We start from the raw sequence: 72,089 nt of genomic DNA, 5'->3' as shown, positions 1-72,089 counted from the left end.
TCTTTCCATTTGCTCCTATCTGTTCCAATCAGTGATTGGCCAATTAAAACCCCCCAGCACAATAACTTTGTTATTCCTACCCATTGTAGAATGGCTCACAATCTCATATTCCTCAATTAAGGATCTACTTAATCATCTCTTTCAATCTTTAATCTCCAACCTCTGTTGGAAGTTCTTTAACATGTGCGCGTTTAACAACACCTTGTACTTCTGTGGCATCTTTAATTGAGAAGAGGTTTCAATGTGTTTTACAAAAGCCATGTCAATCTTTGACACTGATTCCCATGAGAATACACTCATGCGAGAAAAGAGGAAGGTTGTAAAAAAGGATAGCGAAGTTTAGAATAGAATTCCGGAGTTTAGGATGATTAAGGAACAGCTAATGATAGTGTAGCAATTAGGAGTGGGGATGATTTACTTTGACCAGCAAAATGGGAGGTCACTAGTCAGTAAACAGACAAGGACAGTTGTGAATCGATCATTCTGAGGGAAGGGACTTAATCCCAATAAGCTTGTGGAGAAATTAACCGACAATATCAGATGTTTTCAATCGGATTTAGCACAGCTTATGAAACCGAGTCTTTCTACACAGAGTAGAGGTACATTAAACGAGGTATCACAACCTCAGGAACCTGTGATCTTTAGCCCTCTTCACGTAATTGAAGAGAGAGCAGGGTTAAAAACAGACCTGAGTATCAAGGTTTCACACTCAGAACTTCAGATTCCAAAAAGATTTGGAAGGCGTTCAGAATCGATGCTGTGGGAGCAGCTCCAGGTTTGCGAGTGCCTGAGGTTTAATGCCAGGCACTGGCATTGTGTGGCTTTGTGTTCAGGAGAAAGAGCAGAAGCTTAGAAATGGGAGGAGGATGAGTGACAGAGATTCATCTTCCATTTCTCTGAGGACACAGATAAAGATATCAGTTTGAATTGCAGACCCTCAGGGAGTTGCTTAAGCGGGCAGCTGGGATGAGTAATGCTTTGTTTTGATAAACTGATCCATTCTGTCAAGCGCTCTTCAGACTGATAAAAACTCACTTTGACTGGTCTAATGTGAAAAGACGATTTCCTTCTTGCTATTTACGGGAGATGAAATTGCATTAAATAAATACACTATGGATTAACTGTGTCATTTCAGGACATTGGACAGTTCTGTCATTTCTTGGCACTGCAGTGAACCTGGTGTTACCAAAAGCCCCACACATTCGGCAGAGAGGTCATCCAGAATCCCCACAATCTTAATGCAGATAAAGCTGCCTCCTCCTTGCAACGCACAAGCTGGGAGACACAGATTACATTGCACTGTCAATTGCTCCAAATGACTCATGGGGCTGCAGCTGGTGGGCTGCATCAGTCCTCAAGTGGGTAATTTCTTCAGGGTATACTTGCATTAATTGGTCAGAAGATATGAACATACAATCGTGTGAATTAGGACCATGGACAGGTCACTTAGCACCTGGAATCTGCCTCGTCATTTAATAAGATTATGGCTGACCTGACGACTCCACACTCCTGCCTAGTCAGAACCACTGAATTGTTACAGTGCAGAAGGTGGCCATTTGGCCCACTGCATTTGTACCAGCCCTCTAAGCATTCCCCGATAGCTTGTGACCTTCCTTACTTATCAAGAATCCATCCACCTTTACCTTAAAGGTATTGAAGGATTCTGCTTCCACCACCTATTCTGGAATAGATTTCCAAAGATTTGCTGCTCTCAGTGAAAAAAAGTAATCTTTTGCTCACTGTCTTAAACAGATGAGCTCTCCTTTTAAAACTGTGGCCTCTTATCCATTCACAGGAAACATCTTCACTGCATGCACCCTATCAAATTCCCTCAGGACCTTATATATTTCCATCAATTTGCCTCTTAGCCTTAAATCTCCAGCAGATGCAAACATCAGCCTGTCTAAGCTTGTCTTCATAAGATAACCCACTTGTCCCAGGTACTAGTCGAGTAAACATTCCCTGAACTGTGTCCAATGCATTTACATAAGGAAGCCAATACTGTACTCTGAGTTTTCTCAAAGTGGAGGGTGGGGACTGTGGATGCCAAGTGGGATTGCAAGTTGAAATTTTGTGATTATGAGCTCCAGGGTACTGATGCTGATCCCACCTTCCTTCTCCTCTCATAGATCTTCCCCACCCCCATAACCATTCACTGAGGTGTCATAACAGTTTCCATGGCAGGTAAAATTTGGAAAAGGGCACACAATATCCTAGATGTGGCCTCACCAATGCACTATATAACTGGAACGCAACTCTCCTCTTATTTCAGCGTTCAATTCCCCTCATAATAACCAATCTCAGTCTGTTGGCTTTCCGAAGAAATTGTCGCTGCATAATGGACTAGGACAACCAGGTCCCTCCGCATCTCGGTGCTCTGCAATCTTTCACCGTTTAGGTAATATACTTCTTTATTACTCGTCTTGCCAAAATTGAAAATGGCACAATTTCCCACGGTATGCTCCATTTGTCAGATCTCTTTCCCATTCACATAACAAACTGTAAGCTTCCTTCTGTCATTTTTACAATGTACTTTCCTATCTATCTCTGTGTCATTGGGAAATTTAGCAACTGTATCTTCTGTCTCTTCAACCAGGTCAAATTGTAGCAGGAACTTATCGTTGTGGCTAGCCACCTGTAGCATTTTCTCAATCGCAAAGTGATTCATTTATAGCTACTTTCTATTTGCCGATAGCCAGCCAATCCCCTATCAATGTCAACATGTTGCCCCCTAAACCATGAGCTTTTATGTTCAATCAACTCATTTCTTTTCTCATTTTGATTAGATTACCCACAGTGTGGAAACAGGCCCTTCAGCCTAACAAGTCCACACCGACCCTCTGAAGAGTAACCGTCCCTACATTTACCCCTGACGAATGCACCTAACACTACGGGCAATTTAGCATGGTCAGTTCTTCTAACCTGCACATCTTTAGACAGTGGGAGGAAACTGGAGCACCCAAAGGAAACCCACACAGACACGGGGAGAATGTGCAAACTCCACACAGAGGAGTTGCCTGAGGCGGGAATTGAACCCGGGTCCCTGGCGCTGTGAGGCAGCAGTGCTAACCACTGAGCCACCGTGCCAGTGCACTTGCCTAATTAGCAAATCCCAATGCACTTTAAGTTTAATTTGTTATTTGCAACACTCTTTCTGAGAGTTATGTTAAGGCTGGATTCATCTCCTTTCTGTGAAGAGTAACTTGAATCAGAATTGCAGTATCTTTATGAGTGTTTAGTGGGTTACAGGAAGGCCATTGTTCCTCAAGGATGGAAGGTTGGAATGAAAATCATCTTGCATGTTTGGAGTAAATTTACCTTCGACAAAAAGGATGTGTTCTTCCAGTCAGGAGCTCCAAGATTAAATACTGATCGGATGAATCAGCTTTTCCCAGGGGAGTGAGATTGTTTTGAGGAAAAGAAAGAAAACATTTTTAATATCTTAGGATTCACAGCCGGTGAGGTAAAGGACAAGCTCAATGGTTAGCACTGCTGCCTCACAGTACCAGGGACCTGGGTTCGATTCCAGCCTTGGGCAACTGTCTGTGTGGAGTTTGCACAATTTCCTCCGTATCTGCATGGGTTTCCTCCCACAGTCCAAAGATATGCAAGTTAGGCCGTGCCAAATTGCCTGATAGTGTCCAGGGATGTGCAGACTAGGTGGATTAGCAATGGGAAATGCAGAGTTGCAGGGATAGGAAGGGGTCTGCTTGGGATGCTCTTCGGACGGGCAGTGTGGACTCTATGGGCTGAATGGCCTGCTTCCACACTGCAGGGAACTCTATGAAGCAGTGGCATTAGTGAATCAAAGCAACCAGGTTGGAAACAGGGAGGTCTCAAAAACAACAGCAACACATATGACCAGATGACCCATCTGCTTGAGGGATGAAGGTGGCTGGGACACAGCCTCCAGATCATGCCCTGGGATCTTGTATACCCACAGCACACAGAGCTTTAGCTTAACACCCCATCTCATAGATTTAGAGTTGGTGTTTTGGCATCAATTGCTAGACAATGGAAACAGCAGAGCAGTTGGTTCTAATCATTTCTCCAGTCTAGTGCTATTGTTACAGATCTTCGTCATTCAAGACTAACCTGACTAATGAGATCTTTGCATGGCTACTGCCATACAAGTCCAAATGACAGAGTGCGAGAGCGCGAATAATCCATTTCTTTCTCTGACTTCAGGGCATGCCTTTCAATAGAGTTATGTTCAACACATTAATGCCACAGAGAGAAAAAAAAAAATCAAGGATTCTCATAAATTGAGTTTGAGCAGGCCAATAACAGCCCAAGGCAGAGAGAGGAAAAGCTTTCCACTGTTGATTTTTGTCTGCGCCAAGGGCAAATTGCTATCTGATCACTCACAGTCTGAGGTCATTTTCACCATGAGCGCTCAACACAGAATGAAGCATAATGTCCCTGTGAACAGCAACCTGATGAGGGTGAGAGAGAGACGGGAAAGAAATAATCATCCGAATTTTGAAGTGACCAAGAATGAAGGGGAAGGAATAATGTGGAACGAGAGCCAATTTCAGGGTCCCACGCGATGCAACCCAGAAATGTGCCCAACCAGATACTGAGCCACATTTTTTTCCAAATCGTTCTTGGCAACTATCGAAGACAGAAACACAGGATTTTAGCGAGGGACTCTATGTCCATTTTCAATCCACTTGTCTAGGAAGGCTTCAAGAAAGGATTTGGTCTATTTTTCAGTGATTACAACACGAGGAAAAATGTCAGTCAGGTTTGAGGTCTGTCCAGAAATGGCATCCGTGACGAACACAAATCTAAAATGTTAAAACATCAATGGCCGAAAGTGCATAAATCATTATAAGGTCAAGGTACCTCAAGAAAATGTAATCCACCAGCTGCCTTTGGTTAGGTTTAACAGACCAGGGCTGAAGATTGCCTTACATAGAGTTTGAGGAGACTGTCTTACAGCTTCATGGCTAAATTGGCTCTTTAATGGGAGCAAGAAGTGGTGGATAGGAGTTGGGAAGTACAGACTGGGAGCAATTATTCCACAGGAAAGACACAATAGATATGTGGAGACTATTTAAGGAGCAGTGTTGTGAGTAATGCATAAATTTGTTCCTCTGAGAAAGGTAAGAAGGGATAAGATTAAGGAGCCTTGGATGACGAGATCAGAGGAGCTTCTCATCAAAACGAAGAAGGCTGCTTACGTAAGGTGGAGGAAGCAAGGATCTAGCTTAGCTTTAGATGATTATAGGCTTACTAGAAAGGAGCTCAAAAATGGACTGAGGAGAGCCAGGAGGGGGCATGAAAAAGGCTTGGTGGGAAGGATTAGGGAGAACCCAAAGGCATTTTACTCATACGTGAGGAATAAGAGAATGATCAGGGAGAAGGTAGGGTTGGTCAGGGATAGTGGAGGGAACTTGTGTGTGGAGTCTGAGCAGATGGGGGAAGCCTTACATGAGATTTTTACTTCGATTTTCACTGAGGAAAGGGACCTTGTTGTGAATGAGAAATTTGAGGAGCCGGGAAGCCAGCTTGAACAGATCGAGATTGAGGAAGTTGATGTGCTGGAAATTTTGGCAAACTTTAACATTGATAAGTCCCCAGGGCCAGACCAGATTTATCCTAGGTTGCTCTAGGAAGCGAGAAAGGAGGTTGCTAAGCCACTGGCAAAGATCTTTGCCTCCTCACTCTCCATGGGAGTCGTACCGGAGGATTGGAGGGAGGCAAATGCTGTTCCTCTTTTCAAGAAGGGGAATAGGGAAATTTCTGGCCAGTCAGTCTTATGTCCGTGGTCAGCAAGGTTTTGGAAAGAAATCTGAGGTATAGGATTTATGACTATTTGGAAAAGCATAGCATGATTAAAAGCAGTCAGCATGGCTTTGTGAGGGGCAGGTCATGACTCGCAAATCTTACAGAATTCTTTGAGGAGGTGACGAGACAGGTTGACAAAGGTCAGGCAGTGGATGTGGTGTATATGGACTTCAGCAAGGCATTTGATAAGGTTCCCCAAGGTAAGCTCATTCATAAAGTCAGGAAGTATGGGATACAAGAAGATTTGGCTGTCTGGATTCAGAACTGGTTGGCTGACAGAAGGCAGAGAGTAGTTGTAAATGGAAAGTATTCAGCCTGGAGGTCAGTGATGACTGGTGTCTCACAGGGATCTGTTCTTGGGCCTCTGCTCTTTGTGGTTTCTATAAATGACTTGGATGAGGAGGTTGAGGGGTGGTTTAGCAAATTTGCTGATGACATAAAGGTTGGAGATGCTGCTGATTGTATTGGGGGCTATTGCAGGCTGCAGCGCGACATAGACAGATGCAGAGCTGGGCTGAGAAATGGCAGATGGAGATCAACCTGGATAAATGCAAAGTGATGAATTTTGGAAGGTCGAACTCGAATACTGAATATAGGATTAAAGACAGGATTCTTGGCAGTGTGGAAGAACAGTGGGATCTTGGTGTTCAAGTGCATAGATCTCTCAAAGTTGCCACCCAAGTGGTTAGGGTTGCTAAGAAAGCATATGGTGTTTTGGCTTTCATTAACAGGGGGATCGAGTTTAAGGGCCATGAGGATTTGCTGCAGCTCTACAAGTCCCTGGTGAGACCACACTTGGAATATTGTGTCCAGTTCTGGTTGCCCTACTATAGGAAAGATGAGGAGGCTTTGGAGAGGGTGCAAAGAAGGTTTACCAGGATGCTGCCTGGACTGGAGGGCTTGTCTTATGAAGAGAGGTTGACTAAACTTGGACTTTTCTGTCTGGAAAGGAGGAGGAAGAGAGGTGACCTGATCGAGGTATACAAGGTAATGAGAGACATCGATAGAGTCAATAGCCAGAGACTTTTCCCCAGGCAGGATTGACTGGCACGAGGGATCATAGTTTTAAGGTGTTAGGAGGAAGGTATAGAGGAGACAGCAGAGGTAGGTTCTTTACACTGAGAGTTGTGAATGCATGGAATGTGATGTCAGCGGTGGTGGTGGAAGCAAAGTCATTGGGGTCATTTAAGCGACTGCTGGACATGCACATGGACAGCAGTGTATTGAGGGGTGCGTAGGTTAGGTTATTTTATTTTAGATTAGGATTAATCCTCAGCATAACACTGTGCTGTACTTTTCTATATTAATTCTGAAGAGTACAAATGGGATTGTTTTGCTGGAATTAAATTTAAAATTTGCATCAGAGTGCTTCAAGTGATGCAACTACTTTTGGAGCTCCAATTAGCAAGTCCTTTCATGGATGCACCAAATATTACATTTCTCTAATTATAGCATTTTAAATTAAATTGTCACGATGTACATACGCAATGAGAAATGACATTGAATGGTGATGTGGATGTTAAAAGGAAAAATAACTCATAAATTGAAGACTAAGTTTAGACTGGAGGAAGAGGAGAGTACAGTGAATTAAAATGTTATTTCCACAATCGTTTGTTCTTGAGTTTTTTTCACCTCTGTGAGATATGCCGCAGTGCTTGACTTTCAATGGAAAAAAATTCATGAATGTCTAAAACAATTTTAAGGCCTTTGGTACCTCATGTCAAGATGTGACAAAGGTATGATTTCTCAAGTGTGGCTTTCTGACTTGCCACACACAGGCTTAATAGGAATTGGTGCTTGATTTTTGATGAAGGATGACATGGCTAAGAAATGATGTTCTCTTCTATTTAGACTCAGCCAGATCAACCCTCTTACTCCCCTCAATTCCATTAAGATACTGCTTCCTTACTATTTTTGTGAGCTGCTGCTAACAGCCAGCTCCTCATGGCTCACCTGCCCAATACATGGAGATTGTGTAGACAGTCATGGGAGGACTAAGCTTTGCAAATTCAGAAAATTGCCGCTCTGTGATTTTCTGCCCTGTATAAGGACATTTAGTAATAAGAATTGAGCATCTATTTAGGTTCTTGGCAGGTAAAGCTGCATGATAGAGTAGGGGCATGGATTGCACTGCCTGCAAATTGTAGTAGACTCACTAACTTTAAGAGCATTTAAATGGTTATTGGATAGGCATATGGACGAGAATGGAATAGTGTTGGTTAGATGGGCTTCAGGTTTTTCTCACAACTCGGTGCAACATTGAGGGCTGAAGGGCCTGTACTGCACTGTAATGTTCTATGTTCTATGTTCCAAGAATGGGTTGAGGGTGGCACAGTGGCTCAGTGATTAGCACTGCTGCCTCACAGCACCAGGGACCCAGGTTCGATTCCAACCTTGGGCGATTGTCTGTGTGGGGTTTGCATGTTCTCCCTGTGTCTGCATGGGTTTCCTCCCACTGTCTGACGCTGTGTGGGTTAGGTAGGTTGGCTATGGGAAAATGCAGAGTTATAGGATAGAGAATGCTTTGGGGTGGGGTGCTCTTTGGAGGGTTGGTGTGGACTTAGAATCATAGAAATGTACAGCACGGAAACAGACCGTTAGGTCCAACCTGCCCATGCCAACTAGATATCCGGACCTAATCTGGTCCCATTTGCCAGCACTTGGCCCATATCCATCCAAACCCTTTCTATTAATTTACCCACCCAGATGCCTTTTAACTTCTGGAATTGCACCAGTCTCCATCACTTCCTCTGGCAGCTCATTCCATACACACACCATCCTCTGTGTGAAAAGGTTGCCCCTCAGGTCCCTTTGAAATCTTTCCCATCTCACCTTAAACCAACGCTCTCTAGTTTTGGACTCCCCCACCCCAGGGAAAAGACCTTGTCTATTTATCCTATCTATGCCCCTCATGATTTTATTAACCTCCCTCAGCTTCTGACACTCCAAGGAAAACAGCCCTAGCCTATTCTACCTCTCCCTGTAGCTCAAACCCTCCAACCCTGACAACATCCTTGTAAATCTTCTCTGAACCCTTTCAATTTTAATGACATCTTTCCTAAAGCAGGGAGACAAGAATTGCACACAATATTCCAAAAGTGGCCTAGCCAATGTCCTATACATTACCTTCCAACTCCTGTACTCAATGCAATGACCAATAAAATCGATGAAGGAATGAAATGAAAGACTACGTGCAAAACTGTGAAAGAATGGAATAAAGGGCGATTGAAATTGATAGCCTCCAGTAGTTGAGTAGTCTTAGCTAGATAGTTAAATAGCAGAGATTGGCGTTAGGGATCATGGGAAATGTCTTTACAAGGATTGCTGTGAGGTTGTGGATTTCACTTCAAGGGTCAATGGTTGAGACTGAAACTAGACCAGTATTCAAGATTAGATTAGATAAAGGCAAAAAAGGATAAAGGAGAGAGGTTTATGGAAATAGTACACCGAAACATCAGTAGATGATTTGTTTGAGGAGGGCATAAGCATCGATATAATTGATTGGCCTCTTGCTGGCTTAAGATTTCCAAGCTGTGTTTATGAAATAATCGCATTATGGATTTTGATTTCAAACTTTTTTTTAAAAATGAAAACACAGGAAGAGTCATTGTTAACTCTTGGTGCATCACCATGCCTCAGCAGCTGTTTAATTTTCACTCTTACCTCCTGAGTCACAAGGTCCCAGGTTCAAATCCTGCTCCAGGGCTTCAGCATAAAAACCAACGCTGCCACCCCTCTGTGGTACTGAGGGAATGCTGCACTGCCGGAGGACTTCAGGACAGGTTAAAGCCAGGCCCCTACTGTCTGTATGGCTGGTATTGAACAATCCTGTGGTGCTGTGGAAGTGCCAGAGAGTTGGCTCTGGTGTCCTGGCTCACATTTATTCATCAGTCAAGATCAGCAAAAACAAAATTCAAGGACCATAGTTCAAAAAATATGTGGCTACATACAATCCCAATTGTGTGGGAGCAGTCCATTCAGCCCATCAAGTCCATGCCAACCCTCTGAACAGGGTCTCACCCAGATACATCCCTCCCCTAATCCCTGTAACCTTGCACTTCCCATGGCTACACATCCCTGGATGCTATGGTGCAATATAGTATGGCCAATCAACCATAACCTGCACCTCTTTGAACTGTGGGAGGAAACCGGAGCACCCGGAGGAAACCCACCCACTGGAAGAATATGCAAACTCTACACAGACAGTGGTCTGAGGGTGGAATCAAACCCAGGTTGCTGCCGCTGTGAGGCAGCAATGCTAACTGATTGTGAGAAGTGCTATATAAATGCAAGACTTTCTTTTTGTAATCAATCAAAAGAGAGCACCTATTTTCCAAGTTAGATTTACAGCTATAGAGGATTATTTGCTTGGGTCAATAAGTATTGTAAAAAGCTTCAGAGAGAACCACGTTGATTTTTCCCTCATCTCATGGCAGACTAATGCCAACTTTAAGGTTTGAGCAAGCTCAATCTCTCCTGGATTTCTGGTTCTTAGCTCTCAGCTCAATCAGGGTATCTTCAACTTTCACAAATGTCTGGCTGTCCTCAATGATGAATGGTTGCTTCGGAGGTAAATCAGAAAGTAGCATTGCCCTCGGGAGCATACGAAGGCAAACGTCTGACAGGCAATCATGGGGAGAGAGGCCATCGTGGAGGTTATATTGTACACATATATCCAGAAGACTCTCATAACACTGTGAGTATAATGCAATCTGCTGTACGCTGAGGGAGCAGTGGTATCAGACTGAACCTGACACAATGGAGGCTGTTAGTGTCAGAGCATAGCAGGAACAGGTCTCAGCGCTGATGGGAAGCAGTCAGGCAAACAGATGGTTTCTCTCTGGAGACCAACAGGGTGATGTCTATAACAATGTCTTGTCTCCTCAGGGGGGCAAGGGGAGGAGACGAGTTAAGGTAATCTAAAACTCGGAGATCTGGGAGAATGCTGCATCATGACAGCAGGTCAGTTCAGCATCATTACACTAATGGATCAGACTCCACGTCTCAATATTTCTCTCCACAGCTGAGGCAGCTTGTTCTACTTTAGGGAAAAAAAAAGCAAGAAAATGCGTTTTCATTTGAAGCTGTCTGTTCAGAAGGAACTGATCCTGTCTCCAGAAATATGTTCTACGTTTCCAAATACAAGGAGGCTTTCTGTTCCATCCAAACAAATCACCTTCCTTTAATTGAACCATTTATTGATTTTTCTCGTGAATTATTGCGGTTTGTCCAGAATCGAGAATCTCACGAGCCCTTTGTCCCCCTGAGTTTCTGGCTAGACCCACACAATATTCGCCAGGAGACCAGCCTCTCTCATTCCTTCTGTCTGCTTTGTTCAGGAATGGTTGAAGGTTTGCAGGTTAAAATCTTCATCACCCATCCCAATCTAAAGAACATGACTCATTTTCTCACTCCCACTAGCAAAGGTCAGATTTTACCAGAGCAAGGCATCTTGCAGCATGCCCAGTTTTTATTTCAGATTTATTATTGCACCTTTGGTTTTTAACAAAGTATTTTGCACAAAGTTGTTAGGCAGCCAGGATCTTCATCAGTCAGGGTGTTGAACATCTGGGGTGGCACGGTAGCTCAGCGGTTAGCACTGCTGCCTCACAGCGGCAGGGTCCCAGGGTTCAATTCCAGCCTCGGGCGACTGTCTGTGTGGAGTTTGCATGTTTTCCCCATATCTGTGTGGGTTTCCTCCCACAGTCCAAAGATGCAGGTCAGGTGAATTGGCCATGCTAAATAGTCCATAGTTGTTAGGTGCATGAGTCGGAGGGAAAATGGGTCTGGGTGAGTTACTCTTCGGAGGGTTGGTGTGGAGTTGAAGGGCCTGTTCCCACACTGTAGGTAACCTAGTTGGGAAGTTACTGTTCAGTTATATAGGATGTTAGTGAGGCTGCACTTGGAGTATGGTGCTCTGTTTTGGTCACCTTGCTACAGGAAGGATGTTATTAAACTTAGAAAAGAGTGCAGAAGAAATTTACAAGGATGTTGCCAAGAATTTAACGGTCTGAGTTCGAGGGAGAGGTGGGACAACCTGGGACTTTTTTATTTCGAGCATAGGAGACTGAAGGGGGATCTTATCGAGGTGTATGAGATCATGAGAGGCATGGATAAAGTGAATGCACTCAGTCTTTTTCCCAGGGTTGGGGAATTGAGGATGGGAGGGCATCAGTTTAAGGTTAGAGGGGAAAGAATAAAAGAGAACTTGAGAGGCAACTCTTTCACACAGAGGGCGGTACGCATATGGAATGAGCTGCCAGGGGAAGTGGTTGAGGCGTGTACATTAACAACATCTCAAAAGCCTTTGGACAAATACATGGATAGAAAAGGATTAAAAGGATATGGGCCAAGTGCAGGGAGATGGGGTCAGTGTGGATGGACATTTGAGGCGGCATGGTCCAGTTTGGGCCAAAAGGCCTGTCTCCCTGCTGTAGGACTCTGCAACACTATGAATGTAAATGTGGCTTGGTAACAGCATAGTGAGAACAGCTAGAATTAGGGGGCATAGCCTCACAATAAGGGGGAGCAGATTTAGTCTTGAGTTGAGGAGAAACTTCTTCACCCGAAGGGTTGTGGATGTGTGGAATTCTCCGCCCAGTGAAGCATTGAGGCTACCTCATTGAATGTTTTTAAGGCAAAGATAGATTTTTGAACAGTAAAGGAATTAAAGGTTACGGTGAGAGGGCGGGTAAGTGGAGCTGAGGCCATGAAAAGGTCAGCCATGATATTATTAAATGGGGGAGCAGGCTCGATGGGCCAAATGGCCTTATGTTTTTGTATGACATGGCATCGAGGATACTGTACACATTGGTGTGTTGATAGATTTAAGAAGTTGAAAAACAAAAAACAATCTCAGTGAAAGACCCTAGTAAAATAGTGAAACGGTTTTTAAATATCCAAATGTTGTAGAACAATCCAGTTACCAAACAAGCTTCCAATTCATGGACTGCTAATTGTAATTTCCCACAGTCACGGTGAAGACGTAATATGTACCATATTCTTCTACACTAAGATGTTACTATGGTTTTCAATAATACCGGTTCAGTTTAGCTATGACAGCAGCATCTGAATGTTACACAGCATCAATATACTCTCTGAATCTCTCACTTATATCTGTCAGCCAGGGCTCCCTGATTGGCCCAGGTTAACCCAATCAGGGATCTCATAGTCAATGAAATCGGCCTGCCCCTTGTTCCAATCAGCACAGAATCATTTTGTTTTTTTTTTGGTCTATTGTGTCTACGTCCTTTTTTATTTATTCGTTTTGTGGGACATGGATGTCACTGCCTGGGCCCAGCATTTATCCATCTGTCCCTAGTTGCCCCTTGAGAACGTGGGGCAAGCTGCCTTCTTGAACTGCTGCAGTCCATGTGCTGTAGGTAGACCCACAATGCCCTGGGGGAGGGAATTCCAGGATGGCGTCAAGCTTCTTGAGTGTTGTTGGGACTGCACTCACCCAGGCAGGTATTCGCTTTACAAATATAGCACCATTCACTCTGCCTCCTTGTGAGTTTCGGGATGGCACAGCGGCTCAGTAGTTAGCACTACTGCCTCACAGTGCCATGGACACGAGTTCAATTCTAGCCTCGGGCTAGAATTAGTCAGAGGGACTTAGGTCTGTGGGGGTTACTCTGTTACCACACTGTAGGGAACGTAATCTAGAAAGAATTGCTGCACTAATCAGCCATTTAACCTACCATGAAATGTTAAGTCCAGCGATTATCAACGTTAATAATCTTGTAAAGGTGTGATACCCATTAACAACTGCCAATTGACATTTGTTTTACAATAAGGGGTGCTTTCTCCTTCGTTTGCAAAGATGTTTTTGTGTCTCCACTGCACTATTTTCAAGTGACACAACAATCAACTTTGAGAAGATTTGTAGATTCAGGTTGAAGTTCTGGATGTGGGTTTGCTCGCTGAGCTGGAAGGTTCATTTCCAGACATTTCATCAGCCTACTAGGTAACATCTTCAGTGAGCCTCCGGGTGAAGCATCGCTGATAATTCCTGCATCCTAGGACACCTCCATCCTAGGACAAGCCAAACAGAGACACGCACAAGAATTCCTAGAAGCATGGCATTCCAACCGGAACTTTATCAACAAACTCATTGAGTTAAACCCCATCTACCACCCCCTGAGAAAAAGAGCAGGAAATGACAGCACCACAGGAAATGACATCACCAACCCAAAGAAACCCAAACATATAAATAGAAAGCAGGAATTATCAGCAATCCTTTGCCCGGAGGCCCACTGAAGATGTTACCTAGTAAAGTAACGAAACGCCTGGAAATGAACCTTCCAGCTCAGCGAGCAAACCTACATCCAGAATCAACTTTGTGTTTAAAAGTGATTGTGAAACCTAATGATGTCTAACTAATAAAGAACACCACGAGATGTCACCGTCTGGCTAACTCTGGGCCCTAATCACAATTCCGAAAACCTTGCTAATGTCAATTGGCAACGGAATTTCATAACAGCAAATCAGACATTAACCGCATCAGAAATTCACTTCCAGTGCACACTCCTGTTTTACACAAGCAAAGATTGCAAACTCCATGATTCCTCACCATGAATGATCTCTTTACTGAGTTGAGTCCCACCATGGCAGAAGATGGAATTTGAATTCAATAATAATCTGAAATTGAAGAGTCTAGTGATGACCATGAAACTATTGCCGGTGGTCAGGAAAAACCCATCTGGTTCAATAATGTCCTTTGGGGAAGGAAACTGCCATCCTTACCTGGTCTCAACTACACGTGACTCCAGACCCGCAGCAATGTGGTTGACTCTTAACTGCCCTCTGGGCAATTAGGGATGGGCAATAAATGCTGGCCTAGCCAGAGACGTCTACGTCCCATGAAGACAGATTTTTAAGAGCAATGGGAGTCTATTCATGCCAGCAACTCATATACCTCCAGAGACCAATCTCACAGCAATTCCTGTAACCCACTCCAGATGTGCAAGTCATTGTTTCGTTCTCCTGTCACTTTCAATGACTGCGTCTGGACACTGAATTCAGAATCCTTTGAGTATTCAAGTTTTACCCAATTTCCCTTTCAACTCCCAAACGTCCTAATTTTTCACTTGTTATATGAGAGGCTGCTTTAAATTTGACAAAATCAGTTCTATTTGTAGCTGTCCAGTTGTATGACAAAAAGCCAAAATGAATTATCCTAATTATCCTTCAGTTTTATTTCTCTATCGATGCTGATATTTCAATTTTTTTAAGGACTGCTGAGAGGGAAGTCACTTAGTGACAGTACACACCCCAGCAACATATAGGGATATAGTCAATACCATCAATTGTATGTTAATTCATCTTTGCCTCACCATTGAACAGTATAAATGCACACAGTCAGCACTCCATTTCTGAGGGATCATCGATATTCACTCCCATTGCTTCCAGAAGAACAACACAACAGCCGAAAAAGCAGGCGCCTCAGGGAATTATCGAAGGAGTGCTGCATTGTTAGGGGTCTTGCTCCTGAAGTGTTTAACCAACCCTGCTGCAGGGATGTTCAAGACTCCCAAAATTAAAGCTGTTCCTCTGTCTGCATCAATATTTCTGCCTCAGTTTAAAAAAAAACATCAACAACATCCATTACAGTACTATTTGGGGAGCGAAGGTCACCGCAGCATTTGCTATAGTTGTGATCCTCACATTACATATGAAAGGTATGAAATATTTTGAAGTAAGGAAACTGCTCAGTTCCCTCCCTTTACCCATGAGGGGAGTAAACACAAGCCTGTTTGTTGGGCATAACATTAAAGTAATTCAAACTGACTTCAAGTGTGATAATATAATTCCCATATTGGGGAAAACCCTTTTCTGATGTCCCATGAAAGCTAGCATTAGGCTCATTGGTAGATAGGAAACGGGGACAATATTGGTTGTGTTCCTCCGATGCAAAAATCTGTCAGCAAATCAATAGTATTTGATCAAATTTGGTCTTCCTGCAAAGATAGCAAGGATGTTGCTAAACTTGAAAGGCTGCAGAAAAGATTTACAAGAGTGTTGCCAGGGTTGGAGGGTTTGAGCTATTGGGAGAGGCTGAATAGGCTGGTGCTGTTTTCCCTGGATAGTCGGAGGCTGAGGGGTGACCTTATAGGGGTTTATAAAAATAATAACTTAGATGGCATAGGTTTAGGGTGAGAGGAGAAAAATTTAAAAGGAACCTCAGGGGCAACGTTTTCACACAGAGGGTGGTACATGTATGGAATGAGCTGCCAGAGGATGTGGTGGAGGCTGGTACAATTACAATAGTTAAAATGCATCTGGCTGGGTATATGAATAGGAATGGTTTAGAGAGATATGGGCCAAGTGCTGGCAAATGGGACTAGATTGGATTAGGATAACTGGTCAGCCTGGATGAGTTGGACTGAAGGATCTGTTTCCATGCTGTACATCTCTCTGACTCTATGAGGGGCATGGTTAGGGTGAATAACCATTGTCTTTTTCCCAGGATGATGGAGTCCAAATCTAGAGGGCATAGGTTTAGGGTGAGAGAAGAAAGATTTAAAAGGGACCCAAGGGGCAACTTTTTCACACAGAGGGTGGTGCGTGTATGGAATGAGTTCCCAGAGGAAATGGTGGTAGTCAAATGACAGTGCCTCTACACTAATTCCTCCTGCACCCACTGTGTCCGTCACATATGTGATAACAGCTGAGGAACTGATAATATCCTTCAGCACAGTTCTCAGTGGCAGGGTGAAATGTGAGGAGGATGTTATGAGAGTACAGGGTGACTTGGACAGGCTAGGTGAGTGGATGGATGCATGGCAGATGCAGTTTAATGTGAATAAACATATCCACACTTTGGTGGCAAGAACAGGAAGGCAGATTACTATCTAAACGGAGTCAAGTTAGTAAAGGGGAAGTACATCGAGATCAATGAAAGCAAGCATGCAGGTACAGCAAGCAGTGAAGAAAGCTAATGGCAACTTATTTCAATTTATTTCAAAGACAAACACTTATCCCAACAGGTATACCTGATTGTACACAGACTCAGTTTGAGAGATAAAACAGAGTTTACAAGATTAACAATTCTGACTCCAATGTATCCCTTTGATAGCTCAGCCTGACCTGATGATTCATAGAATCCCTACAGTATGGAAACAGGTCCTTCAGCCAAGTCCAGACTGACCCTCTGAAGAGTAACCCACCCAGACCAATTCCCCTAACCTATGTTTACCCCTGACTAATATACCTCACCTGAACACTACGGGCAATTTAGCATGGCCAATTCACCTAAGCTGCACAGCTTTGGACTGTGGGAGGAAACCGGAGCACCTGGAGGAAACCCACACAGACACGCGGAGAATGTTTAGGGTGTAGGTTTGCTCACTGAGCTGTAGGTTTGATATCCAGACGTTTCATTACCTGGCCAGGTAACATCATCAGAGGCGACCTCCAAGTGGGGTTCCTGGGGTTTGTGGTGATGTCATTTCCTGTTCGTTTTCTGAGGGGTTGATAGATGGTATCTAGATCTATGTGTTTGTTTACGGCGTTGTGGTTGGAGTGCCAGGCCGCTAGGAATTCGGGGAGAATGTGCAAACTCCGAGGCTGGGATTGAACTCAGTTCCCTGGTGCTGTGAGGCAGCATTGCTAACCATTGAGCCACTGTGCCACCCCTTTGGATGTTTTTTTTAGATTAGATTAGATTACTTACAGTGTGGAAACAGGCCCTTCTGCCCAACAAGTCCACACCGCCCCGCCGAAGCGCAACCCACCCATACCCCTACATTTACCCCTTACCTAACACTACGGTGCACATCACCTGACCTGCACATCTTTGGATTGTGGGAGGAAACCGGAGCACCCGGAGGAAACCCACACAGACACGGGGAGAACGTGCAAACTCCACACAGTTAGTCGCCTGAGGCGGGAATTGAACCCGGGTCTCTGGCGCTGTGAGGCAGCAGTGCTAACCACTGTGCCACCGTGCTGCCCTCGCTGTTGCTCTCTGTTGAACTTGATTGTCTTGATCCTGGTCATTGCCACTCCAAACCACAATAATATCAGAATTCTTTCTCACTCGTGTTGTACACAATGGGTGTGCCTCCAATATGTTAGTCTGAGCTTGATTTCTGTTCCTTTGTAATAAAGGACCACGATCAGTCATGTATTTGTGTGATCAATGCCTGTTTCATATTCTAGAAACATTAGCTTATGTCCAAGTACTTGTGTTTCTAGGTCTCCCTCTCTGCCCAGTGTAACAGATGTGGTAGTTCTGTACCCTTCACTCATTGTGTACCGCTTTCATTCTCCTCTGTCCTTGAAGAAGACTGTCCAGTGTTTCAGAATGCTGAGGCAGTTTGGTGCTGGGCAGGTTCATTAGCTCTCATGGCGATGTCTCAGTTTGGCTCGGTGTGTGAGTGGATTCTACCCCCGGGACATGTTCCTGAGCACCGGGGGAGACCAGAGAGGAGGCAGTTCCAGCTGCAGCGAGGGTGTCTGCGGCGGTGGTATTGAGAATGGACAGCTCAGACAGCGAGAGGTAGGCAGAGGATTAATCAAAAACCACTGAACCTTTAACTTATTCCTTTATTTCCCAGGTTAAAATATGAAAAACTTTAATGTTAACTATTTACCATTTCTTTATTTTTCTACAATTCTGTGGAGTATTGTTTAACATTGTAATTCTCGTTTCCCTTACTACTTTGTGCCTCAGTTTTTTTGTACCTAGGTACCTAAGATGGTGCTGTGTGTGGTGATATTATACCCTTTTCACTGTACTCCTGTACTTCTGTACTTGAGACAACAAAATCTAAAATCAAAGAATCTAAGATCTCAAGCTTAAGTTGTCCTGGGCATGGCATTGCACCAAAATGCAGCAATGCAATGTGAAAATCTTACTTTGTGCTCAATTCTTGACGATCATTGATTCGAGTGTGGATAGTGGAGTAATGATGTGGTATGGGTCTCTCCATGCCTACTAAACATCTTTAGAAAGTTCGCTGGTGTACTGCAGTCCATTGTCAGACACATCTGTGTCCGGAAATCTAATATACCAAAAATAGTGCTCATCGTGTGAGTGGCAGCAATGCTCGTTGTGTTACTGAACCATTGAACAATGGGAAATTTACAGAAGTAATTCATCACCCATGCACTGCGAATGGGTCTTGTTGCTACTTTCATCTAAACTGTGATTGGAACATTGTGTGGATGGAGAGTTTTCCTCTGTTGCTGCCAGTTAATGTGCATGATATAACTCATATGCATTCACAACTTGATGAAAATCCTGATTTATCCCTGGCCAGTACACAGATTCACGTTAGCTGCCTGATTAATTCAACTCCCATGACCATGGTGTAATGCTTTTGGTGATGGGTCTGTTTGCCCTAGAATATGACTTAAGTTGTACCAAGTTCATTTCCATATAGTCTCTGCATGGGAGACAATGGACTTAGTGGTATTATTAATCCAAATAATGTTCTGGGGACCTGGGTTTGAATCCTGCCACAGCACTTGGTGGAATTTGAATTTGATTATTGTTTAAATCTGGAATTATATGTCTAATAATGACAGTGACTCCATTATCGGGGAAATACCCATCCAGTTCACTTTAGGGAAGGAAATTTGCCATCATTACCTGGGTGTGGCCTACATGGGATTGCAGACCCACAGTGATGTGTTGACTCTGAAATGCCCTCTGGGAAATTAGGATGCATAATAAATACTAGATTAGCAAGTAATGCCCTGATCTTGGGAATAAATAAAAATTAGTTCAACATGAATAGTTGCTTCTTTAATACTGTCAGACCATCTTGGATAAAGTCCTTTTGCACATTCTTGTCCTTGCAAGGTATTTCATCTGATGCAACAGTGTTTACATTATCCTACATCACATTAGAAAATAAGTATTGCGGTATTGAAAGATCCAACGGATTCTTTTTGCAATCAGCTATGATATATATAAATATAGTCAGAGGCACAACAGTCTCTGAGCTAACAGTATACTATTATATTCCAAATGAGCAGCAATGTGTTGTGCTTCAAGTGGTCCTGGAGTAAGATGTAGCATAAAACCTTTGTACCCTCAGGTCACATACTCGCGAGACACACGAGAATTCTGAGAATCATGGCATTCCAACCGGAATTCTATCAACAAACATATTGACTTGGCTCCCATTTACCACCCCCTGAGAAAAGAACAGGAAATGACATCACCACAGCAAATGACATCACCACAGGAAATGACATCAGCAACCCAAGGAAACCTAAACACGTAAATAGAAAGTGGGCCATGCCAGTAGTGCTTCATCTGGAGGCTCACTGATGATGCTACCTAGTATGTTGATGAAACATCTGAAAATGAACCCTCCAGTTCAGTGAGCAAACCTACATCCATTTTCCTATTTAATTTATTAATGTAAATTTACCACAAAAAATGATGTGATGTGTCGTCTGTGTTTTATACTTCATTGTATTTATGTTTAGTCAAGACTTTGTACTTAGGTACCTTTGTAACTAAGGTGGCATGGGGAGTGGCGACATTGCAAACTTTTCACTGAGCTCTTGTAATTGAGTATATGTGAAAATAAAACCTAATTCTAAGCCTAATTCTAATTCTATTTAAGTACTGCAGGGTGATAAAGCTCTCTCAATCACTGCTGCCCCTTCATGGTGACCCTCTCATTTATAGAAGAGACTGATTAATCTAAAAATGAATAAACACTCACACAGCAGCACACCCTTCAATGTAGACCCAGTGGCTAAATCACTCCCAGAGGCAACATTATTTATGGGGCGAAGAAGCAGTTTATTTGACAAAGATTCTTTTCTTAAATATCTGCATCTACTTTGTTGTTAAAGGGATAGGTCACTAGAATATCAATAGGTTTATGACATCATATCTTGAAGAAAAAAACTCATACATGGTCAGAGGTCAAGGGAGGAGACAAATGTCTACCCTAATAAACAGGCCAAGTGTGCAGATGGTGTCTCCATAGTGATGTTGAATTATGACAGCCCTTTCATAACAGACACGTCCTGCCTCATGAATGATGGAATTGTAGAGATTTTGGTCTCATAGAGTCCTTCAGCACAGAAAGAGACCCTTCGGCCCAACTGACTCTGCTGACCATAGTCCCTAACACAACCCGTCCCACCTGCATTTTGAACGTGTGTCCCTTAGTAATTGATCCCTATAGGTTCTGCATTTGCTGTATAATTTACTTGATCTTCCAAAACACATCACCTTATATTTGCCTGGATTAAACCCCATCTGCCATTTTTCTGCCCATGCCTCCAACTGATCTATATCCTGCTGTACCCTCTGACAATCCTCCTCACTCGCCGTAACTTCACCAATCTTTGGATCATATTCCAAACTTATCAATTAGTCGGAGAAGGAGAAAAATGAACTCAGCAAAACCTTTGAAGAAAGGCAAGTCAGACAATGGACCGAACAGCCACACTAGGGATTCTATGATATTCTATGAGGACAGGCATGGGATAACATAACCAATTCAAGTACAACAGGATGAATGGCCCCCATCTGCACCATAACAATGCTGTGGATATGAAAGCAGGGTGATCAAAAAAGGTAGTACTTTAGCAGTGAATGAACATGACCGGGAAAAGCAAGAACTCTAAAGGGTGGAAATTGATCTGGATTGGAGAGGAACACCAAAGAGTTCTGTTGGATCATGATTTCCCACAAATATTCCAAGAGACGATTGAACAGTGTGCTCTTCTGAAGTAGTAAATCAAGTGGAATTAATGACTTCAATCCAGGCAACTAAAATTCAATGTGAAGAATACCACCAGTTCCTCAATGATTAATGGTATTTAACCAAAATTACAAAGAGGAAGAAGGGATTGTGAGACAATAATAATGACCATGAGGGAGTTGTTAAACATTCTGGAGGTACTTGTAAACTGGAAATTGGATTCTCTTTTTCCCAGAGTGATTGAGCAACCACAGACTCATCAATCTTTCTTCAATACCATGTAGAATAACAAGGCTAATTGTTAGGCGAATCCTGGAGATATATCTCTGCAACTACAGGTTAGACAGTGATTTACAGTAGAGGACTGTGCCTAAATAAATTCCTTGGCTTTTGAAAAGCTGTGTATCCCAAACAAGGTCAGAAGTCACACGATACCAGGTTATAGTCCAACAGCCTTATTTGAAGTCACAAGCTTTTGAAGCACCGCCCCTTCATCAGGTGAGGTGTCAGATTAGTAGTTTGGTCCAGAGTAGATGCTAATAGCTGAATAAAGCTATTCTGTCTGAACACAAAACCACAAGGACAAGATACAGGCTGGAACAAGGGAGAAGAAAGTGATGGCCAGGGCTCATAGCTTGAATTGTTGGATAATGTGTTGAGCCCTAAAGGCTGGGAAGTGCCTTAAGGAGATAATGAGGAGCTACTCCTGCAGCTTGTGTTGGTCTTCACCGGGACACCACAGTCCGATGAAAGCAGAAACATCACCATGATGGCAAGATGGTGAATCAGAATTCCAAATGACTGGGAAGGCATGGGTCATGCTTTTAGAATGAGCGATGGTGCTCCACCAAGCAGTCAGCTCGTTTGGAGGCAGGTGACAGCCTAGTGGTATTGTCGCTGGATTATTACTCCAGAAACTCAGCTAATGTTGTGGCGACTCATGTATAAATCCTGCCATGGCAGACAGTGGAATTTGAATTCAATAAAATATCTGGAATTAAGGGTCTAATGATATCCATGAATCCGTGCTGATTGATGTAAAGACCCATCTGGTTCCCTAATGTCCTTTAGGGAAGGAAACTGTGTTCCTTACCTGGTCTGGGCCAACATGTAACTCCAGTCCCACAGCAACGTGGCTGGCTCTTAATTGTCCTCTGGGAGATTAGGGATGGGCAATAAATACTGGCCTAGTCAGCAATGCCCCCATCCCGTGAACGAATAAAAAGGAAGTCTCTGTAGTGATTGCAACGAAGTCAGCCAGGTGGACTTCATAGAGTATGAGTTGCCTGATTGGGGCTGATAATCTGGTCCAGTCAGGGAGCCCTGGCTGACAGATAGAAGCAGGAGGGTAAAAGGCTCTGCTCACTCTAAGAGCTTGCTCTGAGGGAACTGGATCAGTGTCATGTTCTCTCCATGTGTAAATAAAGGGGGACTAGATGACAGAATAACAGCCTCTGTGGTGTTATTTCTGTTGCTATCTGGCCTTGCTAATGTAGAAGAAGAGCAGTGAATACAATAGATAAAACTGAAAGAAGTTCAGGTAAGTTGTTGCTTCACCTGAAAGGTGTGTTTGGGGCCTCAGACAATGGCAAGAGAGCCATACAGGATGCTGAGTCGTAATTCCCGGTTAATGATGTTGCAGGCATCAGCAATGCTAGCTTTTCTCCGGATAGTGGTAAGTGCATAGTGTGTGGTAAGGTTAGGTAGGAATTAGAGAGGGAGGGTACCATTGGGATGATTAATGAGCCACACTTGGTGAAATTTGGCAAAAACTCCTGCTAGGCCTCACGGCAAGATACCTCAACCCGGTCACACTCAGCAAAAAGAAGTGAAGCTCAACTCAAATACAGAAGATAAGGTGCCCATGTCTGAACATTGCCTCATGAAGGAGGGAGAGAAAATGAAATCAAGAAGCAGCTTCAGGAAACGAAAAGGTGTCCCTTGCAATATGCTAAGAGACCTTGAAAAATTAAATAATTTTGACTCTATACTGATTAGAATGAGGGCCATGTGAATCTCATTGACTTTGAGTTAACCTGGGGGCAATCAGGAAGCTCTGGCTGACAGATATAAACAGGAGATGATTTGGAGGTGCCGGTTTTGGACTGGGGTGTACAAAGTTAAAAATCACACAACACCAGGTTATAGTCCAACAGGTTTAATTGGAAGTACTAGCTTTCAGAGCACTGCTCCTTCATCAGGTGGTTGTGGAATATAAGATCGTAAGATAGAATTTATAGCAAACGATTACAGTGTGGCGTAACTGAAATTATCTCTTGAAAAAGGCATGGATTGATTGTTAAGTCTGTCATCTTTTAGAATGACCGCATTGGTTTCACTTATTTCATATGTATATCACAAAGCTTTTTTAAAAGTTACATTCTCAAGTGAATTTTAACAATTGGTATCATGTCAGCCCAGTTAATGCACTGAAGGTGTTAGCTCCCTGTGTGAGACTGTCTGTGCCACAATAGGCAGACTGATTCTAATCTAAAAAATGGATTAACAGAATCTTACATGGATTCATTCAGTTTTTGAGCAAAGTAAAATGTAATTCTGCAAGTACAAATTCACCCCACAAACACATGTATGTGTGTGAGTGTGTATCTGTGTATATGAGTGTGTGTGGGTGTGTGTCAGAGAGTCTCATCACTTTAGGGACTGGCTGGGAGCTGGCTAGTCAGAGCCAGTGTATTGTACACGTGTAAATAAAGGGTGACTTGGTGATGGGATAGCGGCCTCTGGGGTATTATTTCAGACCCCAGCTGAGGTCCACAGGAGGAGGCCGATATGGGTTGTCTGCTCAGCACTGCCACGTGGAGATTGCTGTGAATGTCTTGTCTTTTGGGCTGATGTGCTGGGCTTCCCCACACCGTTTAGGACAGGGACGTTTGAGAATGCTCCAGCTCCCAGTGAGTTGTTTAACTGTCCACGACCAGCCACCAGCTGAACACAAAGGACCTCAACAGCACTTTGTTCCCAGGAAGGCTGTAACGATAATCACTCTCAGGCCTGGTCCTGTAGGCTTCATTACATACTCTCCACAGCACATGGCAGGATACACCATGGAGTTCCACGGAATACCGTAACTAGCCTGTGCACAGAAATGGAAACCCTCTTCCCGAGATCATGTAATTCCCAATCTCCAGCAGCTCTCCTCCTGCTTTTTGAGGTTCTCAGTCAAGAACTAGTGAAGATTTCATCTTCTTACTGGCCTCAGTGTGAGCAGGAGGAAGTGAGGACTGCAGATGCTGGAGAGTCAGAGTCACAAAGTGTGGCGCTGGAAAAGCACAGCCGGTCAGGCAGCATCCGAAGAGCAGGAGAGTCAACGTTTTGGGCGTAAGCCTTTCATCACGAATGTCAGTGTTGAGATACTTTTAATTACTGAAGGAATTGCTGGCGTCTGTTGTGAATTATTGAATAATTTGATGCTATACTCCGATGTCGCAGTCGCACGGGAGTGGAGAGGGGGATCTGATTGGGTGCAGCCAAAGATCAACTCAGTTAAGTGAAACAAGGCTGGTTAGAAAGCAGCTCCTCAAAAGATCATTGAGTTTGCTGCTTGTGTCAAATATGTTGCTGTGACCATGATCATGATCCATTCTTTAACTTGATGCATTCAGTGTGGAGATTCACAATGTCGCCACTCACATCCCTACTGCATTAGAAAATTCATCGCTGTCAATACAGTAGCGCCTCGACATACGAACGACCCCGTTCACAAACAAATCAGATTACGAACAGGATTGTACGTAAAATTTTGCTTCAACGTACGTACGAAATTCAAGGTTCGAACGAAGCTACGATTGCAAAAAGCCCGTGTGCGACCACGTGGTTTCATTGTTCTGCTTTGCTACGCGCTTGTTGAACACAAAAGCTCTCGGGCCCTGCGTGATCTCATTCAGTTCGTCTTTTGGGGCGTGCGCTGTGAACAGCCGTCCAAGCATTCTTACGCTATCCGAACAACGGGAAAAATTGATTCAGTTTGCGAACTTTTCCGTTCGCGAACCGGGTCCCGGAACGGATTAAGTTCATAAGTCGAGGTACTGCCAAAAGCAGCCATAGTCATGGTCATAGAGATGTACAGCACGGAAACAGACCCTTTGGACCACATTCTTGAGGAAAGCAGTGCTGTTTTACAAGGTGGCCCGAAATCTTTTCATCTTTGCTTGAATGTTAGTTTGTGAGCTGCCAGAGATTGTTTGAGCCATTTAGACGGGGAGACAAGCCCAAGCTTCCAACAGTCCCTCAGAAAACCTCAAGAAAGGTTACACCCGAAACATTGATCTCTCCACCTCCTGATGTTGCCTGGCTTGCTGTGGTCTTCCAGCCTCTTGCCTGTCTACTTCAGGAAAGAAAAACTAATGTCCCTCCCTGGTCTGGTTCATAATTGATTTCAGACCCACAGCAATTATTTGACACTAAACTGAGATGTTGGTGTGTGCATTCTTGACTGTAGCATTGATGTGGGAGGAAGGAGCGAAGGATCCGGAGGGAGGTCTTTTTCTGGAAGCTTCGGATTTGTTGTAGGTACTGGTTGTCCTGGTCGGGTCCAAATTTTGTTGGTCTGAACGTAGTCCGGAGTCCGTGTGGGATCTGAAGGGTGGAATCTGACGCATTCCTGAAGAAGGGCTTATGCCTGAAACGTCGATTCTCCTGTTCCTTGGATGCTGCCTGACCTGCTGCGCTTTTCCAGCAACACATTTTCAGCTGTAGCATTGATGTGGATGGACTAGAATAGATTGTTGGTGATATTTAAAGCTCTCAATCATCTCCACTTCACCTTTGATACAGAACAGGGGCATGTCCTCCTTGTGGCTTCCTAACCAATTAGTTCACACTTCTCCAGGTTGAACTCCATCTGTCACTTCCCAGCCCAGCTCTGCATCCTGTCACTGTCCAGTTGCAACCTACAACAGCCCTCCACACTATCCACAACTCCACCAACCTTCATGTATTCAGTTTTAAAGGGAAGGAGCTCCAAAGACAGTTAGACTGAATTTTATCAAAGATCAGATCTGTGCTGATTTCAAGTGTTTGATGGAGCTCTAGCGAGTTTCCCACTGCTCACTTCACTTTGTGTGCACTCCCCATCTCTATGACGTCCCACTCACACTATTGTGCCCTAACTAGCAGCCCACCTTCTCTTGCCCGGCTCTCCCAGAGCTGGCACTATGTTTAAAGCCTAGCATGTGCCAGTCCAAAAGCTGCCAGCCTAGGAGCTGCCCTTCACAGTCACAGAAGGGAAGGGAAATGAAAAATAGAAGCCCTGAAAGGCCCATTGAGAGCACTTCATTGCAAAAAGCAATCTCCTATTCCTAAACATATTACTAATTGGCATCATCGTTTAGGATGGCACATGGTTAGCACTGCTGCCTCACAATGCCAGGGACCCAAGTTTGATTCCACTCTTGGGCGACTGTCTTTGTGAAGTTTGCATGTTCTCCCTGTGTCTGCATGGGTTTGCTCCAGACACAGGCTTGGTGGTGTGTCAGTGTGGGAAACAATAGTATAATGAAACGATCTCGCAATCCCTACAGTATCAAAGCAGGTCATTTGGCCCATTAACTCCCCACCAACGAGCAGCTAACACTCTCCCTGCATTTCCCATGGCCAGTCCGCCCAACTATCCTGCAAATCCCTGGTGACTAAGGGGAAATTTAGCATGGCCAATCCACCTAACCTGCATAGCTTTGGGAAGAAACCAGAGCAAAGCCACACAGACACAGGGAGAATGTACAAACTCCACACAGGCAGACACCCAAGGCTGGAATCGAACCCAGGTCCCTAGTGTTGTGAGGCAGCAGTGCTAACCACTGAGCCATCGCGCTGCACCAATGCACTCGCAGTGCTAACTTGCCTTTACATGTCACAACCTCATAATCAAAAGCACTGTTGTGTTCTCATTTGTTTTGTAGAAGCAGATTACTGCAGATACTGGAAACAGAAAACAACAAATGCTGGAGATCAGAGCAGGTCCATGGAGAGAGAGCAAGCTAATGTTTCAAGTCTCAATGACTCTTCATCAGAGCTGAACTCTCATTTGTTTTTGCCCTGTTAGCTGTAGGTTTCACAGTGTGGCACACAAGCTGACAACTATAGGAATAACCCAGTTTCCTAGCTTGGTGAATGCGTGTGCCTGCAAGAATGCCCTGAACATTAGCATGTCATTAACATTTCCATTACAGGCTCATTAGCAGCTCTGTGTTAGGTATATTTGTACCCTCCTTTAATTAACAGACAGAAGTCCCATCATGTCCAAACCACTCAGCTAACCACACTACTCCTTCACCCACTCGTCAATAATTCATCAGCTCACAGCTAATGGACTGCCAAAGCTAACGGGCAAAGGAACAGCAGACCTTACGTCGGATTGTGGTCCGATACCTGCAGTGATCCACGATTGAAGTCTCTACAACACTGTCTCTTCTCCTTTACTGAGTGGCACACAGTGTATGGGAAACAGGTCACTGAGGGACTGACCATAATACGTAGCCCATAGCATGTACAATAATTGTCAGTACAAAATCCCACAATGTTACAGCCCAGAGGGAGGCCATTCAGCCATTCACACCTGTGCTATCTCTCCTAGGGAGCAGTTCACCAAGTGCATGCTCCTGCCATGTCCCTGTGTAGCCAGGAGGTAGTGCCAAATTCTCAGGTCCAGAAAATATAATTGGCTATATAATTTCCAACTTGGCGATTACATTGTTTCCCTGTATATTGGTCACTTGATCTGTCAAAATGAGTGAGACATGAAATGAGATGCTGAAAGAAACTCAAAGTTTCAATCTGTCCCTAATGTTACTGCACAACGTAACAATCATTTACTCTCACTGACTCGCTCTCTCAGACTTCCTCACTTTCTCATTCACTCTCATACACTCTCACTCACTTGCACTCACTCATTTGCTCTATCACAGACTTATCCTCACTTTCACTCATTCATTCTTACTCACAGTCACTCAATCTCTGTCTCAATCACTCACTGTCTCTCACTCATTCTCTCTCTCACTCACTAACTCACAATCCCACTCTCTCACTCACACTCACCATCGCTCACTGACTCAGAATCTCTCTCTCACTCTCACTCACTATCACTCACTCATTCTCACAGTGCCAGGTTAATTTATTATATCCATCTGATTGAAGGACTATTCAAGAGAGCACAAGGACGATACAGCGATGTAAGGAAAGATTTGCAGTATAACTTCCAAATGACAAGGTATCAATCAGACACAAAATCCCCCCAACCCCACCCCGCCCCTATCACTGACGGTGCTCTGTGAGACGCTCTCAAAGGCTGCTTCTTGACTTGCTTCATTTTCTAGTTTTGTTTTCCTTTATTGTCACGAGAACAACCTCAATTATCCTTCGGAGGGACTTGTTGGGCCGAAGGGCCTGTTTCCACTCTGAAGGGAATCAAATCTAATCCCAACGAGAAGGATGGGAAGTATTTTGTTCGGATAACTGATGGTTCAGATGATTGAGGGTAGCACGGTGGTTCAGTGTTAGCACTGCTGCCTCACAGCGCCAGAGATCCGGGTTCGATTCCAGCCTCGGGCGACTGCGTGTGTGGGGTTTGCACATTCTCCCCGTGTCTGCGTGGGTTTCCTCTGGTTTCATCCCAAAGTCCAAAGATGTGCAGGTTAGATGAATTGGCCATGCTAAATTGCCCAAAGAGTTAGGTGCATTAGTCAGGGGCAAATATGGGTCTGGGTGGGTTACTCTTAGGAGGGTGAGTCTGGACTAGTTGGGCCGAAGGGCCTGTTTCCACACTGTAGGGAATCTAATAAACAAGCGGTATTTTATGAGTGCACATGCCTCGGTTATCCTGCAATGCATGTCATAAGGCTGTTTAACCGATAACTGAATGCTGAGTTGTCTAATGCCGTTTTTCGGGACCTCGAGATCTTGTTCAGATAATCCGAAATTCGGATAATTGATGTTCGGATAATCGAGGTTGTTCTGTAATCCCTTTATGAGATGATGCACTCACATGGTAACATTAACTTCTGTATTTGTGTTGAAATACTTTCAGAGGATTTCTCTCTCGCTTCCCCCCCCCCCCACCCCACCCCTTTTGCAATTCACTCCCCTCGCCCCACTCAGTCAGCAGCCACAGGATCCGCTGTCAGCCCCCTCCATGCCTACTTCGCAATCCAAAAATAATCCCACACTTCTCTTCTTTTTGGGAGAGATTCCACATCAACATTTGTTGATGCATTTGTTGATTTCAGAGATTGCAGCCTCTGACCCTCCATGCTGCAGTGGTGAATCAATCCTTTCAGACCTCACAGCAAAATTAATTTAAATTCGGATATGAGCAACCTGGTACTCAGGAACGAGTTATAACCACATATCAACCAGTTATATTTACAAACAGCACGCACCCATGTCTACTCAGACATGAATCTGCACGATGTAATCTTATTACAAAGCTTCTCGGGCATGTTAGTGACTGGAGATAAAAAGAGAACTGTCAAAGATTTGCTCTCTAACTGGTTCAAACTGAGAGATTTGCTGTTATTTCGCATTTTGCAAAATTTCAGGTTACCGCAACTATGGATCTGAACCTAAGTCACTGAGCTCCTCACTGATTCGATTGTCAAGCACCACACTCCTTCCTGGGTCACTCATCCATCACTGAACCCCTTCCAGGTCACTCACTGATCACGACTGTTAAGCTAAAACTCTGCCTCTTTGTCCCAATTTCCCAGGCTTAGATTTCCTCTCCCTTGCCCCTTCCAATCAGAGATTCTGTTTCTTGAGCAAGGAATCTGAGGGCAAGAAGAGTGGAATCTAGGGAGTAGCTCCTCTATCTTTGTCACGTGAGGAGGCAATATTTCTCTGACTGGCTCTGCCCAGTTGAATTTTCCTGAGGCCTGGTTGGAGTTGCCTGTGTGGGACTTGGAGTGGGTTTCAGCAGCATCCACTCTGGTCTGTCACCCTGTACATTGTTCCATCGCAGACAATAATCCAATTCCCTCTTGAAGGTGTTGGGAAGAGGTGTTATCTAATGATACTTTGCAAAAAGATAAAGGCAGTAGGTACTACAGAAATAATGTTGCATCTGTAGGGAGCACCAGTCCAGTGGGGAGATCACTGAGAGAGCTGGTGTGGCCTAGTTTGGAGTAGAATAAGGTTATTACATTTGAAGCCAGTCAGAGAGATTGTGAGATATCTTGCTGAGAGAGCAGCAGCCCTTTTCCTCTCCTCTCTTTCTCCTCTCAGCAAGGTGTGTGGACTAGAAACCCACAAGCAATCATCTTCGTCACTTGTGGGGTGTTCCTGAACAGAATCTTGGGATCTATCTCATTGGGAAATCAACCAGCTACAGCCATGAAGAAGCCCTAGTACCAATAACTATGCTGTATAAAATAACTTTAGATGGGACAATCTGTGAATTATAATTTTCTCTGGGGTTGAACTGTCACTTGGCCAAAGTATTTTTAAGTTAACACTCTGCAGAGTTTGAATTTCTTTTGCCTTAAATTTGTGTTTGTGTGTATATATGTCTGAGTGTGTCCCTGTGTGTGTATGTGTGTCTGTGTATGTCTATGTATGTCCGTGTGTGTATCAGTGTTTGTATATGTCCGTGTGTGCATATGTGTCCCTGTGTATGTGTATGTCCCTATGTGTGTATATGTATGTCCCTACGTGTGTGTATGTGTGTCCATGTTTGTATGTGTCTATGTGTGTGTATGTGTGTCCCTGTGTGTGTATTTGTGTCCGTGTGTGTATATGTGTGTCCTTGTATGTGTATATGTGTGTCCGTGTTTGTATGTGTGCCCGTGTGTGTATGTGTCTGAGTGTGTTTGTGAGTGTGAGAGTTTGTTACTTTTTTTTAGAAGGATAGTTTTATTTACATATTGGCATAGTTCAAATTGTGTGTCAATAATCTTTGAATTTTTGTTGTGTAAGTTTAATTTGTAATAGTCATTTTTTGTTGACTGAAGAAATCTGTCTGATATGTTCCCAATTCTAAACCTATCATAGTCTGAGACCTGTGTTATTGGTCATATCACCACTCTGATTAAATTAGCACTTTGTTTTGGTTTGCGGCGGTGGAACTAGGAAAGCAATTTGTGCATCCCTCCACCTTCAGTCATTGTATATAGCTCAACTGAACCTGCGTCCACGACACGCTCAGACAGAGTGCCAGCAGCTGTTGACAAAGTACCCCAATTTACAGGAGCATCTTTAGAATACAGCTCTGTCTTACAGCAGGAAGACCCACTTACATAAGAAATGGAAATGTTTACAGTAACTAAAGAGTATAGCACCAACTACTTCTGAGTCCCAAACCTTAGACTTCTAGTTGACACCACATATCACTCCATTTCTGCTCTGAATGTCAATATTGAGATTTTTGCATCTTACTGACCAATTAGTTGAACATTTATTGACCTACCTAGGGTTTTGCAATTAAATGGATAGCAGTCGGGCTACAACTGAAGCTATTTGAAGCTCAACAGGTCACTATTGGTTCTGTCATCAGATTCTTACACAACTGAGCAAGATCAAAAATCTGAACAAGTGGAAACAGAACTTTCTGATCCTTATGAAAAGTTTCAGCAGTAAAGTGTCAGCTAATGCATAAAATGATTCACGTAGTCCCATATTTGGTTCCCTATTGGCCATCCTTCCTTCTCGTCACAATCTTCAGATTCAATTTGATTCTGCTTTGAGGTTTGGACATATTCACTTCATCACGATGACCACCTACCTCTTATTACTTCGCTTACCTAATGCTGAATCGCTCAGCCATGCTTTTGTGACCTTTAGGTTGAATTTTCCTGATAGGCTCCAGGCTAACTTTCCATCTTCTGCACTCCATACATTCAACCTGAAGTGAAACTTTGCTGTCCCTATTCCAGTTAAATTTCCATTTATCCATTCCCATCCTTCAGTGGTGTCAGTGCCTCGGTTTTAAAATTCTCAACCTTGTTCTTATGTCTCTCTATGGTTTCACCCCTTTCAATCTCAATAACCTTATTGGGCCTTACAGAATCTCAAGATATCAGCATTCCTGTGACCCTTTTGGGCTTCCTGATTTTAATCACTTGGCAAATTGGCAAATGTGCCTTCAGTTTGTTGGACATGAATTGATTAAACACCCTCAGAAACCCAGCTCCCCTCTTCCCATCACTAAAACAACACTTCCAATCCATTTTTTTGACCAAAGTTTCAGTACCAGACCAAAGATCTCCTTAAGCGTCTTGGAATCAAATGTTGCAACCAATAGTAGGCCATTCAGCCCATCGAGTCCCCTCCACCATTCAATGAGATCATGGCTGATCTGATCCCAATTGCCCTCATCTTCCTCACCCCACCCTTCTCCACGCCCAAACCCCACTGAATAAACAGAGCAAGCAGACCTGGCAGTTGAACATGCAATTGGTCAAAATGGCTCAGTACTGAAGCATTGTAATGGAGCCAGAGCAATCCTTAACATTGGGTGAATTCAGGGAAACAAGTAACAGACTGGACAGCTGGACATGAGCTCCCACATGGCATTGCTTTCTTACATCTTCAATCCCCATTCACAAACTCTTTTCTTTCTGCTTTCCTCGGATGTCTCCTGAAGAATATTCCTCCTACATCCCAGCAAACAAGCTCTTCTCCTTGTCTCTGTCTACTGTTTATTGAAAAGCATACACATTCGGAACAAGAGGAGGCCTCCCAGCCCCTCTCGCCTTCTCAGTCTTTCAACAATGGCCTCACCCCCACATTCCTACCTAACCATGAGGGCCTTTGGTACCCTTGTTATTCACGAATCCAGCTGCCTCTACCTTAAAACTATTCAATCACTCTGCCACCATTGTGGTTTTCTTCAGCAGTTTGGTTCTTCCTCAACATCTACTGACTCCCAGCTCAGATGGAGGATGATCTTCTCCCTGTTACTCTTCAACCCATCACGCAGTAACTTAAAAATACCCTACTCCCTTAAAGTCCTTCTTTCTGGCAGGGAGATGCCATGCTGGGGCACTGAAGACAGAATTAAGTCAGTTGATAGTCTTCACCTCAGAGTCAGAAGATTCAGTTCCAGACAGGCTCTTCCAACACATAATGTGACTGACCTCAAGCACAGTGCTCCAAAGATTAGCGCAGTGATAATTATTTCATTTTTTTGTGGGATCTTACTGTGTACAAATTGTCAGCTGTGTTTTCTGCAAAACAACATCGACTGCATTTCAAATGTACTCCCTTGACGCTCCAGCACCCGGGAATCTTGAAAGGTCCCATATCAAAGTATCACTTCCTGATATTTATTCTCGCAATCTAACAGTGAACAGAGTGCTACAATTTAAAAGGGATAGGTAACTCAACCAAATTTCCATTTCTGTTACTTAGTATGCTATATTAAAAAACAGAATTTGCTCATGGAATGTGGGCATTGCTAGACAGGTCCACATTTATTGCCCATCCCTAATTGCCCTGGAGAAAGCAGTAGTGAGCTACCTTCTTGAATTATTGCAGTCTATTTGCTGTAGGTAGACCCACAATGCACTTAGGGAGGGAATTCCAGGATTTTAACCCAGTAATGGTGAAGGAACAGTAATATATTTCCTAGTCAGGACAGGGAGTGGCTTAGAAGTCGTGAGGTTCCCATGTATCTGCTGCCCTTGTCCTTCTAGATAGTAGACCGTGAAGTTTAGAAGATGCTGGTGTAGGAGACTTGAAGTGCATCTAGTAGATGGTCCATACAGCTGCCTTTGCGTATCAGTGCTGGAGGCAGTAAATATTAAAGGTGGTGGATGTGGTGCCAATCAAGTGGGCTGCTTTTTTCTGGATGGCATTGTGCTTCATAAGCATTGTTGGAACTGCCACCATCCATCAACTGTGAAGTATTCCGTCACACTGCTGACTTGTGCCTTGTGGACGGTTATATAGTGACAAGATAATGGGTAAGTCACTCACCATAGATTTCCTAATTCCCGATCTACTCTCATTCTCACTGCATTTGTAAGGCTGGTCCTGTTCAGTTTCTGGTCAATGGTAAGCCTTGGATGGTGGATTTTGAATGGGCAATGGGCAATTGGTTAGATTCTCTCTTGTTGGAGATGGTCATAGCCTGGCACTTGTGTGGCACAAAAGTCAAGAAGGTAAATTTGGGCTGAGGTCACTCCCCTGAGGATGTCCTGTCGTGACATCATTAGTGATGGCGATAGGTTTTAAACAGCAATTAATGATAGCTTCGTGGTCACTATTACTGACATCTGCTTTCAACTGCAGATTTTTATCAATTAATCCAAATTTCCTCAGCTACATGGTGTGGTTTGAACCCATGATCCCAGAGTATGAGCCAGGATCGTTTTATTGCTAGTTCAGAGACATCACCAAATGCCACCTTCAACCCCATACATATCTGCCTCAGAGAGGAGCAGCAATTGGGAGTGTTTAACCTCAAACAGTCCAAGGCATTCAACCCATACCTGGGCCTAAGGTACATTGACCCCATAGTTACATGTTGACCATAGCAAGTTCAGCACTTGTCAAAAGCTGGTCAGGTCAAGAGCTAACCAGATCCATTAGGTCATGTTTACCCAAACCCGTACTAAACAGAAACAAATTCTATCATCCATCAAACATAGTTTATTGAATTGTCTTGAGCTAGAGGAGCTATTGATTGGTTACAAGAAGCTTTAACAGTGCAAGTTGAAGCCAGATGTGAAGGAGGTTTTCACTGCATCAATAACATAATGTAAGGCAGCGAGGGAGATCAAAAATGACTTTGAAGCAGAGTGGATGTCACTACTCCACAGAATGCCTCAGTTAACTTCAGTATTGGCTCTGGATCAAGCTACAGTTTCACCAACACAGCAGGTCTGCTTCAGGCCAATGCTACAGTACTCATGTGAATGCACTGTTAAGAATCTCAATGTGTTATGGCACCTGCAGCATTCCCTTTGCGACTAATTGAGCCACTATGTGGCAAATTTAGGATTGACAGCAGATTCAGAATTCCAAGGTAAAGCACAACTTCATCTTTTCTTGACCCCCAAAGATCCACAGAACATAATGTTTTGCCTGCTGTACAAATGAGAAGAGAATTTATATCATAAATATAGTTGCAATTGTAAGGTTTACGTAGCTTATAGGCAGGATGCTGTACATTCTGAAAGTATTGTAGCATAATGGAATACTTACAATGTGAAAGCAGGCCATTCAGCCCATTGAGTCCACAGCGCCCCTCTGAAGAGCATCCCACCCACAGCAACCACCATTTCCCTGCAACCCTGCCTTCCTCATGGCTAGCCTGCACATCCCTGGACACCATAGGGAAATTTGGCAAGGCTAATCCACCTTAACCTGCACATCTTTGAACTGTGGGGGGAAACCTGAGCACCCAGAGGAAACTCACACAGGCATGGGGAGAATGTGTGCAGGGAGATCATTCTAAAAGCTATTTGAGGGAGGTCTGATTGATTATATGTCCAAAGGCAGATACAGGATTAAGTTGCAGAATGATATCCAATCAAAGGAATCAGATGGTTTATATTGAATAAGGGACATATAGATATGAATCTATTTAAGGGGTTCAGATGGCATGTAAGAAATGCTGGGCAATTGAATGTGACTTGAAAGATTGGTATACAATAGAGGGACATCGATGAACATTGAACAACAATATATCCAAGAGTGAATTAGAAACCAAAGTGCAATTGACAGTTTTGCGAGCTTTATATATAGAATGCGATCACCTGAAGATAGATAACAGCTAGAGTAGGTATATGGCTCAATCTCACAGTACAGGCTTAACATGTGGGATAAATACTTATCTGGGGTATACAGTAAAGCAATGCTGATGGTTTGGCTGCAGAGAAACGCCATCAGTGAATCAGATGTTCTAAGAAACTCAATGCTGTAAACAAAAATTTCAATGAATTTATGAATGGTAATTGAATCCAAATATTAGACTGGTGTTTTACAATCATCTAATCTATTATTACTGATAAAATATAGATTATATATGACAGTTATGTTTCTTTTCAAACTGATTTGCTCACCACAGCCATGCAGTCCACCCATCTGTTTACCTCAGTGGTTTCCTCATACCATTTCCAGATCACAGCAGCTGCCATTTGATACAGTGCAAGAGACATTTTGGTCGCTTGAATGAGATAAGTAGTTTTGCCAGATTATTCCTTAAACATTAAATGTATGCAACACAAGGAATGCCACCATTTCCTACAACAGAACAATTGTCAGCCACATCTATGGAGTACTGGAACGAGTGACCTTACGATACCAGCTTGATGAGTAGTTACAGATCATTGCTTCAACAACAATATGTAGCTACTGCAGGGCTGGATTTAACATGAAGTACTTAGCACATCATTTACCAATGAATGGTGTTTGTTGAGTTTAATCGCTGCAAGTTTTGAAATGGCCCAAACTACTTACTATAACACAGGTATTAGATTATCTCTGTGTCTCATTCAGTTTGCAACTATCTTTCATTGTATAATTGGTGTCAATGACACCTGTGAGAAACAGCACAGTAATAATCACAATCACATCACAGTTTTCAGAGGCTGAAACACACAACATAAACTGAAAAAGTGACATCCCACAATGAGATATTTTAGATGATACAAAACCTCTCCAATCTCTTATTTAAAGGAGAACTGAGTACTTTTGAATTCCAGTTTAGAACCATAGCATCCCCACAGTGAGGAAGCAGGTCATTTGGTCCATCCAAGTCCACATTGACCCCTCTGAAAAGCATCCCAGCCAGACCCAACCCTATCTCTATAATCCTGCATTTCCTATGGCTAACCCACCTCGCTTGCACATCCCTGGATACTATGAACCATTTATAATGGCTGAACCACCCTAGCCTGCACTTTCCTAGACATTATAAGCAATTTAATATGGCCAATTCACTCTAAACTGCATATCTTTGGATTGTGGGAGGAAACCAGAGGAAACCTACACAGACACGGGGCAAATGTGCAAACTTCACACAGACAGTCACCCAAGAATGGAATCAAACCTGGGTCCTTGACATTGTGAGGCAGCAGTGCTAACCACTGAGCTGCCCTAACTAATGGAAAATAAATCACTAAAATATAACACCTGTACTCCCACATTGATGTGGTCCAAATGAAAGACAAACAGCCCTATTTTCCACGGAACTGGAGTGTTGAGTGACCTGAGTGTAATCACTGGCTGTGCTAACATATTCTTTCCAAAACTGCACTAAAGGAGGGAAGTAACCGGAAAAGGAAAATGTTTGTCAGTAGATCCACCTACTTCATTACATTCTTGTCGGCTGTGATGGAAATTAATGTGAAGAGATTATGGTTTGTTATATACTTTAGTGAACCATACGCTGATGACTGATATGGTGCAGTGAAATAAATGCACTCTATTTCCAATTAATGCAAGAAGACCAGTCGCTGAATATTTCAACAAACTATTTTCTCAGTTCAAGTTGTATCTCAAGCGTTTGTTTTCTTTTCGAAGCTATTGTATTTATGAGGGAGCTTGCGAAAAAGAGGTGTCCACTTCTGTCTTGTTATAAAGTCTTGGTTATGTCCTTTCAAATGGCGTTCCCTGTAGTGGCCATGAAGATATAGAGTGACGTGATGGTGCAAGCTATAGAGAAGCTCTGGGTAGCAGCTCCCGAATTCACCTTGCAATTAGTAATTTGTCCAGGCAGCAACTTATCCTGAGAAATCTTGAGATTGCCTCCAGAATCGCAGTCCTGCAATGGAATTAGACAACGTGAAAGAAGTATAAATTGTAGCCTTCGTATTGGATTCAGAGCATGATTCTAAGTTGGGAGTCTCCCTTGAGTCATGTTCACAAGTGTGAGATTAAAACGTCCATCCTGATAAGAGACTCCATGAGATAGGGAGACACAATAGGCAGGGAAGTCTTACTTAATCCCTGAAGCACAATATGTGAGGCACAGGGATGGCAGGATTGACATATGAAAGACTGGATTGACTGGGCTTGTACTCGCTGGAATTTAGAGAGGGTCTCATAGAAACATATAAAATCCTGACGGGACTGGACAGGCTAGATGTGGGAAGAATGTTCCCGATGTTGGGGAAGTCCATAATTAGGGGTCACAGTTTAAGAATAATGGGTAAGCCATTCAGGACTGAGATGAGGAAGAATTTCTTCCCTCAGAGAGTTGTGAACCTGTGGAATTCTCTCCCGCAGGAAGCTGTTGGGGCCGGTTCATTAGATAGATTCAAGAGGGAGCTGGATGTGGCCCTTGCAGCTAAAGGGATCAAGGGGGATGGGGAGAAAGTGGGAGTGGGATACTGAGATTACATGGTCAGCCATGACCGTCTTGGGTGGTGGAGCAGGCTCGAAGGGCCAAATGGCCACCTCTGCTCCAATTTCCTATGTTTCTATAGAATCAAGGACTCAGGTTTTCACTTCCCAGATCCTCCTGTTGCCTTGATAAAGGACAATAGCAAGGCAAGAAGGAAATAAGAACCAATAAAATGATCTTTCTTCAATGTGAACCCTATCCAACCAGAGATGGCAGGTTACTGATTCACTCCTCACCAGTGCTGCTCAGTGACCAGCAGGAGGCAATGTCAAGGAGTATGGATTTCACTTTCCCCAACTTAATGCAGGGAAACACCAGTGTTCAAATATTATGGGATAGAAAGCAAATGAGTACTGTGTAGTTGCAGCAATACAAGTATGTACAGAGCAGATAGATCCATGTGGTTCACTTAACCAATTGTAACAATGAGCTATAAAATATATATCATATATATGGAACACAAAGCCTGAAAATGTGTTGCAGGCAGGTTCAACTGAGACACTCAAGAGAGTATTAAATGATTATTTACCTGGAAACAATGGTCAGGGTTTTGGAGGAAAGGCAGGAGAATGGCACTCAGCTATAAAGCTCTTTAAGAGAGTTGAAGAGACACCAAATAGATTCCTCCTGCACTGTAACACTTAGGGTCATAGAGACATAGAGATGTACAGCACAGAAACAGACCCTTCACTACAAGTCATCCATGCTGACCAGGTATCCTAAATGAATCTAGGTCCCATTTGCCAGCACTTGGCCCACAATCCTCCAAACCCTTCCTATTCACATACCCATTCAGGCGCCTTTGAAATGTTGTAATTGTACCAGCCTCCACCACCTCCTCTGGCAGCTCATTCCATACACGCACCACCCTCTGTGTGAAAAGGTTGCCCCTTAGGTCCATTTTAAATCTTTCCCCTCTCACCTTAAGCCTATGCCCTCTAGTCCTGGACACCCCCACCCCAGGGAAAAGACTTTGTCTGTTAACCCTATTTTTGAACTCCCCTATTCCGGGGAAAAATGCCTTGTCTGTTTACCCTATCCATGCCCCTCATGATTTTATAAACCTCTATAAGGTCACCCCCTCAGCCTCCGATGCTCCAGGGAAAGCAGCCCCAGTTTATTCAGCCTCTCCCTATAGCTCAAACCCTCCAACCCCAGCAACACCCTTGTAAATCCAGTAACACTTAAAGGAAGTATTAGCTGTTGACCTTTTTTTCAATGAAAGCAAACTCAGTTCTATCGCAGGTTTCCAACGGCGGTGAATGCCCTGTACTTCAACTGCCAATTATTTGCATTAAGAGCATTAGTTACAAAATACGTCACCAGAAAATGCCTTTACCTCGTTCTTGTTTAATTTGTCATCAACACGCGACCCATCTTTGTCTGGGAACTTGAAGTAGAACTGTTGAGTGGACGTTAGTGCGGGCTGCTTGCTGTCTGATAGATGAAACGGCAAAGAGCTGATGTATGAATTTATAGAATTTCCTGTAACAGACCAAGCCATGCGAAATTCAGCCAAAGGTCAACAATATTAATAGTAAATCATTCCAGTAATTTAGCAGGCAGAATGCTGTCCTTACTGTAGATTGGCAGCACTGTTGGATATGTGAAAGTTATCGATCTAGAGAACCTTAATTACCAATAGTGATCATAGCTACTGGGCCCAAACCACATTCAAAGGCCACTATTAAAATAATTTCATACAAGATTATTTCTAATCAACCTGTTCAGAGATGTTATGGTACACCTCTGGAGTTAACCCAGGGCCTCCTAGCTTACAGATAAGGACGCTACTACTGTGCCACAAGAGTTCAGTGGTAAATAGCATCATTGTAAACATCTTCACAGGAATCAGTTGTTCACCTGACGGTTGGAACTCTCTTCCACAAATGGATGCTGGATCAGTTGTTAATGTTAAATCGAAGACAGATGATTTTGCTTTGTTTAGCAAAGGTGTCAAGGGATATGGGCCAAAGACAGGTATGTAGAGTGAGGCTGCAGATCAGCCATGATCGCACTGAATGGCAGAACAGACTGGAGGGGTTCAATTGCCTCCTCCTGCTCCTATGTTCCTCTCTCTCAGGCGATGCTCCACTCAGACCCTGAGGTGAAAGAATAGCACATGCTTCCACAGTGTCACTCCTGTCCCTGAATCTAATCCTGAATGAAAGGGTCCTTTTCCATAAATATGGGAGCACATCACAAGCAAGGCCAACATTTACTGCCCATCCCAGTTACCCTTGAATTGACTGACGCGCTGGGCGATCTCAGAGGGCTGTTCAGAGTCAACCACATTGCTGTGGGTCTGGAGTCACATGTTAGCTAGACTGTGTAAGGACAGTATGATGGCCTTCCCTGCTGGATAATACTGACCAACATGGGTTCTTATGACAACAACAGTAGCACTATCTTTGAGACCAGGTTTTAATATTCCTGATTTTATTAATTGAGTTTAAATGCCCCCAGCTGCTGTAGGTTTTCAACCTGGGGCCTCAGAACTTTAGCTCTATCCTTTCATTAACAGCCCACTGAGCCATCACCTCCCTGCTGTCGAAGGTTACTTCTTTAGACAAAGTCTTCACTAAAACGTTAAATGGTTTTGTTCACGGATGTAAGCCTAAAGTGTTCCCAATTGTTTCTCCCATCCCTCCTTTCCTCAGCTCAGAGGATGAGCAGACCACAAATACAAAAACATCAGCTCAATGAGATATGGGAAGAGGTCACCCCGTAAGAGCAGATCAGAGTGTCAAGCAGTTCAAACTGAGGTCCAAATATATGTGTTTCTCACTGGGTATACAGCACATTTGTTCAACATCACTGAAACCATCCCTGTAAGAAACTGATGCTTTGTTACTCTGTCATTGGCTCCTCTGATTAAGAGTTCATATTGGGATGGCACAGTGGCTCAGTGGTTAGCTCTGCTGCCTCACTGTGCCAGGGTCCCAGGCTCGATTGCACCCTCGGGTGACTGGCTGTGTGGAATTGTACATTCTCTCCCTGTGTCTGTGTGGGTTTCCCCCAGCTCCTCTGGTTTCCTCCCACAGCCCAAAGATGTGCAGGTTAGCCATGGGAAATGCAGGATAGAATTGGGGATGGGATGCTCTTTGGAGGGTTTGGTGTGGACTTGATGGGCCAAATGGCCTGCTTTCAAGTTGTAGGAGTTCCATGATTTCTATTACTAAAGCTAATTGAATCCCTTGGTTTAGAATATGGATCCACATTACACGAATCACTGAATATGAAACCATGAGAGAGAGATACACAGACATACGGAGAGATTAGGAAGGAAGTTCCAAAGCTTTGAATCCTGGCACCCAAAGGTACAGCTACCAATGGTGAAGCAATGACAATTAACAGATACACAGGAAACAGAAAGCTGCAGGTCAGAAAAAGGTAGGAAGTAGTGAGGCCATTGTTAACAGAAATCAAGTTGGCTGATAATATAGTAACCAAGGCTGTGTGTGTGTGTGTGTGTGTGTGTGTGTAATTTACCCTCTTGTTCAGTCTTAGCCCTCTCATTCTACACCCTGACTCCCAATTTATATGTGTTCAAAGACAATTAAAAGCCACCATCTGTTTCTTTAACCTTAACAAAGGCATTTACAGTCCTCAACAAGGTGATTTCATTTCATTCACGCGTGGGATATGAATGTCGCTGGCTGGGCCCGCTGTTAATGCCCATCACTAATTGTCCCAGGAGAGGTGGTGGTGATCTGCCTTGTTGAGCTGCTGTAGGTAGATGTATAACGTCGTTAGGGAGGGAATTCCAGGATTCTGACCCAGTGACACTGAAGGAACAGCAATATATTTCCAAGTCAGTGTGGTGACCAGACAATAACAGTGATAGCTGTTCTTATGACTAAAGATTTAAGTCATAAAATTTAATAATATCCAATATATCAGCCCAAAGTGGCCTTGAATAGATGCACTCCATTAGACACTCTCTCCCTTTGGATATCCTGCCCAGTGAGGGTGTTGGGGGCCTGAGACTTCCATTGGATTCATACTGGTACGTGATCATGCTTGGGAGTTTATCATTACCTTCTGTAAGAGGCTGACCATCCCAATCTAACCATCTGCTGTCAGGAAATTGGATGGATCTACAACTGAGAACAATCTGTTTGACAATGCTATATTCACATTTCCCATGACCCAGCAAGACCTGGAGTGACTAACCATGGGTTCCTGATACGGTGATGGAAGGGAGACGGAACTGCCAATTATAGAGCAATTAATGCAAGCTAAAGGATTGGAGTTCAATCCTTCGAGCGGTAGAACATGGGCTCCAAATCTCCGGGAGAAGGCTGGATTCCAAAATCCAGAGCGAAAATGGCCAAGGGCTGCTCTTATTCAATTCTAAGCAAAAGGCTTCAGAGTAATTCACCTTTACCATGTTAACGGACTTACTGAGACAGTCGTTGCTTGTGAAAAGGTTCAGTAGGGTCTCACACTCTTCATGTTGGTTCCCACTGTTGACACATGTGCACCATATAGAGATGTCGAAGCTGGTGTTACTCACATAGTTTGGTGTTAGGGCAGTGCCTGTGGGATACAAGAGGTGCACAGAGTTCTGTAAAATAGGTCTTGCTGAACATCAAAATCCAAAGACAGAATGATTACAAATGCACAAGTGCGTCTGATTAATCATCAAAGTCAAGTTCAAATTTTCACTTAAGTGTTACATATAATTCCCAGATCTGCGGTCACTGCCCGAGGCTTGAATTTGAGTCATAGATGGACATTAAAACACAAAGGAATGTGTGAGAGGTCACACATTCCTGATGAAGAGCTTATGCTCAAAATGTTGACTCTCCTGCTCCTCAGATGCTGCCTGACCAGCTGTGCTTTTCCAGCCCCACACTCTTCGACTCTGATCTCCAGCATCTGCAGTCTTCTCTTTCTCCCATGTAAATGCCCATGCAGATAGTCCTTCAATGTTGTGAGAGTATCTGCTTCTGTTAATCGCTCAGGCAGCAAGCTCCATATTTCTACCAACCTCTGGGTGAAAGATATTTCCTCAGATCTCCTGTAAACACATACTCCTCACCTTAAACATATGCCCTCTGGTCTTAGACACGCCTGCCATAGGTAAAGTTTCTCACAATCTATAGTGTCTATGCCTCTCATAATGTTGATCCCTCAAACAGATTCCCCCCTCAGCCTCCTCTGCTCCAAGGAACACAAACCTAGCCTAACCAGTCTCTCTCCTCATCACTGAGACTTTGCCATTCTTAGGAGGAACTCCCTAACTTTGGGAGCCAATCAGAATCTGGCAGATCACCCCGCCTCTCCACTACCAGATGTGTCACTGGGAGCAACTGTTAGAATTTCATCCTCAGGGCGACAGGGAAGATCAATAATGGAGGGGCAGGAGTTAGGTTCATGGGGAGTGCTGGCCAGAGCCTAATAGGAAAGGCCCACTGATGGAGAAGGCAGGGCATTGGCTCAACATCATTAGCCATGCTTCCGACTGGACACCAATTGCCCCAATGTGGAAGGATAGCCCTCGACCAGACCATGATACTGGGGTTTACATGGCGTATTGTCCATAACCTGTGGCCACTACCCACTGCTGATTATGCAATGAGACCCTTAAATGGCCTCAACTGACCTGTAGGTGCAAAGGTCATCCCTGAGCCTTCCCAGACTAGGAGACAGTGAGGCCTGCAGATGCTGGAGATTACAGTTGAGAGTGTGGTGCTGCAAAAGCACAGCAGGTCAGGCAGCATCCGAGGAGCAGGAGAATCGATGTTTTGGACATAAACCCTTCCTCAGGAATTCTTGATGAAGGGCTTGTGTCCAAAACACGATTCTCCTGCTGCCTGACCGGCTGTGCTTTTCCTTTCCAGACTACACCGGGAAGGGGCAAGTGTTTCTAGTCCATCGTCCCGTCCAATCGATTGCGTCTCCCGGAATCCCAGCCAGCCTCTTCCCATAGAGTCTCTAGGATTCAGAAAGAGGCCCTGCAGCCCATCAATGCTGTACCGGATTAGAATTTCAACTTGGATCACCTAAATCACGTCAACGGATGATAAAGTAAATCTTAGCTGCAACTCATCCCAATGATTTAACCTTGGGGCTTCACAGAGGTTTTCTCTCATTTTATTTTCTTTCTCCTGAAGGCAGTGACTTGGGACTGAGGGGCATGTATCTCTCCAAGTCGATACAGGCTCCAGTATCACATGCAAGGGGCCATTAAGATTGGATGATAGGCATTGTGTCTGATCATGTCTAACCTTTGCAGGACGTGTAAACTGACAAAAAGAGGCTTATCCTTGTAACGTGAGCATTTCAAAGCCACAGTTGGATTAAGCCAAGTATCGCACAGAGGCCCTACCTCTTCCTGCATATCGCGGATGCTCCACATGACTAAGTAAGACAGGAAGTGATGTGATCAGTGATGGTTACTGATCACATTAAGCTGTCTGGTGAGGGTGATGAGAATATGACTGAACATCTGCAGAACTGAAGAAAAGTACTGGAAAACCAGGGCATGAAGATCAAAGAAGGATGTTATTAAACTGGGAAGGATGCAAAAAAGACTGACAGGGGATGGTACTGAGATGGGAGAGTTTGAGACATAAGGAGGGGCTGGATAGGATGGGATTTTCTTCCCTAGAGCATCGAAGGCTGAGGGGTGACCTTACAGAAGTTTATAAAATCATGAGGGGCATGGATAGGATAAATAGGCAAGGTCTTTTCCCTGGCATAGATAAGTCCAAAATTAGAGGGCACAGGTTTAAGGTGAGATGGGGAAAGATTTAAAAGAGACCCAAGGGACTTTTTGACGCAAAGGATAATCTGTGTATGGAATGAGCTGCCAGAGGAAGTGGGCGGGGATTTGGTCACCCTGTCCTAAGAAAGACATAGTTAAACTGGAAAGACGGTTTACAAAGATGTTGCCAGGACTAGTAGGGAGAGGTTGGCCAGAATTGGACTTTATTCCTTGGAACGTAGGAGAATGAGGGGTCTAAAATCATGGGGGGCATAGATAGGATGAATGCAGATAGTCTCATTCCCAGGGATGGGGAATTGAAACCAAAGGGCATGGGTTTAAGGTGAGAGGGGAAAGATTAAAGAAGGACTGGAGGGGCAAATTCTTCACGCAGAGAGTGGTGCATGTATGGAATAGGCTGCACAAGAAATTGGTTGAGGCAGGTACAATAGCAACATTAAAAAAACATTTGGATAGGGACATGGATGGGTACAGTTTTGAGGGACATGGACCAAATGCGGGCAATTGGAACTAGCTGAGTGGGCACCATGGTCAGCATGGGCCAGTTTGGGCCAAAGGGCCTGTTTCCATGCTGTATTTCTGTATGGTCCTATTTGGGATGGCACTACCTTGGGGTAGGAGGGTCAGCCACTGCCTCTCAAGAGGCTCCAGTTGGCAGCTACACACGGAGTTGCCAGCTATTGGTGACCACTTGCTGCGGTATGGAGGCAGCAGGTTCCCTTTCTGACACTTCTCTCTGTCACCTTACCACCCTCTCACCATCGCCACAGGATTGAGAAATCCAGCCTGCTGCAGTTACAGTGGGGCTACCAGACCGAAACCTTCCACACGCCCAAAGGTGCGGACCACTGCTTGCTTCTCAAGCATTAGACACATTCAGCCCAGTAAACTCAAAATCCATCATCAAGAAGGCTTCCAGGGGATGAGGAAGGGTCACCTGAAACATTAACGCTGACTTCTCTTCACAGATGCTGCCGGACCTGCTAAGCTTTTCCAGCAATGTCTGTTTTTGTTTCTGCATCCACGGATCTCCCAGTTTGTGGTTTGGGGTAAGGACAGATTGGGATCACTCTCCTTGGAGACTGGAAGGAGATTTGAGAGAGATTTTTCCAAATTGTGAACGGGTTGGGCAAAGCAGGTAGGGAGAAACTACTCCTGCTCGTAAAAGGAGCAACAGCAAAAGGGCGTACATCTAAAGTGATCTGTAAAAGAAGCAAAGGTGAAGCTAAGGGAACACAAAGGGAGTAGTAAGGAGATTGAATGCACTGCCTGGATGCTTGGTGGAGGCAGGTCCAAATGAGACATTTAAGAGATCACTGGATGATTATTTGGGTCTAAAAATGTAGTTTGGGGCAGCACGGTGACTCAGTGGTTAGCACTGCTGCCTGACCGGCCCAGGGTCCCGGGTTCAATTCCAGCCTCAGGCGACTGTCTGTGTGGAGTTTGCACATTCTTCCCATGTCTGCGTGGGTTCCCTCCGGGTGCTCCGGTTTCCTCCCAGGTTCAGGTGCGTTGGCCAGGGGAAATTGTCGCACAGTGTCTGGGTATGTGCAGTCTAGGTGGGGTAGGGGAGGTGGAACTGTCCAGGATGCTCTTCAGGGAGTTGGTGTGGACCTGATGGGCTGAATGGCCTGTTTTCCCACTGGAGGAGTTCTATTCTATCCTATTCTATATGTGAGGGGAGAAAACTGCAGATTGGCACCAGCTAATGATGTGACGTTTCCAGCATAAGCTCTTCAACATTCCTGGTGAAGATCTTATGCATGAGACGTCGACTCTCCTGCTCCCGGCATGCTGCCTGACCAGCTGTGTTTTTCCAGCACCATACTTTTAGACTCTGATTTCCAGCATCTGCAGTCCTCACTTTCTCCCACCAGATAATGATACTCATTTGAAGAACTAATGAAGGTACATCAGGCTGAACGGCCTCTTTTTCACTGTCAGACTTCAACCATTCTGTAAAGGTTGGCATATTTACCAATGAGGCCGGTGTAAGACTGGAGGCAAGCGTTATAATTCTCTAGGAAACAGTGGCTGGCAGATTTCTTGGATGGTTGGCAGTTAATCTGAAAGTCCACCAGTCGGGCTCTGCCAGGGAAAAGAGAAAGCAAGATATTACTCTCGGTAGACCAACAGTCAGATTATGGCGATTTGCATTAAAAGAAGCTTATATATAGAATGAAAACATTCCATCAGTAATTCAAATATAATAGGCTTCTTCAAGAACTGAAGAGGACTCTGTAAATTTCTCCACAGGTCAGCCTACAGATAGCAGAATTATTTATGTCTGTTTATAAATCTATGATAGTACATGTGGATGGAAGGGTATTATTAGGAAAATATAGGGATTCTGGTGTATGGCTACACACATAGTGGTGCTTAGTGATATTTGCTGAGCAGCCCGTTCACAGAGATGCTATTACACAGGTCTGGGACTTGACCACGGGCTCCTAACTCAGAGGTAGGGTCACTACCACCGTGCCACAATTGCATATATGCTTGTTTGTCCAACAACTGGTAGAAAAACCAATAAGCATTTGGAATTCTGTAAAATGCATGGGAATGGTGTGACCCATTGAATTTCGATGGAATTGACATGCTTAGGATAAGATTAGCTCCGTGAAATTCAATACATTCGGAATGAATGGCAGGGACACTGGAATGCTCTCCGATAGCAGTGAATGGAATTTCTCGCAACAAAAGCAAATGACAAGGGAGTTGGCTCATTGAGTTTCTACATGATAGGGAGGGCCTTGAAGTTAACCACTGCACAGATTTAACAGTGCGATCGTCAACTGTGATTCCTCTCCTTTCAAAGTCCCTGGAGTTTCTTACTTGCAAATGGAATCCGCCTCACACGCGTCCTTCAGACCCAGGCAGTTTTGTTTATCAGGTTCCTCAAAGGAACAGCTCGGGACAATGGTCTGGCGTCTACGCTCGGCACATACACTGTCGTCGCACGGGCAGAAGAGGAATGGGTATTTATACTCCTCTGGCACAAAGTTGAAGAAGCGACGAAGACTTTTGCGACACTTAGGTCTGTTGCAGCCATGCCTGTTGGCCGGTTTGAGGCAGTTCTTGGCATATTCGGTGCGGAACAGTTTACAAGTCTCATCGACATTGCACGCTTGAGCAGCGTCTAAGCAATGGTTAACATTGGAAAGTGCTTGAACTTTGGGTCCTTCTGAGAAAGAAGACAAGAACAGGAACAGAAACACAACTGTAATCCATTCGGATCAGAGGAATGCGACATCACAGCTGCTCAGCTAATAGATAAATGCAAATGTTAAACCAAACTGGGTGTTCAAAATCATTACATTTCAGCTGCCCTGGGTTTACGCAGACATGCATCTACATTGTTTTCCACATGGTAATGGAGATTGGAATCTCTCTCTACCCATTTTTTAAAGATTAACATTTTTGTAGTTTATTTTAACAGCAAATTATCCATGTGTGAAGAAGACATCCTAATATGCTAATCCGTACCCTCCCCAGAAATGGCCATCATCACTTTCTGCATCTTGGCAAACAGACGTCCTCTTGTTGCCCTGCCAGAACCTCCCACTGATAGAGTGTTCTGGTGTCCATTTATTGAAAGGACAGTGAGGCACTGGAGTAATCACAACAAAGGATTTGCACAATACCACAAACAAGATGTAATAACGATTTGGAAACACTGGGGAATCTCTCTCCTAGAAAGTAGAAGCCTGAAAAGTGACAAACATTGGTCCTTCCAGTTGTGGAAGGGTTCAATTAAGTAAAAAAACAAAGAACTACAGAAGCTGGAAACCAGAAACAGAAACAGAAATTGCTGGAAAAACTCAGCAGGTCTGGCAGCATGCAGTTATAAGGTCATGGAGATGTACAGCACAGAAACAGACCCTCGGTCCAACTCGTCCATACCAACCAGATATCGTAAATTAATCTAGTCCCATTTGCCAGCATTTGGCCCATATCCCTCTAAACCCTTCCTATTCATGTACCCATCCAGATGCCTTTTAAATGTTGTAATTGTACCACTTCCTCTGACAACTCATTCCATACATGTACCACCCTCTGTGTGAAAACATTGCCCCTTAGGTCTCTTCTAAATCTTACCCCTCTCACCTTAAACTAATGCCTTCTAGTTCTGGACTTCCTTACCCTGGGGAAAAAGCCTCAACTATTCAGTCTATCCATGCCCCTCATGACTTTATAAACCTCGATAAGGTCACCCCTCAGCCTCCGATGCTCCAGGAGAAATAGCCGAACTCCATTCAGCCTCCCCCTTTCGCTCAAACCCTCCAGCCTTGGAAACATCCTTGTAGATCTTTTCTAAACCCTTTCAAGTTTCACAATATCTTTCCCATAGCAGGGAGACCAGAACTGAATGCTGTATTGCAAAAGCAGACTAACCAATGTCCTGTACAGCCACAACTTTACCTCAGCATCTGTGAAGAGAAAGCAGAGTTAATGTTTTGGGTCCAGCAACCCTTCATCAGAACCTGAGGATTTGAAGGGTTCTGACAACGGGTTAGTGAACCTGAAACATTAACTCTGTTTCTCTCCACAGATGCTGCCAGACCTACAGAGATTTTTCAGCAGTTTTGTTTTGTTCAATAAAGTAGACACGGACTTCTAGAGCCATTTTTGTTGAGTTCAAAATTACAGTCCACTAATATAAAATGATCACCAGGAAATCCAATAAAGAATTCAGGCAAAATGTATTTATCCAGTCAGCGATTAGAAAGTAAAGCTTGCTACTTCATAGAGGTAAATAGCATGCCTTTGGGGAAAGGATGGCTAAATAAATAAAGGAGAAATGCAGATAATGTTAGACATTAGTAGAATATGAGGAGTTTCATGGGGAGAAATGGATCAAACTTCTGTAACTTCAACATAATGAGTTCTGATCTGAAATTGAGTGAACTTAGCCAACATAGTGAGAAATTTCACTCTTCATTAACAGATTATAACTCCATATCCTTCAAACATTTACTCTCGGAAACCCTTCATGCTTGTCTCTTGAATGCATTTACATGATTGGTTTTAATGGCCTGATGTAGTAACTTAATCAGCAACTCTCATCAAGCAGTTTAGACAGAATGATCATTGAATAATGGATGTACAGCAGTGACAATCTAATCAAATGGTTACACAGAATATATATCAATGACCAAATCCCTGGTGAGTGAGCTGTGGGCTGCAGTGTAATCAAGGATTAATTATACAATAAATTAATAATGTAGGTGACGATAAACCTGATGTAATTAATTACAGTATATTCTCAATTTTAAGGTGTGGGATGTTATTCAGTGTAGGGCCTGTGTTTTTTTTTAATTTGAGCTTGGGAGATTTTCGGCTCAGGCTTGGAGGGCCGAAGGGCTTGTTCCTGGGCTGTAAACTTTCTTTGTTCTCTTTGTTCTTTGAGATTGGCATCATTGGCACAGCCAGTAATTATTACCCCTTGGCCCAGAGAAGGGGTTGGTGAGCCTCCCCTGTGGGGTTAGGTGCGTTTCAGAAGGAGGTTTGATTCAGCAACATTGAAGGACTGGCCATACAGCTCCAAGTCAAGGAATGTGTGGCGTTTTGTTCAAATCCCAGTTCTGGTTGGTCAACATTCTGCAGGTCACTGACACATGTTGGCACTGCCACTTGACATTTCATGATTGTCATATGACAATATTCATTGAGAAATCATCGAAAACTGATCAGCAGGAAATTTCGTGGCTCATTGGGCAAATGAGTTCAATATCATCCCAGTAAAATTCTTGCTCATCTAATGTGGTATTGTACACCTCATGCTGCCTTCCCAGAATGAAGCTTTCAATAACATCGAACAGGGTGCGGTACCTGACACCAAAGAGGCATGTCTACCGTAGTCCAAGCCCCAGGATGGACCAGGCATTGAGTACTCATAGGGTGATGCTTCCAAATCATCGTAACCTGCAGGAAAGGAAAAACAGGGCAGTTCACTCTTCATTCAAACAAAGGCGTGTTGCCTTGCTCCAAACAATCTGCTTCCACCTCAATCTCTGAAATCCATGGAACTAACACTCCAGTTTAGCATTTCAATTGCCTTTTGTGGGAGTACTGCTCTGTACTTGGGACACAAATGCTGCCAGTTCTGCTTGCTGGCCCGGTGACTAATGTTGGTCAAGACAGCAGAGATTTACCACCCATCCAGTCTGCAATCACAGCTGCATCTTTAAGGTGTAAACCTGCTCCTTCCATCTATCTGTCCTGGGTTACAGACATGTCCGTGAGCTGTTTTCTGAACCAATCATGTTCTGCTTTAACATTGATAAAGGTCGGGTTATTCTCTGTCGGTTTCTAGTACCGTGTGAGTTCCAAGAATCAATATCTTTACATTTACAGTATGTAATAAATGAGAGTATCAATTCTTAAACACCTATAATGTAAAAGGGGACAATCCAATCCCATATGTTTCACTACAAATCGAATGTGTCTCAGTGTCAGCTCTTCTGCCAGTTATTCTCCAGTCTGCTGGGCAAAGGGTTGGTGGACCTTTCCCCTCTCTATCTCTTCCCTTTTATCTCCCACCTCCCTGTCCCACACTAGTACCCTCTCCTGCTTCCATCTTTTTCAGGTGATTCATGTCCCAAACCTATCCCTGCTACAACGAACCAGTGACGTGGCTTTGGTGCATGGTCCAGTAAATCCGTAGACAATTCTTCTCCTTCTTCATCCCTCTTTGGCACTTGCACGTGAAGAGCTGATTGGATTGAAGAGCGAGGGCAGCAATCAGGCAATCGTTCCTGGCAGCCAGCTGGAAGGGCTCAACCCCATGATGAGCTGCGCACCGCCACAAGATGCGAAATTTCGGGATGCACCCGGGATCCAACTTGCACTGAGCGAGTGCGGACAGGCAGCCATCTTGAGTTGGAATTTCATTGGTGAGGACATAATCTGTACGAGAGAAAGGCTCAAAGTTCGTATGCGGACAACAAAATATTAAAATGTTAACGTGAGCATATTGAATCATAGAACCATAGAGGTGTGCAGCATGGAAACAGACCCTTCGGTCCAACTCGTCCATGCTGACCAGATATCCTAATCTAATCTGGTCCCATTTGACAGCACTTGGCCCACATCCTTCTAAACCTTTCCTATTCATATACCCATCCAGATGCCTTTTAATTGTTGTAATTGAATCAGGCTCCACCACTTCCTCTGGCAGCTCATTTCATACACATACCACCCTCTGCGTGAAAAAGTTATCCCTTAGGTCCCTTTTATATCTTTCCTCTCTTGCCCTAAACCTGTGCCCTCTAATTCTGAATTCTCTCACCCCATATATACATATGCGTTCATTCATATCCCAGCTTCTGGGTGTGTCCACCAGTATTTTGTATCTCTGGCTCTGGGTGTGAGATTATAGTTTTATATTTTTTATTGCATACTTTTCTTTATTCACTCATGGCACAGGGGTGTCACTGGCTGGCCTGCGTTTATTGCACACCCTTGGCTACCCTTGAACTGAATGGCTTGTCAGGCCATTTCAAAGGGCAGTTGAGAGTCAAACACATTGCTGTGGGTCTGGAGTCACGTGTAGGCCAGACGAGGTAAGGATGGCAGTTTCCTTCCCCGAAGGACATTGGTGAACCAGATGGGCTTCACCCTGACAAGCAACAATGGGTTTGCGGTCATCAGTAGATTCTTAATTCAAGATTATTAATGAATTCAAATTCCACCATCCGTTGTGGCAGGATTCCAGCCCAGATTATTCACTGAGTCTCTGGATTAACAGTCTAGCGATAATACCAGGAGGTCATCACCTCCCTCATGTATCACTTCCTTCATTTGTGTGCACGTGTATGTGTGCGTATCACACCCACGTGTGCGGTGGTTACTTCTCTGCGATTGTGTCCCTATGCACCATGTGCACGTGTGCCTTTACATGTATGTGTGACTGTGTTTGCATGCATGCACAAAGGAATATTAGTTTTTGTATTAGCTTCATTTGAAATTCACTGTGGAAGTGAGAGAGCAGAGCACTCCATCAGGGAACAGCCACCAGCTACAGTTCCGCTAAAACTATAGATAACTCTAGTTATGAGACTGTAACTTAGCTATAAGAATGGGGTGGAATAGTGGCTCAGTGGTTAGCACTGCTGCCTCACAGTGCCAGGGATCGGGTTCGATTGCACCCTCAGACAGCTTCCTGTGTGGAGCTTGCATATTCTCCCCATGTCTGCCTGGATTTCCTCCCACAATCCAAAGATATGCAGTTTAGGTGGATTAGCCAATGGAAATGCAGGGTTACAGGGATGAGGTAGGAGGGTGGGATGCTCTTTGAAGGGTCGGTGTGGATGGGCCAAATGGCCTGTTTCTACACTGTAGGGATTCTGTGAATGTGGGCAGTGCAAATATGATAGAGAAGTCCAGTTTTGAGGGATTAACCTAGTTACAAAAGAGCAATCTATGAACAGGCTGGCAGCCTAGTTATCAGAACCAGCTTAATTGTGGCGGCCCAGCCAGATCTAAGGGAACCTGTTATGATCCCAGCTGATACAGGAGAAGGCAGAACCCAGAGGGAGACTTGGTTTGATAAATTATCACGTTTATTTCTGCTATTGAGGACCATTGAGGTCATTTACTGAACGCAAGGCTCCCAATGTACATTTAACAAAAACACCATAATCTCTCATTGCACAAAAGACAAAAAAAACCAAACAATTTTATACTATGTGAGAACTACTTGAGATGATCTTCTTACATGCATCGGACAGAAAGACAAAAACATTACAGATACTCAAACATGAATGAAGGGTCACTCCTTCACTGTAAAGCTCCTTAGTCAGCCCCATGGTTCTAATTCATTTCTGTGGCTTCCTTCTTCCTAATCTTTAAGTAGTTCAGAGTAGACACATTGGTGTTCTGTATGCTCAGCTTCCAGTAGTATCCCAGCCAGTCTCTGTACTAACAATTGAGCCTTCACTTGAAGATGCCTATGGACACATACTCATTGTCTTTCTCTGATTCCCTGTCTCATTTAACATCTTCCAATGATGCAACAGACTGATTTTCTCGATATTGTTAAAAATACATTGAATTGTTAAGTCCCTCCCCAACTCTACTCAAAAGTTGGGACACTCTCGTTAAAAATGCATGTAAAAATAAACTGAACACTCCCCCAGCAGCAAGATGTACAGATCAAAATGCAAAATAAAACCAGCCCTTCCCCCTGGTTAACACACACCAATGTAGTGTTATGGACTAGATCAAACCCCCTCCAAATTTAATCAGGAAATAGTTTAGATCTTATTTAAAGGCAAGTGTTAAGTGTAAGGTAGGGAGTTCAAAATTAGAGGACATAGTTTCAAGGTGAGGGGGTAAGATTTAAAGGAGTCTTTTTCACACAGAGGGTGGTGCGTGTTTGGAATGAGCTGCCAGAGGAAGTGGTAGAGACTGGTACAATTACAACATTTAAAAGGCATCTGGGTAGATGAATAGGAAGGGTTTGGAGGGATGTGGGCCAAATGCTTGCAAATGGAACTAGACTAATTTAGGATATCTAGTCAGCATGGACAAGCTGGACTGAAGGATCTGTTTCCGTGTTTACATCTCTATGACTCTACTGTGTTCCAGATGCGATTCAAACTACCAGACTTTAAACAAAATGTTCTTTATTATTACACCACAGTTAAAATACAAACAAAAAATAGCAATTGATATAATTTTAATGCAATTGAAAACTTTAACAAAATAATATATATTTTAACTACGACTCAAGTGTTCTAATATAGAGCAACCCATAACAGACCTTTGGTAAAGGCAAATTCAGCAAAATAGATTTGCCTCGCTTGCTATCTCCTCTAGTCCAGGAGAAGGAACACAAACAGAATTAGTCTAGCAGCAGAGAGGGAACTCAAGTTTTTCGCTGCAGCAGCAGCAGAGAGAGACCTGTATCTAGCAGCTTCAACTCCAAGCAGCCCAACTTCAACAACTGCAAGCAAAAGCAAAAACATGTGTCTAGGTGAGCCTGACTCCACCCCCTTGTGCCTCTTTTGTCTCCTTAAAAAGAACCCCAAAGTTATTTACTCTGCTTTCCATGGAGTAGACACTTCCATGCTAGGTTTCCAACACACCCCTTTCAAGAGAAACAAGATAAAACACATCCCTCATAAAGACACACATGGTCACAATAGAAACACAAACAAAAGTTAATGCTGTGCATGAGTTCTCCATTCCAGTTCCTAAACTGTAATGAGATATTATAAGCCTTCATCAAAAGATATTTCACAGAATCCCTACAGCATGGAAGCAAGCCATTTGGCCCATAGAGTCTACACTGAAGAGTTTCCCACCCCATCCCTGTAATTCCCATACCTCATCCATATAGCCTAAACATCCCTGCACACTATTGGCAATTTAGAATGGCCAATCCACCCTAATCTGCACATCTTTAGACTGTGGGAGGAAACCAAAGCACACCCATGCAGACATAATGTGCAAACTCCATGCAGACAGTCGCCCGAGGTTGGAATCGAACCCATCCCTGGCACAGTGAGGCTGCAGTGCTAACCACTGAGGCACTGTGTACACTTCACCACAGGGGAACATAGTTGACCACACAACTTTACTTAGTCATTAATGCTGTAGCCTCTGACCCTGCTATAAAGTATCATAGAGTCTCAGCACTTAGACACTAATGTCTTCTCCAAGTCACAGAAATGCCATTGTCAATGCAGCAAGGAGCTCCACAACTGGTAAGGACAAATAACTGCAACCAGAGGGAACCAGTACCTAGAGGTGGCATCCATCTATCAGGATTTGGAGGTGCCAGTGTTATACTGGGGTGTGCAAAGTTAAAAATCACAGAATACCAGGTTATAGCCCAACGGGTTTATTTGGAAGCACTAGCTTTCAGAGCACTGCTCCTTCAGGTGGTTTGGAGCAGCGCTCCGAAAGCTAGTGCTTCCGAATAAACCTGTTGGACTATAACCTGGTGTTGTGTGATTTTTATCCATGTATCAGTGCAGAGAGCTTCGGAGAAATCAGATGCCAGTGGCAATGAGAGAGTCACAAATGGACAAAACTTGTTGAGATTAACCTGGATAGAATGAGTGGCAGACGTTACTGGTTTTTTTTTTGTTTTAACCTTGCTATAATTCACTATCAGATCAAACTCACTTTTCTTTCTTCCCTCCCTCGTTATCCAAAAGCTGAAGGGAATGAGAAACTTAAGATAATTAATAGTAGTTTATAAAATCATGAGGAGCATGGCCTTTTCCCTGGGATGGGGGAGTCCAGAACTAGAGGGTGTAGGTTTAGGTGAGAGGGCAAAGATAAAAAGGGACCTAAGGGGTATCTTTTTCACATAGTGGGTGGTACGTGTATGGAATGAGCTGCCAGAGGAAGTGGTGGAGGCTGGTACACTTACGACTTTTAAAAGGCATCGGGATGGGTATATGAATAGGAAGGGTTTAGAGGGATATGGGCTAAGTGCTGCCAAATGGAACTAGATATGGTTCGGATATCTGGTTGGGATGGATAAATTGGACCAAAGGGTCTGCTTCCATGCTGTACAGCTCTATGACTCTTTAATAGGGGGAGGTGATGACCAAGAGGCATTTTTGCTGGACTATTAAATCCAGAGACACAGGTAACATCCTGGGAACCCGGGCCCGATTCCTGTAGTGACAGATGTGACAGATGTGTCATAGAGTCATCCAATAGTGTGCAGGGATGTTTAGGCTATATGGATGAAGTATGGGAATGTGAATTCAACAAAAATCTGGAATTAAGAGTCTAATGATGACCATGAGACTGTGTCATAGAGTCATCCAACACCGAACCAGACCCTTCGGCCCAACCAATCCATGCTGAACATAATCCCAAACTAAACCAGTCCCACCTGCCTGCTCCTGGCCCATATCATAAGACCATAAGACATAGGAGTGGAAGTAAGGCCATTCGGCCTATCGAGTCCACTCCGCCATTCAATCATGGCTGATGGGCATTTCAACTCCACTTACCAGCGTTCTCCCCGTAGCCCTTAATTCCTTGTGACATCAAGAATTTATCAATCTTGGCCTTGAAGCCATTTAGCGTCCTGGCCTCCACTGCACTCTGCGTCAATGAATTCCACAGGCCCACCACTCTCTGGCTGAAGAAATGTCTCCGAATTTCTGTTCTGAATTTACCCCCTCTAATTCTAAGGCTGTGTCTCCTCACCTAACAGAAACAATTTCTTAGTGTCCACCCTCTCCAAGCCATGTATTATCTTGTAAGTTTCTATTAGATCTCCCCTTAATCTTCTAAACTCCAATGAGTACAATCCCAGGATCCTCAGCCGATCATCATATGTTAGACCTACCATTCCAGGGATCATCTGTGTGAATCTCGGCTGGACACGCTCCAGTGCCAGTATGTCCCTCCTGAGGTGTGGGGCCCAAAACTGGACATAGTACTCCAAATGGGGCCTAACCAGAGCTTTATAAAGGCTCAGTAGCACACCGCTGCTTTTATATTCCAACCCTCTTGAGATAAATGACAACATTGCATTCGCTTTCTTAATCACGGACTCAACCTGCATGTTTACCTTTAGAGAATCCTCGACTAGCACTCCCAGATCCCTCTGTACTTTGGCTTTATGAATTTTCTCACCGTTTAGAAAGTAGTCCATGCTTGTATTCTTTTTTCCAAAGTGCAAGACCTCACATTTGCTCACATTGAATTCCATCAGCCCTCCCAACCTTTCCTATTCATGTACTTATCCAAGTGTCTTTTAAATGTAATTGTGCCCATATCCATCTCATCGTCAGGAAATTCATTCCACACGCAAACCACCTTCTGTGTAAAACAATTGCCCCTCGTGTCTTTTTAAAATTTTGCTCCTCTCACCTTAAAAGCATGCCCTTAGTCTTCAAATCCTCCATCCTAGGGAAAAGACAACTACCATTAAATCTATCTATACCCCGCATTATTTTATAACCTTTGATAAAGTCACCTCTCAACTTGCTACAATCCAGTGAAAACAGTCCCAGCCTTTCTTTCAGAAAAACCCCATCTGGTTCAATAATGTCCTTTAGGGAAGAAAATCTAACCAGATTGAGACATAAGATTGAACATACGGGTGACATAGTGGCTCACTGCTGCCTCATGGCATCAGGGACATTCCAGCCTTGAGTGACTGTCTGTGTGGAGTTTGCACATACTCTCCGTGTCTGTGTGGATTTCCCCTGGGTGCTCCAGTTTCCTCCCACACTCCGAATTGTGTAGGTTAGGGTGGATTGGCCATGCTAAATTGCCCCATATTGTGTAGGCTAGGTGGGTTAGCCATGGTAAATACAGGGAGCAGATAGGGAGGCCTGGGTGGGAAGCTCTTTGGAGGGTCGGTGTGGACTCGATGGGCTGAATGGCCTGTTTCCATAGTGTAGGGATTCTATGATGATATTGAATGGCATGACAGGTCTTTACTCCGATTTCTGATATTCTGAGGCATTGCTTCTGTGCTGGAGCACATTCAGTAAAGGGATCACAGTTTCACCTGCTAGGCTTGGTCTGAATGGGCCAAATGGCCTAATCTAAAGAAATGTGGGCCTACTCTGTCACCAGTAACACAGCAGGCTACTGAAGTTAAGTGAGCCAGATTGAGGGGAGGTGGGGGGGAAGTATGAAGAATAAAGTGAAACTCAGGCAGAAACAATATTGTTGATTGCAGGTAAAGAGTAAATGTGACTTATAAAATAGGGCTCTGGAGACAAGGCTGAATGATCAATTATCACATTGTACTTTTGACTTTGGGTGACATCAGATCAGCCTCCTGTTATACATCTCAATGTCGATGGAAATAAAAATCAAGGGTGGTACTCAGTGCACGGATGATCGAGTATTTTCCATTTCATGTCATCGGCCAAATGTCGAAACTATGTATACGGAGACAAAAGATTGATATTTATAGAGACATTTACAGGAGCTAAAAATTTAACCTTGCGGCCTGCTGTTAAAATGTAAGGTTAAATCGCTCCTCATAATCCCCATTTGATGGGACTTTCAAGTTGGTGAGAATTCAGAAGGCAGCTCGGCACAGCCTCAAACCAAACTAAAAGATAACAGGCACAGGGGAAAACAAATCAAATTTTCTCAGGTTGTCTTTCTCCCCCACACATTTGATAACAAGCCAGGAAATGTAGTATTTGTTGCAACGGTAAGTGGACCTCTGAGCCAGAATCATTGAATCCCTACAGTGGGGAAGCAGGCCATTCAGCCCATCGAGTGCACACCGACCCTCTGAAGAGCCTCCTGAGGGAGTTTAATGATTCACTTAATAGTATTGCTGGAGCCACGTGTTTATTTTTTAACTCACTGTGAGAGTCAGTCCCTGGAGTGAGAATGGAAATTTGTTTCTTTGGGAGAATTTTACAAGCAGACAGATTAAACTGTGAAGAGCGTTTATTTGCTTTCCATTAGAAGAATCAGGATTTCCTTTCACTTTGGAGGAAAAACCCATAATTTAGAGAGGGTTTGGTTTCAGTTCTGTAGCGCTGGTTGAGTTTGGATGCATGAAAGTGTTTATCCCAGAGAAAGCAGTTCATTCAGAAAGGTTAGGAAACAGCTTACCGCAGTGTAAGATTTTTAGCTGAAAGCTTCAGAGCAGAGAGCACTGGGTGATTATTTGGATCAAAGTAATATGCAAGGATATGGAGAAATAGCAGGAGATTGGCACAAGGTGATGGGCTGGAGTGAATGGCCTCCGTCTGTAAACTTCTTCCATTCTTAGTGGGGCCGACAGAAAGTGAGGACTGCGGATGCTGGAGACCAGAGTCGAAAAGTGTGGCTGAGAAATAAATAGGGAAGGTAACTGGGAAGGTGTAGGCGGATGCAGGTGGGCATCACCTTCCCAACTACCTGCCCCTCACCCCACCCCCCACCTCCTATTTATTTCTCAGCCCCCTTCCCCCTCCACATTCTTGATGAAGGACTTATGCCCGAAACACCGATTCTCCTGCTCCTCGGATGCTGCCTGACCTTCTGTGCTTTTCCAGTGCCACACTTTCCAACCCCTTTCTTAGAGGTGTTTGGGTAAAACCTTGAAGGGGGTTATTGGAAGCTGACAACGTCTAAACTCTGTTGACTAAATATTTAAGGAAGAGACTCACTCTCTTTCTCTCGCTCCCCACTCTCTCTCATCACCTTTTTCCTCTCCTCTTCCCCCTTTGCTACCCTTCTCCCCTGTTTTCCATTTTGCCTCTGCTTCACCCCTCCCCCCACATCCCTCACATATTTTGTCAGATAGCACTAGCTTCAGCCTTGGTCACTCACAGCTCCTAATCTCTCTAGCTCTCTATGCACTGTCATTATCACCTCTTTATTGCTACATTTGCTTCTGGAGCCATGACTCACCTTCTCTCAGCCTGGTATAAATACCTCCCTATTTCTCCCCATTTTTAGCTTTGACAAAGGGTCAGTTAGACTCGAAACGTCAGCTCTTTTCTCTCCTTACAGATGCTGCCAGACCTGCTGAGATTTTCCAGCATTTTCTCTTTTGGTTTCAGATTCCAGCATCCGCAGTAATTTGCTTTTATTAAGAGACTCACTCTGCCCAGTTCCATAGAAATCATGAGGGTCATGGATAAGGTAAATAGACAAGGTCTTTTTCCCCAGGTGAGGGAGTCCAAAACTAGAGGGCATAGGTTTAAGGTGAGAGGGGAAAGCTTTCAAAGGAACCTAAGGGGCAACTTTTTCACACAAAGGGTGGTGTGTGTATGGGATGAGCTGCTGGAGGAGGTGGGTGGAGGTTGGTACAATAACCACATTTAAAAGGCATCTAGAAGGGTTTAGAGGGATATGAGCCAAGTGCTGGCAAAGGGGACTAGATTAATTTAGGATACCTGGTTGGTATGGATGAGTTGGACCGAAAGGTCTGTTTCCATACTGTACAACTCTATGACTCTAAAGTGTCAAAATACTAACTCTGTTTTTCTCTCTACAGATGCTACTGGACCAGCTGAGTTTCTCCTGCATTTTCTGTTTTTATTTCAGATTTCCAGCAGCTTTTTTGCTTTTATTTCAGTCTGGGATCTGACTTATCCACTAATGGCATCAGCTCAGATCATAACAATGTGTTCTTTTAGTTCACCAATTAACGTTACTAAAACATTTTCATTCAAACCTTGTGAGTTTTCATTTTCTGCACAGAGAATAATTTTTAAGTACCTAAATAATTGCTATTTTGCCACACTTAACTAATTCCATCATATTACCCACTCTTCCCATGCCATCACCATCCCATTCCTCACATTTCCAGAGATGCTTGTGTACAGAACCTGAACTAGACCAGCCATACACATTGCATGGTTTAACATACAGGACAGAAATGAGAAACCAACTCCCCATCGTCTGTCCATCACACGCTAACCTCACACCTTTAACGCTGTGATGCCAAACTCATTGTCTCAATTGAGATGTCACTTTTTTTTTATAGAACCTTAAGTTATCTCGAGAAAGTGACTTAAAAGAAGTTCTGGGATTTACATTTTAATGAACCAAAACCTGCAACCCATTCTAAAAGATGAAAGACTTAACAGCATCTAGGTTTGTTCAATTTTTCATTTCAGTTGCATGACACTTTTGCTATAAATTCTGTGTATTATTATCCTGCTCCACAATCATCTGATGAAGGAGCAGCGCTCCGAAAGCTAGTGCTTCCAAATGAACCTGTTGGACTATAACCTGGTGTTGTGTGATTTTTAACCTTGTACACCCCAATTCAACACCGGCATCTCCAAATTATCAGCTATGAGCCACAGGTCAGGCGTCTCTACTTCCCCGGATGGGTGCAGCTCCAAAATCACTCAAGAAGCTTGACATCATGCAGGATAAACCACCAGCTAACAACTTGCACATTCTTTCACCGCTGACATACAGTGACGATAATGTCTTCCATGGATATAGAAACTCACTGAAGCACTTTAATAGGACTTTCCAAACCCACAACCTCTACCACCTAAAACGGAGAAGGTACATGGGAACATCACGACCTGCAAGTTCCCCAGTCAGGCCCACACCATCCTGATGTGGAATTGTATTTCCACTCTTGCACTGTCACGGCGTTAAAGCTCCCTTCCTAACAGCACTGTGGGCACCTTCCGAAAACCCAAGGGCTGGTGCAGTTTGAGATGGCAGCTCACAAGCACGTCCTCCGGGGCAATTAGGGATGGGCAAGAAACCAGCCAGTGATGCCCACATCCTGTGAATGAATAAATGAAGAAAAATCCACCCCCTACCCTTCCAACTTCATCTCCTGGAAGCAAATTATCCCTGGTGTTACGTTCCCATTGTCCCCAATCTGCACTTTCACTCCAACAACAGAGATGAGGCAAAACCCTTTCTTTCAGAGGGTTGTGAATCTTTGGAACTCTGTTCCTGAGAAGGTGGGGGAAGAAGAGGTGTTTTTAAGGCAGCAGTGGATAGATTCTTGTTATCAAGAGGCTGGAAGATTACCAGCAGCAGGCAAGAACGTAGATTTGAGACTGCTGCCAGATCGACCATGACCTTACTGAACAGTGAAGCAGGTCTGAGGGGCCCAATGGTGTACTCCAGTTTTTTGTCCATATGTTTGTATGTTTATAATGACAGTATTTAGAGTAAGAGCAGGGTCTACACTCCTACCTGTGGCAGAGATGGCTTTGTATGACGTTAATCTGAGCTAATCTGCTCTCCTGGACTCACTTCAGTTACCTGAGGGGTTGAGAGATTAATTTCCCAGATTGTGTTCCAAACTGGCCTGGGTTTTTAATGTCGATTTATCACTTGTCCCAGAAGATCACACAGTTTTCCACCAGAGTACAAATTATATGTTTAAGAATATATTTAATGCTGCATGTTATGGATTTGATTGATTAGATTCCGTACTGGGCATTATATAGAGTCATTATGGTACAGAAGGGGGCATTTATCCAACAAGTCTGAATTAAAATCCTGCCATTTCCACTCCCCCACCATACATCACTAACTTGGTAAGTTTATTTCTCTCAAGTGTGTACTCAATTTCCTTTTGACACCATTAATCCTCCTCACATTCCTCACTCTCCAGTTCGTTACCATGACAGTAAAAATGTTCTTCCTCACCTATCTCATTCCCATATGCCCTAAATCATAAACCCTTCATCCACTGGTCATAGAGCCATTCAGCACAGAAACAGACCCTTTGGTCCAATCAATCCATGCTGACCATAATCCCAAACTAAACCAGTCCCACCTGCCTGCTCCTGGCCCGTATCCCTCCAACCCTTTATTTAGTGCCTTTTAAACATTGTAATTTTGCCGACATCTACCACTTCTTCTGAAAGATAATTCCACTCTCGAACCACCCTCAGTGTAAAAAATTGACCCCGCATGTCTTTTGTAAATCTTTCTCCTCTCACCTTAAAAATATTCCCCTAGTCTTGAAATCCCCCACCCTATGGAAAAGACACCTACCATTAAGCCTATCGATACCCCTTATGATTTTACAAACCTCTATAAGGTCGCCTTCCAACCTCCTGTGCTGCAGAGAAAAAGTCCCAGCCTGTCCAGCCTTTCTTTATAACTCAAACCTTCCATACCCGGCAACATCCTGGTAAATCTCTTCTGAACCCTCTCCAGCTTAATCATATCCTTCCTATAACAGGGAGACCAGAACTGGACAAAGTATTCCAGAACAGGCCTCACCAATGTCCTGTACAACCTCAACATGACTTCCCCAACTCCGATACTCCTGAGCAAGGAAGGCACATGCACTAAATGCCTTTGGTCCGTGAATGTCATTACAGCATTAGGCCAAAGAGATTAGACAGAAGATAAGAACTCCGAATGTAAGGTGAGAGTTATTGCCCTTGATATAATGTTAGGAGCAACTTTCCTTTGTCTCCCATCGATATCTGGGTCTCAATGTTCTACAACTCAACAGATCTCCATTCAACGTCCTTCACTCGGGACAGAATGACCTCGGCTCCTCCACACGGAACTTTTTACTCATCCCTGAAACCATCCCGGGGAATCTCCTTTGCACCTTCTCTGGGACCCTCACACAATTTTCTTGATGCGTGGTGAGCAGAACTGTACACAATCCGTGGGGCCTAACCAGAGCCTTATAAAAGCTCATCAGAATTTCCCTGCTTTCTCACTCGATACATCAATGCATAAAACACAATGTCTCTGATCAAATTTTAAATGTCCTGCCATTTTCAAAACTGTATCGTTATGAATCCCAAGGTCTGTCTAACCTTGCACACTAAATTTGAACTGCGCTATTAAGTATCGCCCTAATTATTCTATCATAAAATATTACCCCACATTTCTCTCTATTATCAGCTTCTACTATAACTTTTATTATAAACAATATGCTACTTTCCTGCCCATTCTGCCAATCTATTCATGCCCTGTTGCAGTCAGCGGTTATCATCTGCACCGTTTCCAATTCCTTCACGTTTGGTACGATTGGCAAATTTTGAAAGTTTTATCCTGTATGCCGAGACATTTAGATATATGAAGAAATGTGATCCCAGCACCGACCCCCTGGGAACACCACTGTTAACCATTCTGCAGTCTGAGAAACAGTATTCACTATGTCTGCTCTGCATTAGCATAAAATTGGCAGTGGACCACCCAGAATGTTGCTCAGTGTCAGTGTCTGAAATTTGCAGTATGCTGTATTGACTTAGAGTCATAGAGATGTACAGCACGGAAACAGATCCGTCAGTCCAACTCATCCATGCTGACCTGATGTCCGAAATTAATCTATCCCATTTGTCAGCACCTGGCCCATAACCCTCTAAACCCTTCCTATTCATTTACCCATCCAGATGCCTTTTAAATGCTGTAATTTGTACCAGCCTCCACCATTTCCTCTGGCAGCTCATTCCATACATGCAACACCCTCTGAGTGAAAAAGTTGCCCCTTAGGTCCCTTTGAAATCTTTCCTCTCTCACCTTAAACCTATGCCCCCTAGTTTTGGACTCCCCTTCCCTGGGGAAAAGACCTTGATTACTGACCCTATTCATGCCCCCCCCATGATCGGAAAGGTGCCTACTGGAAACCATATCATGCTCCTCAAATATGCAAATTAATGACGTACACTGCTTGTAGCTCCTCCACTACCACATTCAGGTATAAACAGAAGGAACTGTCATGCTCCTGCTCTGCGCAGCTGTACTAGGGAACACTACAGCAGGCCATGCTAGCCAGGTCATTCCAGTACAACTACAGCACTAGCATTGTCCCAACGATGTGGAGAATTTCCCAGGTATGCCTTGTTGACAAAAGCAGGACAAATCCAATGCAGCTAATTACCACACTCAGAATCTACTCTCAATCATCAGCAAAAGGATCATTGACTGTAACAGGAGCATAAGAACAAAAGGATTAGGAGCAGGAGTATGGCATCTGGATAGATAGATAAAAAGGAAGAGTTTAGAGGGATATGGGCCAAGTGCTGGCAAATGGGACTAGGTTGGGTTGGGATATCTGGTTGGCATGGACAAGTTGGACCACAGAGTCTATTTCCATGCTGTACATCTCTATGACTCCGTGAGTAGGCCATCCGGCCCATCGAGCCTGCTCCCCCGTTCAATAAGATCATGGCTGATCTTTTCATGGACTCAGCTCCACTTCCCAACCTGCTCACCATAACCATTAATTCCTTTACTGTTCAAAAATCTATCTTTGCCTTAAAAACATTCAGTGAGGACGCCTCAACTGCTTCACTGGGCGGGGAATTCACAGATTCACAGCCCTTTGGATGAAGAAGTTCCTCCTCAGCTCAGGCTTAAACCTGCCCCCCCTTTTATTTTGAAGCTGTGCCCCCTAGTTCTAGTTCCACCTGCCAGTGGAAACAACCTCCTGCTTCTATCTTATTTATTCCCTTCATTGTTTTATATCTTTCTGTAAGAGCTCCTTTCAATCTTCTGAATTCCAATGAACATAAACCCAGTCTACTCATCTCGCCTCATAAGCCAATGCCCTCAATTCCAGAATCAATCCAGTGAACCTCCTCTGCATCCCCTCCCGTGCCAGTACATCCTTTCTCCGGTAAGGAGACCAAAACTGCACACAGTCCTCCAGGTGTGTGACCTCACCAGCACCTTGTACAGCTGCAGCATAACCTCCCTGTTTTTTAAACGCCATCCCTCTAGCAATGATGGACAATATTAAGTGACAATTACACAGCAATAAGATACTCATCTATTCCCAGGTTGTGGATTAGTGGTGCTGGAAGAGCACCTGATGAAGGGCTTTTGCCCGAAACGTCGATTTTTCTGCTCCTCGGATGCTGCCTGAACTGCTGTGCTCTTCCAGCACCACTAATCCAAAATCTGGTTTCCAGCATCTGCAGTCATTGTTTTTACCTATTCCCAGGTTGTGCTCTGACAGGGCTACTGAGCTCCATATCTCATTAAAGCAGTCATCTAAATATGGTCAAACAAGGTGATATCAGGAGGAGAGAGCTACTGCTGTTGACAGCAAGACAGCATTCAACCACATGTGGCATCAAGATGCCATCCAAGATTCACAACCAATGGGAATCAAAGAAAAACATTCTGGTTGGAGTCATACCAAAGGGAGATGGTTGTGGTTGTTGGAGGTCATCCATCTCAGGCCCCAGGACATCTTTGCAGGAGTTCCTCAGGGTAGTTTCGTAGTCCCAACCATCTTCAGCTGCTTCATTAATGACCTTCCTCCATCATAAGGTCAGAAGTGAGGGATGTTGACCGAAGATTGCACAATGTTCAGCCCCAATCACCACTCCTCAAGTATTGAAACAGTCCATATTCAAATGCCACAAGATTTAGACAATATCCAGGCTTGGGCTAACAATTGGCAAGTAACATTTGCCCCATACAAATGTCAGGAAATGCCCATCACCAATAAGAGACAACCTAACCACTTCCTGTTGACATTGGAATACTCCCCACTTGCCTGGATGGGTGCAATCCCAACAACACTCAAGAAGCTTGACACCATCCAGGACAAAGCAGCTGCTTGATTGGCACCACATCCACAAACATCCACTCCCGCCAACACCAACGCTCAGTAGCAGCAGTGTGTACCATCTACAAGAAGCACTGCAGAAATTCACCAAAGATCCTCAGACTGCACCTTCCAAATCCATGACCACTTACATCTAGAAGGACCAGGGCTGTAGATACATGGGGACACCACCACCTTCAAGTTCCCCTCCAAGCCACTCCCTATCCTGACCTGGAAATATATCGCCGTTCCTTCACTGTCGCTGAGTCAGAATCCTGGAATTCCCTCCCTCAGGGCAATGTGGGTCTACCCACAGTGGGTGGGACTGCAGTGGTTCAAGAAGGCAGCTCACCCCCACCTTCTCAAGGAGCAACTAGGGACAAGCAATAAATGCTGGGCCCAGTCAGCGACACCCACATCCCACAAATGAATAAGCAAAACGTTGGGTTCTTTACAGAATAATGGAGATTTGGGAGTGAATTACTGCACAGTCTAGAATATAATGGAATGATTCAGATGAATTAGAGCACCAGTGTACTAAACATCTGTGATTTGTCACCACTTCACAGTCCAACAACAAACCTCGCACCAATATTTCATGTCATATACATTGAAAAAACCTTTCTGAGGCAGAATTGCTGCCATATATCAGGACGCAGAAAAATGGCTGCCCATCTGCAATCAGATTTTTCATAAAGTCATTGCATCTCTGCGACAACAGAAATGGCACAACCTTATAAAGAATACTGTGTCATCGAGCAGCAAGAGATGTAAAAGGATTGGTGAACGTGGATATGGGGGGGGGGGGGGGGGGGGGGAGTGGGGATTAATACATCTTGCTATAGAATGCTACAATTTTGTTATGATCTGGAGGAGCTGGTGTTCAGCTGGGGTAGACAAAGCTAAAAATCCCATGACACCAGGTTATAGTCCAACAGATTTATTTGGAAACACTTGCTTTCAGAGTGCTGCTGTTTCGTCAGGTGAAGGAGCAGCGCTCCAAAAACTAGTGCTTCCAAATAACCTGGTGTTGTGGGATTTTTAACATTGTAATTTTGTTACAGCGGTGTCACTTCATTTATAAACCTTGTCCAGCATTTCTAATGAAATCTCAAGATATATGAAGGAACCATTTTTTGTATGTTATTTTTCTATTGCATTGGTTTTTGCACATTGGCCATGAGAAGTATGGAGCTCACCCCAATGAAACTTTCTGCCTGTTTCTCTGCCTGATGGGAATCTGTGAACAAAGCTGCACAGACACACTTCCTTACAACTGACTATGGGTGAAGCTTAATTCCTGCATATTGCTAGCAGGAGCTTAAACAAGGTTATAACACTGCTAGGTTTTTCAAACAGCCAATCATGTATATTCATTCGATCATTCTTTTTATTGTCCTGTAAGTTATGAAACTTTGGTTTTTTTTGCATCCCAACACCTCTAGTGACACCGTGCAACAGATTCAGCTGTGCGGCATTGGCCTGGTGGGGTTACCCACAGCTTGACAAAGATAGTGATCGTACAGGCAGCACCAGGAAGATGGCATTGGGACAGACAGCATTGAACAGATGGTAAAAAACCGAAAGAACAGCGGTGAAGAAGGGTCACTCAACCTGAAATGTTAACTCTGACTTCTCTCCACAGATGCTGCCAGACCTGCTGAGCTTTTCAAATGAACAGTTCGTAATGGTATACATAGCACTGAGAAGGTGGTGCACACAGGATTAGAGAGATGGGACGGTACAGACAGTATTAGGAAGATAGTATATGCAGTGTTGGACAGATGGTCATGGTATAGACATTACTGAGGAGATAGTGTACACAGCATTAGGCAGATGGCCATGGTATAGACAGTATTGGGGAGATAGTGTACACAGCATTAGGCAGATGGGCATGGTATAGACAGTACTGGGGAGATAGTGTACACTGCGTTAGGCAGATGGGCATGGTATAGACAGTACTGGGGAGATAGTGTACACTGCGTTAGGCAGATGGGCATGGTATAGACAGTACTGGGGAGATAGTGTACACTGCATTAGGCAGATGGGCATGGTATAGACAGTACTGGTGAGATAGTGTACACAGCATTAGACAGATGGCCATGGTATAGACAGTATTGGGGAGATAGTGTACACAGCATTAGGCAGATGGGCATGGTATAGACAGTACTGGTGAGATAATGTACACAGCATTAGACAGGTGGCCATGGTATAGACAGTACTGGGGAGATAGTGTACACTGCATTAGGCAGATGGGCATGGTATAGACAGTACTGAGGAGATAGTGTACACTGCATTAGACAGGTGGCCATGGTATAGACAGTACTGGGGAGATAGTGTACACTGCATTAGGCAGATGGGCATGGTATAGACAGTACTGGTGAGATAATGTACACAGCATTAGACAGGTGGCCATGGTATAGACAGTACTGGGGAGATAGTGTACACTGCATTAGGCAGATGGGCATAGTATAGACAGTACTGGGGAGATAGTGTACACTGCATTAGGCAGATGGGCATGGTATAGACAGTACTGGGGAGATAGTATACACAGCATTAGGCAGATGGCCATGGTATAGACAGTACTGGGGAGATAGTGTACACTGCATTAGGCAGATGGGCATAGTATAGACAGTACTGGGGAGATAGTGTACACTGCATTAGGCAGATGGGCATGGTATAGACAGTACTGGGGAGATAGTATACACAGCATTAGGCAGATGGCCATGGTATAGACAGTACTGGGATGATATTGTTGGACAGATGGGATGGTATACGGAATATTGTGTAGACAGCAATGTTTTAATAAATACAGCATATTTTTTACTCCAATTCTTTTTGTTAATTTCTCAAAAACTCAATTATAAAGTTGAACTAAAAACTCTGATAAGATGAGAATCGTTCTGAAATCAGAATGAATTTGCAGTGCCTTTGTACATGGAGCTTTCAGATGACCACTGGTCCTCAGTGACAGTCTCAAAGGCACGTTACAATACTTCCTTATCTTATCTGCCTGTGTTTTATTTTTGTTTCTAATAACATCAGCAACTGATTCAGAGAAAATTTATTTTAAAATCCTAATTTCAAAAGAGATAGCAGATTGTGAAGGAACTTGGGCTGAATTTTAGATCGACTGACTTTCTTTTAAATAACTCGAAATATAGAATCGGCAAGCGATTGGTATTCTGGGAGAAGGAACTGAGAAGGGACGGGGTTTTTTTAAACCAGTTGAGTTGGGACTTACCGAGAAGCCTCAGGAGGAGGGAGATGGTGGGGAGCAGCATCGTGCAGGTAGCTGGCTCTCTCACTTCGCTTTCAGTCTCTGGGTCCGCTCCTGGAATACAGCCTGTATCCAGCCTCCAGCTCTATCCAGTACACACACACACAGCTCTCTCTCCCAAACCCCCTGTCCACTGGGCAAGGAGCAGAGACAGAGACAGAGACAGAGAGAGCTGTCCCAGCCTCCCGGGGGCTGTTTGATCACAGAGCCCTCTACACTGCTGCTTGGGGCTGCCCAGGATTCCCCCAACTTGTCATTTCCAAGCTGCACATTGCAACGGGACATCCCGCGGCTCTCGGCGTGTGCTTCTCATCTTCTCCTCCGTCTCTTCCCCTGTCCCTCGGTGGTCGGCAGTAATAGCCACAGCGTCCCCAGCTCTTCCCCTCTCCCTCTCTCTCCCTTTGTGAGTGTGGTTCCTGCTGGGTTTTTACAGATTCACGCCCAGACACGTGCCACAGGCAGCAGCGACCCACAGGAACACAGCACGGACTGTACACACACACATACACAAAGACACACAGAGGCACACTCACTGACATACTCACACACACTAATACACACACACACACACACAGAGGCACACTCACAGACATACTCACACACACTAATACACACACAGTCACACACACTAATACACTCACTGACACACACAGACACACACAGGCACACTCACTGACATACTCACACACACTAATACACACACAGTCACACACACTAATACACTCACTGACACACACACAGGCACACTCACTGACATACTCACACACACTAATACACACACAGACACACACACTAATACACTCACTGACACACACACAGACACACACAGGCACACTCACTGACATACTCACACACACTAATACACACACAGTCACACACACTAATACACTCACTGACACACACACAGACACACACACAGGCACACTCACTGACATACTCACACACACTAATACACACAGACACACACTAATACACTCAGTGACACACACACAGACACACAAAGAGGCTCACTCACTGACATACTCACACACACTAATACACACACAGACACACACTAATACACTCACTGACACACACACAGACACACACACAGGCACACTCACTGACATACTCACACACACCAATACACACACAGACACACACACTAGTACACTCACTGACACACACACAGACACACACACAGGCACACTCACTGACATACTCACACACACCAATACACACACACTAATACACTCACTGACACACACTAATACACTCAGTGACACACACACAGACACACAAAGAGGCTCACTCACTGACATACTCACACACACTAATACACACACAGACACACACTAATACAC

General features: G+C 44.0%; 1 protein-coding gene across 2 annotated transcripts; it reads right to left on the bottom strand.

Annotated features, from left to right (window-relative positions):
* Positions 1-35,055: 35,055 nt before the first annotated feature.
* On the bottom strand, positions 35,056-71,127 carry LOC122556842 (GDNF family receptor alpha-4-like). 2 transcript variants are annotated; one of them, XM_043704076.2, is made up of 8 exons: positions 70,711-71,127; positions 52,136-52,417; positions 51,341-51,433; positions 48,344-48,692; positions 47,487-47,596; positions 43,180-43,314; positions 40,112-40,257; positions 35,056-38,190 (listed from the first exon to the last, which is right to left on the bottom strand). In XM_043704076.2, exons 1-8 carry the CDS (start codon positions 70,748-70,750, stop codon positions 38,026-38,028), a joined length of 1,320 nt encoding a protein of 439 aa, XP_043560011.1. In that variant the 5' UTR covers positions 70,751-71,127; the 3' UTR covers positions 35,056-38,025. The 2 variants fall into 2 exon arrangements, with proteins under 2 accessions (XP_043560011.1, XP_043560012.1); XM_043704077.2 differs by having other exon boundaries at positions 48,344-48,689.
* Positions 71,128-72,089: the final 962 nt, after the last annotated feature.

The sequence above is a fragment of the Chiloscyllium plagiosum genome, unplaced genomic scaffold (assembly GCF_037043375.1).
Source record: "Chiloscyllium plagiosum isolate Xiang-an unplaced genomic scaffold, Cpla_swu_hap1 HiC_scaffold_16, whole genome shotgun sequence".
In the NCBI taxonomy this organism is placed as follows: domain Eukaryota; kingdom Metazoa; phylum Chordata; class Chondrichthyes; order Orectolobiformes; family Hemiscylliidae; genus Chiloscyllium; species Chiloscyllium plagiosum.
This window is presented reverse-complemented; position numbering and strand designations above follow the sequence as displayed.

Excerpts from the sequence above, each read along its gene's own strand:
- LOC122556842 (XM_043704076.2), bottom strand. The coding sequence starts at position 70,750 with ATGCTGCTCCCCACCATCTCCCTCCTCCTGAGGCTTCTCG. Across the intron at positions 48,693-51,340 it reads ACATGCCTCTTTGGTGTCAG|AAGGACCCAAAGTTCAAGCA; the intron begins GTACCGCACCCT and ends CTTCTTTCTCAG. Across the intron at positions 47,597-48,343 it reads GAGGCGGATTCCATTTGCAA|AGCCCGACTGGTGGACTTTC; the intron begins GTAAGAAACTCC and ends TTTCCCTGGCAG.